The sequence below is a fragment of the Diaphorina citri genome, unplaced genomic scaffold (genome assembly GCF_000475195.1).
Source record: "Diaphorina citri unplaced genomic scaffold, Diaci psyllid genome assembly version 1.1 scaffold1232, whole genome shotgun sequence".
NCBI lineage: Eukaryota > Metazoa > Arthropoda > Insecta > Hemiptera > Psyllidae > Diaphorina > Diaphorina citri.
The window spans coordinates 14,305-86,393 of NW_007378661.1; the positions used below are offsets into that span (position 1 = coordinate 14,305).

The 72,089-nt window shown below is 39.0% G+C and overlaps 4 protein-coding genes and 1 long non-coding RNA gene across 9 annotated transcripts in view; 3 read left to right on the top strand and 2 right to left on the bottom strand.

Moving 5' to 3' along the window:
• LOC103514840 (hydroxysteroid dehydrogenase-like protein 2) overlaps positions 1–4,889 on the top strand; it is a 5,276-nt gene extending 387 nt beyond the window's left edge. The window contains exons 2-11 of one of the 5 annotated variants that reach the window (XM_026827695.1): positions 282–445; positions 630–725; positions 1,010–1,127; positions 1,315–1,401; positions 1,573–1,691; positions 2,245–2,445; positions 2,942–3,184; positions 3,448–3,579; positions 3,890–4,117; positions 4,342–4,887. In XM_026827695.1, the coding sequence (XP_026683496.1) occupies positions 282–445; positions 630–725; positions 1,010–1,127; positions 1,315–1,401; positions 1,573–1,691; positions 2,245–2,445; positions 2,942–3,184; positions 3,448–3,579; positions 3,890–4,002 (1,273 nt within the window). In that variant the 3' untranslated portion in view covers positions 4,003–4,117; positions 4,342–4,887. Of the gene's footprint in view, positions 1–281; positions 446–629; positions 844–1,009; positions 1,128–1,314; positions 1,402–1,572; positions 1,692–2,244; positions 2,446–2,941; positions 3,185–3,447; positions 3,580–3,889; positions 4,161–4,264 lie in introns of those variants that run through there. The other 4 variants (XM_026827696.1, XM_026827693.1, XM_017446381.2 and 1 more) reach the window with 4 other exon arrangements.
• Positions 4,890–5,145: 256 nt separating this feature from the next.
• Positions 5,146–7,758, bottom strand: LOC103514845. Its single transcript, XM_026827697.1, has 4 exons — positions 7,721–7,758; positions 6,898–7,304; positions 6,356–6,665; positions 5,146–5,167 (listed from the first exon to the last, which is right to left on the bottom strand). The coding sequence occupies exons 1-4, from the start codon at positions 7,756–7,758 to the stop codon at positions 5,146–5,148; spliced, it is 777 nt and encodes a 258-aa protein (XP_026683498.1).
• A 13,767-nt stretch (positions 7,759–21,525) lies between these two features.
• LOC113469781 lies at positions 21,526–30,349 on the top strand. Its single transcript, XR_003393095.1, has 3 exons — positions 21,526–21,748; positions 27,333–27,502; positions 30,313–30,349. It is a non-coding gene; the product is annotated as an uncharacterized LOC113469781 (long non-coding RNA).
• Positions 30,350–33,102: 2,753 nt separating this feature from the next.
• Positions 33,103–47,643, bottom strand: LOC113469782. Its single transcript, XM_026827698.1, has 3 exons — positions 47,572–47,643; positions 33,483–33,861; positions 33,103–33,134 (listed from the first exon to the last, which is right to left on the bottom strand). The coding sequence occupies exons 1-3, from the start codon at positions 47,641–47,643 to the stop codon at positions 33,103–33,105; spliced, it is 483 nt and encodes a 160-aa protein (XP_026683499.1).
• A 6,022-nt stretch (positions 47,644–53,665) lies between these two features.
• The window catches only part of LOC103514846 (flotillin-1), a 30,562-nt gene continuing 12,138 nt past the window's right edge, over positions 53,666–72,089 (top strand). The window contains exons 1-9 of the mRNA XM_008479758.3: positions 53,666–53,774; positions 55,912–55,987; positions 56,859–56,880; positions 57,000–57,192; positions 58,316–58,392; positions 58,938–59,057; positions 59,600–59,815; positions 60,484–60,671; positions 61,353–61,563. Coding sequence (XP_008477980.1) covers positions 53,723–53,774; positions 55,912–55,987; positions 56,859–56,880; positions 57,000–57,192; positions 58,316–58,392; positions 58,938–59,057; positions 59,600–59,815; positions 60,484–60,671; positions 61,353–61,563 — 1,155 coding nt within the window. The 5' untranslated portion in view covers positions 53,666–53,722. The remainder of the gene's footprint in view (positions 53,775–55,911; positions 55,988–56,858; positions 56,881–56,999; positions 57,193–58,315; positions 58,393–58,937; positions 59,058–59,599; positions 59,816–60,483; positions 60,672–61,352; positions 61,564–72,089) is intronic.

Genomic DNA, 72,089 nt, shown 5'->3' on the forward strand with positions numbered 1-72,089 from the left:
TGAATGGATACCTAAAGAAAACACCAAACCTGTACAAAGGTACCTATACCTGTTGAGTGAGTGTTTCAGAAAACATCAAAACATGTTTCTATATTTAGATGGTTCTCATCAATTGCCTACATCATTTGGGTACTTTGTTACTTGCTTAGCAATAGATATTAGCTTGTCTGCTGCTAAACTCCTGGATTTCAATAAAATAAAATTGGTATTTGACCACCCTAGTAGGAGCTAGTGTACAAGCCTGTCACAGATCATTGAATTTTATTTTTTATTATTTTCAGGAAACTTAGTGGCCTAACCATCTTCATCACTGGTGCTAGCCGTGGTATTGGCAAAGCCATTGCATTGAAAGCTGCCAAGGATGGAGCTAACATTGTAATTGCTGCCAAGACAGCAGAACCTCATCCTAAGTTGCCAGGAACTATTTACAGTGCTGCCAAAGAAGGTAAGATTATTTACTTGGAAGTTCTTGGAGCAGCAAGTGTTTTTCTCTTGACACTCCAGATGCTTTGCTTTTTTTTCCAAGTTATCACATTGAAGTCCTACCTCTCTGTCATACTTACACCTAATGAAAAAGATAAGTAAATCAGTAAGTCCTTACTAATTTGATATCCTTTGCAATCTTACAGTGGAGGATGCTGGCGGTAACTGTCTCCCGTGCATTGTTGACATCAGGGATGAACACGCTGTCCAATCAGCCGTCAATGCTGCCGTTGACAAGTTTGGTGGTATTGACATATTGGTTAATAATGCCAGTGCCATCTCACTCACAGATACAGCTAATACACCACTGAAGAAGTATGACCTCATGAATCAGATCAATGCCAGAGGAACCTATCTTGTGTAAGTTTCACATTTCAGGAGGGTAAAAAAAAATTGACTGCAAGAGTTATAGGCAGATAATAACCTCAGCTTCTCAAGAAAATTAAAAAAAAAAAAAAAAAATCTAGCAAAGCTTCTCAAGGGCTTGAAATTCAATCAGCTGTCAATGCTGCCGTTGACAAGTTTGGTGGTATTGACATATTGGTTAATAATGCCAGTGCCATCTCACTCACAGATACGGCCAATACACCACTGAAGAAGTATGACCTCATGAATCAGATCAATGCCAGAGGAACCTATCTTGTGTAAGTTTTACATATCAGGAGGGTAAAATAAATTGACTGCAAGAGGCAAGAAACCTTGGCTAATAACCTTGGCTTCTCAAGAAAATTACAAAAAAAAAAAAAATCTAGCAAAGCTTCTCAAGGGCTTAAAATATGTAGATCTTCAAAATCAATAGGTACCTATTTTTTATTTGTCTCTCTTTTCCAGGTCCCAAAAGTGTTTACCCTACCTGAAGAAAAGTAACCATGCTCACATCTTGAACATCAGTCCCCCTCTGAATTTGAACCCTTTCTGGTAAGTACAATAGGCTCAGAGACCCAATAGAGCACCAGTGCCTATTGTTTTAAAATATCCACTTGGGGGAAAAAAGAAAAAAACATCACTAGAAAGCTAGAAAATCTTTTGAGTAAACAGATTGGAGTGGAAAAAATCTAAACTTAATGTTCAATCCCACTGATTTTCCAGGTTCAAGAATCATGTTGCCTACACAATATCCAAGTATGGAATGTCTATGTGTGCCTTAGGAATGGCTGAGGAATTCAAAGGAGATAATATTGCTGTCAATGCCCTGTGGCCTCGAACTGGTAAGCATGTACTCATTAAAAATACTGTCTTAATGAATATTTCATATTGAGAAAAAAAACAGCCTAGTTAAGTTGGAGGGTAGTGTGTCTGCTTTGTAAAGTCGGAGGTTCGATTTCCGCCCCCAGGCAAACTTTATCTTAAGCAGATAAGATTCGTTCTCAGAACAGCTGTCTTTCTCATATTCTGTCTTTCTTCTCTCTTTGATTTTGGAACTATAAAACTTCAATTGTTACAGTTCTCTCTATCAAACCTCTTAAAATAACAATGAAAATATTTCGTTTCACAGCCATTTACACAGCAGCTATTGAAATGCTCACGGGTGGCTCAAAAAAAAACAGCCTAGTTAAGTTGGAGGGTAGTGTAAAGTCGGAGGTTTGATTTCCGCCCCCAGGCAAACTTTATCTTAAGCAGATAAGATTCGTTCTCGGAACAGCTGTCTTTCTCATATTCTGTCTTTCTTCTCTCTTTGATTTTGGAACTATAAAACCTCCGTTGTTACACTTCCCTCTATCAAACCTCTTAAAATAACAATGAAAATATTTCGTTTCACAGCCATTTACACAGCAGCTATTGAAATGCTCACGGGTGGCTCAGCCGATGCCAAGGCCACGTCTAGAAAGCCAGAGATCATGGCAGATGCTGCCTACTATATTCTGAGTTCTAACCCACCCAGTCTGACTGGGCAGTTTCTCATTGATGACGAGGTACTGAAGGCACAGCATATTGATCTGGAGCAGTACTCATATGTTCCAAGTAAGATTTTTTTTTTATATTTATGTAGATTTTTCCTTGGTTTCTTAGTCAGTTTATCTTCAAATGTAAATGCTACTTGTAGGGCAAAAGCCAGAAATTCGATATTATCGCGATTTAATCCAATTCTGACCTGAGTTATGGCAGGCACTGCCTAAGTGCCTAATCCTCCTGTGTTTATTTTGAGGGATTTTATACTCATTTTATAATGAGCGTAATATTATTTAGTATTCAATCTATGCCTTCATACATTCGTTTTATAATGCATGTAGTTTAGTAGAGTATTTATAACCCATTTCTGTTTACCATTTCTGTTTATCTAATTCTTCCCCTCCTCAGACGCAAACCTCGCACCAGATTTCTTTCTGGACGACAACCAAATTTCCGACATTCAATCTATGCCTTCATACATTCGTTTTATAATGCATGTAGTTTAGTAGAGTATTTATAACCCATTTCCGTTCGCCATTTCTGTTTATCTAATTCTTCCCCTCCTCAGACGCAAACCTCGCACCAGATTTCTTTCTGGACGACAACCAAATTTCCGACATTCCCTCACACCAATTCATGCAGCACACCAAACCTGCAGCTGCCTCCCAAACCAAAGCTGCGCCAGCAGAGCCCAAAGCCGCCAAACCCAAGCCTGAGGGCCCCGTAGAACAGGTGTTCTGGGCCATTGAGAATAATCTGAGCCCAGAACTGATTGGCAAAACCCAGGCTGTATTCCAGTTTGATATTAAAGGTAAGATCTGCCAGCCCAGTTAGCTTGGAGGGTAGGCGCCTGCTTTGTAAGCGCTAGGTCGTGGGTTCGATTCCTGTCTGACTCCTGAGACAAACTTAATCCTAAACAGATAGGGTTTGTTCGCGGGACAGCTGGCCCCATTCTGCCCTTCTCTCTTTTTCGGGACATGCTTTTTTTTAGAGAAATATGGTTTCTAATACCCAAGGGAATAGACAGTAAAATTTTATTGCTAAATGTGACCATTTCTGTTTCTCTCCTCCCAGACGGAGCTGCTGAGGGTTCATGGCATATCGACCTGAAGACAGGCTCAGGATCATCAGGCAGGGGAAAACCTTCCTCTACCGTGGATGCTACCCTCACTATGACTGAGAAGAACTTCATCGCTCTCTTTGAAGGTAAGTTTTCTCTTTATTAAGGGATTTAAAATCACTGTATAGGTAACTGCTAAAGTTTTTAGTGACAGTTACGCTCCATTCGACGACAATCTGGATTTGAACTGGCACGAGTTATCTTGCAGTTCAAATTAATATTTAAGTCTACTATAAATAAAAATATGAAGTGCAGTAGCCCTTCGCATCGCCAAGACAGAATGAGGGAGGTATTGTGAATATTCGATTTGGCAGAATATGTATTACATGATCTTTGTTTAACCTAGCAACTAGCAACTTAGTGAAATTAAACATAACTCTGTCTCTTTTCCTACAGGAAAGCTGAAACCCACCTCTGCATTTATGACCGGAAAATTGAAGATCAGTGGCAACTTGCAGAAGGCAATGAAGCTAGAGAAGCTCATGGGAGCCCTGAAGTCCAAGTTGTAACCACGCCACTGGTCGGCTGGTGGGAACAAAAAGACTGAGGTAATTCCAGTGCCTGATTCCTGAATCGCGTTGTACAAACGGCTATCGGGCATTTTTAGCTAAATCCCCTATAGGGGTGAGCTATTTATTTCTAAGGAAGGTCACAACTTTGGGTCGGTGTTGTGTTTTGTTTTTTGGGGTCTTTTGGGCCACCAGGAAGCTATTTGCCATGATTTTTTTTTTTTTTTTTTTTTTTTTTTTTTTTTTTTAAACTTAGACTGAGGTGATTCCAGTGCCTGATTCACTGAATCGCGTTGTACAAACGGCTATCGGGCATTTTTAGCTAAATCCCCTATAGGGGTGAGCTATTTATTTCTAAAGAAGGTCACAACTTTGGGTCGGTGTTGTGTTTTGTTTTTTGGGTCTTTTGGGCCACCAGGAAGCTATTTGCCATGATTTTTATAACTTCATTCGCCTGTAGCCTCTCTCTAAACTACAACTGTGTTTTCAGGAATTGGTCCTGTTGTTGTTTATTGTATTTACCAGATTGCCTAGATGCTAACACAAATCATAGTTCTTCCTGGAGGAAAAAAATCAAGTGCCTATAAGTGGGTGTAGGGTAGGGTGTTGTCAATTATTTTGTAATTTTCGTTTCCTGTCATTTGTAACTTTTTCTATCATACATAAAGGTTGTACAAGAAAGAACTTTTTACTACAGTCTGGTAATTTTATCCTGGGATATGATGGGTATGTTAGATTTATGTACATATTACTCATGGTATTCGGATATGTGAGTGGTACAAACGGTTCTAATTTTTATATGGATTTTATTAGTTATTAAGAAATATTTATTATGTATTTTATTATCTATTTATTACACGTACACCATAATATTATTTAAAAAATTATCATCTGTATTTTATAATCTCTATCCTTTCTCCATTTAAAATTGAAGGAAACAACTTCTCATTTGTTATGAATTACGTAATAATTTCTTTTTTATTATTATTATTTATTTAATATAACGAAAAAATCAACTGTAAAATTAATATAATTTTGAGATTTGGGGTGTATAACTAATGAACATTTCGAAAGTAAACTACAACTGTGTTTTCAGGAATTGGTCCTGTTGTTGTTTATTGTATTTACCAGATTGCCCAGATGCTAACACAAATCATAGTTCTTCCTGGAGGAAAAAATCAAGTGCCTATAAGTGGGTGTAGGGTAGGGTGTTGTCAATTATTTTGTATTTTTCGTTTCCTATCATTTGTAACTTTTTCTATCATACATACTTAAAGGTTGTACAAGAAAGAACTTTTTACTACAGTCTGCTTATTTTATCCTGGGATATGATGGGTATGTTAGATTTATGTACATATTACTCATGGTATTCGGATATGAGAGTGGTACAAACGGTTCTAATTTTTATATGGATTTTATTAGTTATTAAGAAATATTATGTATTTTATTATCTATTTATTACACGTACACCATAATATTATTTAAAAATTCTCATCTGTATTTTATATTCTCTATCCTTTCTCCATTTAAAATTTGAAGGAAACAACTTCTCATTTGTTATGAATTACGTAATAATTTCTTTTTTTATTATTTATTTAATATAACGAAAAAATCAATTGTAAAATTAATATAATTTTGAGATTTGGGGTGTATAACTAATGAACATTTCGAAAAATTAGAATACGAAAATCATGGAGTTCTGTTATGAAAGTTGCCTGTATAGGGGAAATTTGAGGTCGAAATTGAAAAGAGGAAATTGAAATTGAGAACCCTTAAAAAGAGATAAGATGAAGTTTTTTGGAAGGTACTTTTTAATTGAGAAAAAAATCAGATCGTTTCAAATCGCTTTAGGCTTTTAGAGGTATTTGTTTTTTAATGACTGACAATAGATAACTAAATAAATATACAAAGATAGTAAATTTTAATAGAGACTCAATATGAGTTACAAAATGTTACAAATTATGGTGGATAATTTAAAATCGGAATGGCAAAAGGGAATGTTTTAATGTAAGGTAATAATCTAACAATGTTGATATTAATAGATTTCTGGGTAGAACTACTAGGTGAGCCTAATGCTTGAGGCATTTTCTACCACCTAGCCCTTGGAATTTTCAAATCAATTTCTATGCCTCAACAGTTATAGGGTCGTTCCTAACCAGCCGTAATGTAATGAAAAAATTGGAAACTATAAAACAAGGAAGACATTTTAAATACAACTCAACAAATACATTAAAACTCAAAATATGGTATGTAGTCTCGAAGTAGGGAGTAAATAAATTCATTTGGGGTTTGAAAACAAAAAATCAGTTGCTAAGGAAAAGTGAACCTATTTAAAAAATAGAAAATTAAACACAGAGCGGCTTCAAGTTCTTTGGAAAACTCGGCGTCACTCTTCCGATGTTGATGCCCAGGGAGAGGTAACTCAGGAGCTTCCTGTTCTGTGACAGAACGCTTCCTAGCGAATGTCTTCTCCAGTTCCATGACCAGAGAAGCATATTGGGGCTGCTCACTGGTCACGCGGGGTGAAACACTTCGTGGTGGTGAGGGTCTGTTTGTAGCACTACTGTTAGACCTGGCAGAGTCCAGTCTTTTCCGATAGATATGTGGCTCGGTCAGCTTTTCCAAATGATCGTGCACAGGCTGGGATCGAATGTCTTTGAAATCTGAAAGCAATAATATTTTTGTTAGTGAAAGAGATCCTTCAGGCCAGAGAAAGTACATCATGAGATCCAGGGAACGTCAAAAGTTCATAGTGATGTCGGACTCATCTTGACACAAAACAATGTTAAAAGCTATTTGTGTCGGACTTTCATCACAATTAACTGTGTTTTACATTTTCCGTGAACTTATGGAGTGGATCTCTGAGATTCTCTTAGTGCAATGATTTGTGAATACCTTGTATGGAGCTTAGTTCCGAGTCGGAGCCACTCTCGGAGTGTGCCACAGGTGACGGAGTTCTCGAGAAGCTAGTCATGAAGTGGAGTTGCCGGTCTGCATTGCCTGCATCCTCCACAATAACTACCGGAGTCGCAGCACTAGGCAGTGGAGAGTTGGGATGTAGCGTGTTGGGGGATTTGACCAGCGGCTTCGGGGATTTGATCGCGCCGTCTGTCGCCGCTCGAGAGTGCCGCTTGCGTTTCAGGGTGATGGTTTTGGGTTGGTCCGCGGGGTTTTGGCTGGAGTCGAACACCCAACTTTGGGTGTAGTGCGCCGGATGCAGTTTGGTGTTGGGCTCCGGATGGCTGCCTGGACGTAGACTCGAGTTGGTTTTCACCTGGAAATCATTGGGAGTGAAGAGTGGGCTGTTTCATTACAAATTTTCATCAGTAAATGGTTTCTTCAATTTAAATTAATCCCAAGGGTAAGGTAAACCTAGACTCTTGACAAATGGAGTGTGCCTGAAGGCATGTGATGTGTTCCAATCCACTCGACCCCAAATGATTTTCCAATTCCCAAAATATTGTCCTATGAAAGAACAACTACACGCGTACAGAAGACATCTTTTTGTTTCTAGTTCAAGTTCTTTAGAGGACTTTCATTGTACTTGAAACAAATTAATGAAGAAGTGCCTACATGAGTAGATATCTACATAACAGTCCTAATATAATGAGCTCTCCCCCGTGAACTATTGAACCCGCATTATCTTCCTACGTCAAATAAAATCCTCCATTAACGCGTGGTTCAAATCTAAACTGTAAAATAATAAGTTTATTCGAGCATAATCTGCACGTTAACAGGAGCATTAGAGATAAGCATTCTTCTGACAAGTAGCCCTGGTATATTTTTCTAAAAGGACCCCTATTGAAACACCCAACGAATTATAATAAATACGAGTACATAATATACCTAATTGATGATATAAATTCCGTGGAAAGTGCATTGACTTTGAACTTTTGGTCTTCGAACAACGCAGCTAACGTGTTGAGACCGCTCGTCAGCAATCAGAATCGGAAGTGGGAGTCTGGAACTTTTTAGATGCCTTCATGTTTTGAAGCGTGCGTTGTTCAATGTCCTGGTACTTTTTAATTGAGGAAAAAATCAGATCGTTTCAAATCACTTTAGGCTTTTAGAGGTATATGTTTTTAATGACTGACAATAGATAACTAAATAAATATACAAAGATAGTAAATTTTAATAGAGCTCAATATGAGTTACAAAATGTTACAAATTATGGTAGATAATTTAAAATGGGAATGGCAAAAGGGAATGTTTTAATGTAAGGTAATAATCTAATAATGTTGATATTAATAGATTTCTGGGTAGAACTACTAGGTGAGCCTAATGCCTAAGGCATTTTCTACCACCTAGCCCTTGGAATTTTCAAATCAATTTCTATGCCTCAAGAGTTATAGGGTCGTTCCTAACCAGCCGTAATATAATGAAAAAATTGAAAACTAAAACAAGGAAGACATTTTAAATACAACTCAACAAATACAATAAAACTCAAAATATGGTATGTAGTCTCGAAGTGGGGAGTAAATAAATTCATTTGGGGTTTGAAAACAAAAAATCAGTTGCTAAGGAAAAGTGAACCTATTTAAAAAATAGAAAATGAAACACACAGTATTTTCCTATGCTATTATACTTGATGAGTTTATACACCAGTGGAAATGAAAGGAAAAAGTCCAAGAATATTTTTCAGCATTTTAATTGTGTATCGTTTGTACAAGAAATAAATATCCCTAGAACATTTCGTAAAAATTGAAACACGAAAATTACAAATCATATACACAGTTTACCTCTAAATAATTCATACGATAACAAGCATAATAATGATGTGGATGCCTCAAACCTACTTGCTTCATCCTATTCAATCACATAAAAAGCCATGTAATATTTTATATCAGCCTCTTTGGCAACGCAAAACAAACAGAATATACAAACACAATAAAATCATATACAACTTTTGGTAACCACTGAAGAAATTAAAAGAAAATTATCGATAAAAAAAACTTGGGAATTTTGGAAACATTACTTTCGTGGTCTAATCGACTTTTGGAAAGAAAGCAACATTCAAAATTCATTTTTATATGATTTAAATACGAGACCGAAATTCCAAATCAATTTCAATACGATACAATTAAAACCGTCTCATACGAAAATAAAATAAAACAATACTCCTAATAATTAAATCTTTGGTTTAAAACCTTTACAGACATGAATACAAAAAGGATAAAATAATAAAATATATAAAATTATTGATCCGAGGTACAACTGATTATTTTATGTATATGAAATTCCAAATCAATTTCAATACGATACAATTAAAACCGTCTCATACTGAAATAAAATGAAACAATACACCTAATAATTAAATCTTTGGTCTAAAACCTTTACAGACATGAATACAAAAAGGATAAAATAATAAAATATATAAAATTATTGATCCGAGGTACAACTGATTATTTTATGTACCCACTTTTTACAACACGTAAGTATGTGGGTAATGATACTACTGCGTAGGCCGTATCTTCTTTTGTTTGTCGCCAGAAGTTTTGGGGGCCTAAATGTATCTATTGGAGGGCTATACCTTCGAGTTTTAATCGCATTTTGTACACGCCCAAATTTGAAGTCTACAATAGAAAGCAAAAGCTAAAACTTGACCGCCAGTTAGTCACCCAAACCTTTGTCTAAGTATGAATCTCAATAATTCAAGCACCTATGTAGCATCAGTTCGATAATAAGTATACAATTTGTGGAACCTGTACTAAATAATTTTTACTCAATACGTTCATAGAAATGATTAGTCCATGAGGGATTCGTTTATCCCATTGGCCTAAATTTTTAACCAATCCGTGACATTGTAAAGGGTCTTTTCTGTCTCATTCTAGCAGTATAAATGAGGTGACATGAAACGGGCACAAATATTAGAATAAATTACATCTTGTTGCCCGAATAGGACTACAAAGTCCCTTCACCTAATTCAAAATAAGGAAAGTTAAAAATCTGGTATATTTCAACACGTATGTGGGTAATGATACTACTGCGTAGGCCGTATCTTCTTTTGTTTGTCGCCAGAAGTTTTGGGGGCCTAAAGCTATCTATTGGAGGGCTATACCTTCGAGTTTTAATCACATTTTGTACACGCCCAAATTTGAAGTCTACAATAGAAAGCAAAAGCTGGAACTTGACCCGCCAGTTAGTCACCCAAACCTTTGTCTAAGTATGAATCTCAATAATTCAAGCACCTATGTAGTACATCAGTTCGATAATAAGTATACAATTTGTGGAACCTGTACTAAATAATTTTTACTCAATACGTTCATAGAAATGATTAGCCCATGAGGGATTCGTTAATCCCATTGGCCTAAATTTTTAACCAATCCGTGACATTGTAAAGGGTTTTTTTCTGTCTCATTCTAGCAGTATAAATGAGGTGACATGAAACGGGCACAAATAGAATAAATTACATCTTGTTGCCCGAATAGGACTACAAAGTCCCTTCACCTAATTCAAAATAAGGAAAGTTAAAAATCTGGTACATTTTTCTAAAAGGACCCCTATTGAAACACCCAACGAATTATAATAAATACGAGTACATAATATACCTAATTGATGATATAAATTCCGTGGAAAGTGCATTGACTTTGGTACTTTTGGTCTTCGAACAACGCAGCTAACGTGTTGAGTCCGCTCGTCAGCAATCAGAATCGGAAGTGGGAGTCTGGAACTTTTTAGATGCCTTCATGTTTTGAAGCGTGCGTTGTTCAATGTCCTGCGCGCCTGCTTTGTAAGCGCTAGGTCCCGGGTTCAATTCCCGCCTGACTCCTGAGAAGAATCTCAATCTTGAAACTTAACCCTAAACAGATAAGGCTTGTTCTTGGAACGGCTGGCTGTCGCCTATCCTGCCCTTCTCTCAATTTCTGGACGACATTACCTCAGCAGTTACAATTCACTACTCTATCAAACCTCTTAAAAACAGTAGAGTAAAAGAAGTATGGGTTCCATATACAGAAGGTAATAGAAAGTAAAATTGTATTAAATGTGACTTTTTCTGTTTATCTCCTCCCAGACGGAGCTGCTGAGGGTTCATGGCATATCGACCTGAAGACAGGCTCAGGATCATCAGGCAAAGGAAAACCTTCCTCTACCGTGGATGCCACTCTCACTATGACTGAGAAGAACTTCATCGCTCTCTTTGAAGGTAAGATTTCTCTTTATTAAGGGATTTAAAATCACTGTATAGGTAACTGCTAAAGTTTTTAGTGACTAACTGTCACTAAAAACTCCATTCGACGACAATTTGGATTTGAACTGGCACGAGTTATCTTGCAGTTCAAATTAATATTTAAGTCTACTATAAATAAAAATACAGAATGACATCGCCAAGACAGAATGTGGGAGGTATTGTGAATATTCGATTTGGCAAAATATATATTACATGATCTTTGTTTAACCTAGCAACTTAGTGAAATTAAACATAACTCTGTCTCTTTTCCTACAGGAAAGCTGAAACCCACCTCTGCATTTATGACCGGAAAATTGTATGAGACTTTCTGATTTGAGAAAAGCTGCCTCTAGCTCAGGAGGTAAAGTTATGGGGTGACTTGGCTTTCTTCTCAGCAAAGATTTGATACTCCATCTGGATTGTAGCTTGACAGGTTGTTTAGTAGATGACAACTGAACGAGGTGATGAGACTTTCTGATTTGAGAAAAGCTGCCTCTAGCTCAGGAGGTAAAGTTATGGGATGACTTGGCTTTCTTCTCAGCAAAGATTTGATACTCCATCTGGATTGTAGCTTGACAGGTTGTTTAGTAGATGACAACTGAACGAGGTTATTGTTACATTCCACTGTCCCCCCAGCCTCTACATTACTAGGAACTACACTATTGCTATCATTACTAGGATTTGAATTATGAGGTAACTCTAAGTTTTGATTTTTATTGTTTTCTATCACATAGGATGTTTCATTAGCAGAACTTTCTTCTTCACTGAAACACACCTGTAGCATTTCACTATCTTTACTCTCTACATCAGATAATTCACTAGATTCTTCAGGTGACATAGTTTTATTTGACAGAGTATCGGATAAATTGAGCTTTCTACTCTTGGATTGCACATTATTGTGATTATGACCATTGATTTTTGGAATTCCATTAGTTTTTGCAACTCCATTGACTTTAGAATAATCTGTAGAATAAGAGCCATTTATGATCGTATCATTCAATGTTGTGCTATCCAAACTACTGAACTGAATCGAGCTATTCACTGGACTTGGGCTATCCTGATGTAATGTTCCATAGGAAGAGTCCACTGTTTTATACCGATTACCATAATCCATCACATTTGAACAATGTCTATTTAGATTTTGATGTTGCTTTTGAGATGAGAAAGTACTTGTACTCTGATTGGGACTAACACTTGAACTTCTGTTTCTAAATTCAGTGACCTCGGAATCATCTAACTTGTCTAGATCACTTTCCTGTGAGTTAGATTCATTGAAAGAGATGGCTCGCCTTATATTGTTGGACATATTCTCTAATCTAAAACCTACAGTCTTGTTTCCTCTCTTTCTCTTGAGATTTTCGTGTGCTTCCAATGTCTTTTCTCTACGGGAATGGAGTGATTTAGGAGATATAGGTAAAGGTAAGGAACTATAGTTGACAGCGGAACATTTGAAGGAATTTTTACTCTGAAGTGGTGCACGGCTATAACTTTGGCTGGGGGGAACATTATCTTGTACGATTTGTACTATAGACCGATGGACAGGGACTGGACTACTCTCCAGGGAAGAGGTCTGCTTGACATTAATGATGGTTTTGCCATTGTCCTGTCTGATGACGAAGGATTTGGAACGTGGAGGAGGCTTACCGCGAGGCTCAGGTACTTTGGCGTTCCATGGTTTCACCTCCACCGAATCATGATCCTTCGGTATGGGGGCAACATTTGAACTAATGGTTTCGAACTGAATGGCGCTCGGTCCGACCACAGGGGATAGAACACTGGAAGGAGACTTAGCACTAACAGGAGGAGATTTGATCTCTATGGACTGAGGGGACTCCAGACTCTCTATCGACTTGAGAGCGGCTTCAAGTTCTTTGGAAAACTCGGCGTCACTCTTCCGATGTTGATGCCCAGGGAGAGGTAGCTCAGGAGCTTCCTGTTCTGTGACAGAACGCTTCCTAGCGAATGTCTTCTCCAGTTCCATGACCAGAGAAGCATATTGGGGCTGCTCATAAACACACAGTATTTTCCTATGCTATTATACTTGATAAGTTGATATACCAGTGGAAATGAAAGGAAAAAGTCCAAGAATAATTTTCAGCATTTTAATTGTGTATCGTTTGTACAAGAAATAAATATCCCTAGAACATTTCGTAAATATTGAAACACGAAAATTACAAATCATATACACAGTTTACCTCTAAATAAGTCATACGATAACAAGCATAATAATGATGTGGATGCCTCAAACCTACTTGCTTCATCCTATTCAATCACATAAAAAGCCAAGTAATATTTTATTGTTACCACCATTAAGAGCAATGTGATTGGATCAAAATTTTGGAATCGACCAATCAGATTGCTTAATCCAAGAGTTGAACTTAAAGCGAGTGTTTAAATTCTGATTGTGGTCCAGCCATTATAACAATAATAAGCCCTCTGATGCTCTTATGTAACAGCATGGGCCTCCTTTTTTACTTTCCTTATCCTATAGGAAGGAAAGTAATGTAATCGGGTCAAAATTTCGATGGTCAGTTTTTAGTGCCAAAACACGTTTTGAGGTCCCTAGAGCCTAAATCCAAAGTTTCAGCCATTGGTCCGTGGGTGTGTCTGTGTGTGTGTCTGTCTGTCTGTCTGTAAACAAAATATCTCGAAAACGTCTCTCCTGTCCGTCTGTAAACAAAATTTCTCGAGAGACGGTAAGACATAGAGACTTGAAATTTTGGTATGTAGGATTCAGAAAATAGAACAAGGTATGCAGACACGAACTTTTGGTTAAAGACCCGGTGCCACGCTTGGCGGGCATTTTACCTGCTTTTTGGCGGTTTTTCGTGTAATTTTAACAAATATCTCGGGAACGGTATAAAGCTAAAAGACTGAAAATTTGGTAATGTAGTTCACAAATTGTAAGGATCAATACAAACGTTTTGGGTTAAAATAGGTGCCGCGTTGGTGGTATTTTGACCGCTTTTTGGCGCGTTTCGACCTGCTTTTGGCGGTTTTCAGCTATATCGACTAAACGGTTAGAGATATTGTAAATGTTACAACAGAACACCCAAATAAGCACCATTCAATAGGATAAGGAAAGTCGTGTGATGTTCACACCAGATTTTTAGCCATTACCCAATCACAAATGTTGTTAGGGTAGTTGTCAGCTTATCTTCTTGAGACTGTACCCGCGGTTCTTAGTATTCTATTACTCTCATTGTCCCTTTTGTTTACTCTTACCAAAGGTTTTCGTGATAAGCCTATCATTTCCCAATGGTAACTCAGCTCTTTGTTTACATAATGATAAGTCGTTTTGTAAACAATTACCCTACACTGAATTGCATTGACCCAATCGATTGAGCCCGTCTTACAGTTGAAGTAAGCACTTATTGTACCTACCTAAAAGTAGGCACTTAGGTATCGTACCTCCCTAAAAGTAAGAACTTAGGTTTTGTACCTCCCTAAAAGTAGGCACTTATTGTACCTCCCTAAAAGTAGACACTTAGGTATTGTACCTCTCTAAAAGTAGGCACTTAGGTATTGTACCTACCTAAACAAAAAAAAAAAAAAAAACATAATAATAGGTAATAGGTCACCTATTTACCTATTTGAATTCTCTAAATATGTGGGTATAGGAAGGTTAAAATCTAAATAAAATAGTCGGAATTTAGTTCAAAATTAAACTGAAACTTCCGACATGGGGAAACATATTGTGGAATAAAAATGAACTTGGTAAATATTTACAAAATAATGATGGAAAATTATGATTGTTATGAATGTTATTCCGACATTGGTGTGTAATTTTATTATGGTCATTGCTTCACTGTCGTGAATGATGGTGGTCATCCTGAAGGTCGCCCCTGTATTGACCTTCAGTGGTAACGCTCTTGCTTGCCATGCAGAAGTTCCCGGGTTCAATGCCCACTATCGACAAAAAAAAATCCTTGTTTTTCGATTGCAAATATTTCAACGGGTTACTTTCTGGTGTTCTCGTGTTGGCCCAGCAGTCCCAGCACCTAAATGGGTAGTATTGTGTCTCTTCTCGCCCATCTGATGAGAGGCATACTACGGGACGGGCATGCTACGACACAGACCACACGAGTCTAATGTAGCAGTTGTTTCATTGCTACGAAATAAAAGCGCTTAACTCTATAGTCTACACACAAAAAGCCCAATCTGAGGCTTAGGTGTAGGGGCTAGATAACCCTAAAGGATGGGTTAAGCTTCTAAGAATCTCTACAAAATAAAAACGGCGGTGAAACACTTATCTTAAAAAAATCTATTCTATTTAGGTAAATTATTCTATTCTATTCTTTTCTATTGAAGCATCGTGATGAGAAGCGTACTGCATGGGCATGGCATAGTTCCCCACCGTATCAAGATGCTAGGAAGGTACCCCGAATACCTAATGGTGAAAACCGTGAGAACGTTGGAATAGGAAACACCTCGCCATGGATTCCCTTCCTTGTGGTTTTCTGCCAAGGTCTCCTCCGCTCGTGAATCTTCATGACCGAAGTATTTTGCTGTTATCAGGAATAAAGTAGTTTTCTCTTGGAGGGTTTCAGCAGTCATTATATATAAGTTCTGTGGGTCAACTTGATAAGGAGAACCAAAAAGGCATGTATATTTTGCAGAACTTCAAAGAATTATTACAGTAGTTTTCCGTTATATCAGGAGTGTAATATTTTGCTGTTATTAGAATTAAAGTATTTTGCTGATATCAACAACGTAATCGGAAGATCCATGGACGCTCATCTTGAAAAAATCTATTCTATTTAGGTAAAATATTCTATTCTATTCTTTTCTATTGAAGCAACTGATGAGAAGCGTACTGCATGGGCATGGCATAGTTCCCCACCGTATCAAGATGCTAGGAAGGTACCCCGAATACCTATGGTGAAAACCGTGAGAACGTTGGAATAGGAAACACCTCGCCATGGATTCCCTTCCTTGTGGTTTTCTGCCAAGGTCTCCTCCGCTCGTGAATCTTCATGACCGAAGTATTTTGCTGTTATCAGGAATAAAGTAGTTTTCTCTTGGAGGGTTTCAGCAGTCATTATATATAAGTTCTGTGGGTCAACTTGATAAGGAGAACCAAAAAGGCATGTATATTTTGCAGAACTTCAAAGAATTATTACAGTAGTTTTCCGTTATATCAGGAGTGTAATATTTTGCTGTTATTAGAATTAAAGTATTTTGCTGATATCAACAACGTAATCGGAAGATCCATGGACGCTGCTTACGGTGTGAAACAAACCAAAGGTCGGCCTTTAAGCGAACGTTGAAGAAGGAGGTTGAGGAGGACGAGAAAAAGGAAAAGAAGAAGGATGAGGAGGAGGAGAAGCCGAAGAGGAATTTGGAGGAGAGGAGAAGAAGAAGAAGGAGGAGTAGGAGGAGGAGGAAAAGGAGAAGAAGAAGAGGAGGAGGTGAAGAAAAGGATTAAGGTCTGAATTTTCAATAGTATTAGCTATGATTTTAAGAAGAAGAAGGAGGAGGAGTAGGAGGAGGAGGAGGAAAAGGAGAAGAAGAAGAGGAGGAGGTGAAGAAAAGGATTAAGGTCTGAATTTTCAATAGTATTAGCTATGATTTTCTAGTGGCTTACCTAGAAATCGTATCTAAAACGATCAGAAATTCCATTGCAATATTTGACCAAGGTTTCGGTCAGAAATAAAAACCTTCCTGGACGGAGTGCGGGGATTCCTGGGAAATAAAATCCATAATCCATACAATAAAATTTCAATTAAACTTGGTTTCATATCTCTAAGCTCTGAAATAATAGAGAATTAGATATCCAACTGTTACATACGTCCAGGGAAGTAATTTGCCACTTTATTTATCGCATACCCGTGAAAATTACCATCGAACATTTTCAAACGTGGAAGTTGAAGGTGGTGGTCGCATTAGAAATATTTAATGATTTTATGATTTTTATTATAATTTGGTACTTAACAAGAGGTAGGTATTCTCATTGATAGTTAGGTACTCGGAGGCAGTGGTATACAATGGTACATAGCTATAATATATATAATTGCAGTAGGTGATTGAGGAAACTATTGTTTTCATCCTGACGTCATTAAAGTACCTTCCTACAATTTTATTCTGCATCATATAGGTACGTACTTACACCATTAGAAATATCAGTAGGTACCCACAAGAGATATTTGGATACCTACCTATCCTTTATCCCTTTGTCCTTTTGTAACTGGAGGCAATCCAGAAATACTATCAGGTATTAAAGCTTCGAGAATATGAGATGGTGAAGAATCTCTTCAGTAATCGGTATACCCTGCCCGGGGCGGATTTTATTCTTAACACATAATGTTGGAACGGGTGGCTTTTTCCTATCCTGTATTCCTTCTCTCTTCTCTTTCGGGACTATAAGACCTTCCTGGAAGGCGTGAGATGTAGTTTAAAAGCTACCTTCTACGCTAAATGATATGTAGATATTAAGGAAAATTTACTCTAGTTTCTGTATGAATCATGCTTCATACTGCAAGAATTTGATTAGTGTCCCATCAGAAATAGTGGTATAGGACTCACGAAATCTTCTGCAGGCGAAACCTCATGTCAACTTTTCAGACAGATTGTATTAGTCCAAAGTGTTATTTATTCCAATGTTTACGTTATAATTATCTACTTATATTGATTTACTATCACTTTCTATCATAGTAAGCATTGGACGCAAGACCAGTACTGTTGTCACTTGAATGGTCAGGCAGGAGTCAAGCTGTTTGTTTCTCACCACACCTCATCATACAGTTCTTCAAATGGACTTGAATTCCAAAACAAGCTCTCTAGCTTACGTACAGTAAGAGAACCTATAGGTACCTAATATGTACATCCAGCCACTCACGATCAAACCATCTAACAGACCCAGATCTGACAAACCTCGGTTTGCCAGACCGTCGCGTCGGCGGGAAAGTATAGACCCAGGTCTTTTAGATCACTTGACAGACCTAGGTCTCGAGCTTTTTCCGCCAAACATATCCCGACTATCTGACAGACCGCGGCTATAAGACCTTAGCCGAAATTCTAAAAAAAAGTCGGTATGCCCTTAAAGCACCTATACTGTCTCACCTTCCGCCCTATTGAAGAACTTAATTAATTATATGCTATTACTACATATAACCACGAGTTCTCCACCTATCAATATAACAGCTCCCTTGAGCTTCATACCTGATGCAGATCTTCAAGACAATGAGGTATGTCTCTATGGGGCCTATCTTCCTATTTATAAATCTGTTAGAGTCAGTAAGACACCTTGCACAAGTGTATGGAACCTATGATCTATGGTTCTATGAAGTCTATGATAATAACCACATACTCGTAATTGCCTCAGTTGTTCATGTGTGGCGTAGTCAACCAATGTCCTTGGGCCTGGGCCGGCAGAGGAACTGCCTGGGACCGTCATCCAGGGTCTTGGGCTGTCAGGTACTCATCTTACATACCAGTACTTACATAGACGATTCTTTGCTTACATACCGTCACTAAGCAGGTACTTGTGAATAATCACACCATTCTGTTCAGCTAATACTAATACCTACGTTACTTCATGTAGGTATTGCCTCACTTGCATTTCTTTGCAATTTCCACCATAGGTACGAGTAGGTAGGTACATTCCTACACCGTATGAAAAGAAGCATCATAGCATCATTAAAAGAAGCATCACATTTGAAGAATAGATAAAAAGGAAGTGCAAAATGGATGTAACCAAAGGGCAAGAAATGAGCCTTTCCAAGGATAAGGGATGATTATAATGACCATAAGGTATGAAATGGAAATCTGGAATCTTGAAAATTCTAAACCGAAGATGTTCCATAATCCACAAGTTTAACAAGCTTCTGACATTCTTGCTTTCCAGTGACTGGTAGGACTACTGTGTCAGTGCCCTAAGGGACACAAAAGTGTTTCCTCAGAGATGGTGGGACAAAATTAGTAGAGGAGGTAAGAAAACTTGAAGACTAAATATTTCCAGATCTCGATAGTTCCAACCACTGGCCCTGAATAGGTCAGTTAGAAATATTCGAATGATTTCAGGATTCTTAGGTAAAAACGTTCAACTGCATTCCTCAAACCTCAAATCGATCAAACCGCATCTTGATTCTGGTGTAAACAGAACCGTTCATTGTAATCGTATCCGAGTAATTTAAATAATTGATGTCTCCACTGATGACATTTTTGATGTGACATTAACAACATTGGCATCAGTTTTGTTCTGATGTGACATTAACATTGGCAGTCCACTGTGAGACGTGAGTATTTAAATAGTCCGTTAGCTGGGACCAAGTAGTCCAAGTTGATTTACATGAACAGTTATCTGTCATTGAGTTTGGTCTAGTGATGTCCAGTTGTCTGAATTTTTTTACGGAAAATTGGTGCCATTAGCGATCATTAAATTTTGATCATTTCCCAAGTATTCAAAATGGGATTCTATCCGGGTAAAACCCACTTAGAGTCCGGCTAGAAAAGAAGTTAGGATCGGATTATCCGATCCTGAACCCGGATATCCCGATTCCAAGTGAGTAGAAACCGGATAAATGTCCCCCCCCTAACCCACTTAGAATCCAGTTTCTACCCACTTAGAACCCTCTTTCTACCCACTTAGAAGTTTTAGGAAAATCTCGCGAATTTCTACGTATATGTGCGAGTAACAACTATGTGTACGAGTAGTTAGTAGTAATGGCCATTTGGGTAATGTTAGTAGAGAGCTGTTACAGTGGACGGTAAAAAGTTGTATTAGTTCAGCATTGAATCAGTACGGACATAGAGATAAACTATCTACAGTAAAATAACTGACGTCAATAACTACAGTAAAATAGTTAGAGTTGACAGCGTAAACGGTGACTACGGACTACTGTCGTACTTGTCAACCGTATAAAATAATGTGGGAGATCAATTAAGTTCCGGACTCGTAATTCTTCTTCCTCCTCATCCTCTTATTCTTCGCCTTCTCCTTCCTCCTCCTCTTCTTCTTCTTCTTCTTTTTCTTCTTCCAAGCGTGTTGAAATGATTTTTGATTACCTACTCAGTTAGTTGAATTATGAATTGTTTGCACAAAACCAAAACACTTCGTGATCTTGCCAATCATTGCCATCAAACGGATGGTAATAGCCGTATTAAGGACATGCACGTTAGTTGTTAATCAAATGTAGAGAGGTATACTAACCACCTTTTGCGAAACATCAAAGAGATTCAAATATGTACCTATATATACATAGGTACTCTTGGTGATGTTCATGCAAGGGCTACCTATCTACTTATACCGCACCTAGAATGTACTAGACACCTAGTAAGAACCTACTTAATAGATTAGAATATTAGAAACAGTAGCTTCCTATACTATTGTAGGTAGGTAGCTATTGTCGTTTCTCACAGGAAAATAATAGAGATGCATCGGCATCGTAGTAAATTGCTAAATAGGAAAATTGAGAAAATGCGTCGGATTTCTTTGCTTCTTCTCAAATTGATCATCGCATGTCGAGATAATGCCGCTTTCCAGTGCCGAACTCAGGACAGGGGAATGGAAGGCAACTGTGCCCGATTGTCTATCCTCTGTCACAATAAGCTCTTGCGAGAGTTGAAACTTTTCGACTTTCTACTTGGAATTCCGTGGCTTAGTCAAAAGAGTAGGAACCAGTGACAACATTATCAGTGTACCTAAGTATAAGGAATTAAGAATTAAGGAATAATTAAAGTTGTGATAAAATTGAATAAAAAGGCTTTTAATAGGCACCCTAATGTTTTGATAACATGATAACCCACCAAAAATTGTTGGGTGGGTACCTATTTAAATTGTCGGGGATTCCAACCTGCGGTCAAAACTACCTGATTATGGTCAAATCTCAAGGGTTGACATCCAACCTGCGGTCAAGCATTTTTGGTCGCGAACATAATCGCCAAATCCGCGAACATAATCGCCAAATCCGCGAACATAATCGCCAAATCCGCGAACAAATTGACTATGACTTTAATACATATAAGTAAGTAATACAACAATATATTTGACACAAATTAAAATAAAACAAAATAGAAATGAATGATGTTGGGCTTATTGCTTTGCAAGGAACTTATGAGAAATGGATTTTACAAACGATAATCTGTCTATATTTCCCTCTCTATACTGCTTCATGTAAGAATTCTAAATTCCTATCTGTGCTCAAGCTCAGTATTTTCTTCTGTTTATCACATATAAACTTCCAATTATTCTTTTCCAAGACAGTAGGTACGTCTTCTAGAAGTTCCTCCACAGATTTAGGCAATTTTGGATGCATTTTCATTCTTGGAAAATGAATGCTGAATGCAATTAATATTCTAGTCTTCATAATATATTAAGTATAGTATATATTATATTAAGTAATATTCGACCACTACTATTATTGTCTACAGATCTACCTGAAATATTAGAGATTCTGAACTTGACCGCAGTTTGGATGTGTAGGGGAAATCGAATGACCGCAATTTGGATGTGTGAGGGTGATCGAATGACCGCAATTTGGATGCAACCTTTTTGTACCTGTGCTCCCTGACCGCAGGTTGGATGCAGCCTAAATTGTTACTCAGAATTCAAGGTGAAGCCGACACAAACAATTTAAGGTATGTAGTTATAGTTACGTATTCTAGGTCTATGTGGTTGTTGTTGAAGTCCATCTCTGATTTGGAACATTCCTCATTTAGAATTACCTTGTTTTTGACATTTATGACTCTTGCCTTGTTCCACTATCTGTGGTTAGGATCAAGTCGTCCTGCCTAGTTCGTCCCTGACAGGCTGAAGATGTCTTGTAGTGGCATCACTATCATGAGCACGTTCAAGAGTACCTAGCTAACTAATCTATGATATCCTGTCCTAGTCCTCGTATACTATGTATATAAATCTGTAGACCTATATGTTATAAATCTATGTTATGCCGTGGAAGCCAGTTCTAAAAGTTTCACCATTCGATTCGGCGTGAAAAATCCCATGGGATCAACTATTCACATGCTTACTTGTTAATGGTTCACAAATAAAAGGGAAATTCGTTGACACCGGGGAGTATCGAACCCGCAACTTCTCAAGTGTAAGTCAGAGAGTGCTTAAAGTAGCATCATTCGATTCCGCGTGAAAAATCACATGGGATCAACTATTCACTTGCTTATTTGGTAACGGTTCACAAACATAATCGCTTTGGCAAGCCTAGGCATAGGCCCTCTCCCAACGCAGACTCCCTCTCTCCATGTTATTGTATCAATTTGGAGGAGACTGTAATGTCTCCTGTCAGTGCCCTAAAGGGACACAAAAGTGTTTCCTCAGAGATGGTGTGACAAAATTAGTAGAGGAGGTAGGAAAACTTGAAGACTAAATATTTCCAGATCTCGATAGTTCCAACCACTGGCCCTGAATAGGTCAGTTAGAAATATTAGAATGATTTCAGGATTCTTAGGTAAAAACGTTCAACTGCATTCTTCAAACCTCAAATCGATCAAACCGCATCTTGATTCTGGTGTAAACAGAACCGTTCATTGTAATCGCGAATCCGAGTGTAATTTAAATAATTGATGTCTCCACTGATGACATTTTTGATGTGACATTAACAACATTGGCATCAGTTTTGTTCTGATGTGACACTAACATTGACAGTCCACTGTGAGACGTGAGTATTTAAATAGTCCGTTAGCTGGGACCAAGTAGTCCGAGTTGATTTACATGAACAGTTATTTGTCGTTGAGTTTGGTCTCGTGATGTCCAGTTGTCTGAATTTTTTACGGAAAATTGGTGCCATTCGAGATCATTACATTTTGATCATTTCCCAAGTATTCAAAATGAGATTCTATCCGGGTAGAACCCACTTAGAGTCCGGGTAGAAAAGAAGTTATCGGATAATCCGATCCTGAACCCGGATATCCCGATTCCAAGTGGGTAGAAACCGGATAAATGTCCCCCCCTAACCCACTTAGAATCCAGTTTCTACCCACTTAGAACCCTCTTTCTACCCACTTAGAAGTTTTAGGAAAATCTCGCGAATTCTTCTTTCTTCTTCTTCCTCCCCATCCTCTTATTCTTCTCCTTCTTCTTCCTCCTCCTCCTCCTCTTCTTCTTTTTCTTCTTCCAAGCGTGTTGAAATGATTTTTGATTACCTACTCAGTTAGTTGAATTGTTTGCACAAAACCAAAACACTTCGTGATCTTGCCAATCATTGCCATCAAACGGTTGGTAATAGCCGTATTAAGGACATGCACGTTAGTTAATCAAATGTAGAGACGTCTACTAACCACCTTTTGCGAAACATCAAAGAGATTCAAATATGTACCTATATATACTCTTGGTGATGTTCATGCAAGGGCCACCTATCTATACTTATACCGCACCTAGAAGGTACTAGACACCTAGTAAGTACCTACTTAATAGATTAGAATATTAGAAACAGTAGCTTCCTATACTATTTTAGGTAGGTAGCTATTGTCGTTTCTCACAGGAAAATAATAGAGATGCATCGGCATCGTAGTAAATTGCTAAATAGGAAATATTGAGAATAATGTGGACCCTACAATTGCATCAGCCATACGTACATACGCTCATTGCGATTGAGTTCAGGTCCTTTTCTTTCTCATCATACCTAATTATCTGCATTATCTGTGCCCTAAATCACCAAAGTATGGAAAAGTATCTTACAAGTGTAATAGCCAATGGAAAAGCAGAATTTTGAATTTGGACGAAATGGGGTCGATAATTCCGTTAGTGTTTATAGGTGTTGATCAGCAATCAAGCATTAGGTATCAATTAATCTCTAATTGTTATTCCAACTTTTTTGCTCATGTTGTAAAAGTCATCAGAAGATGATGATATTTTTTAAAAAATTGATAGAGGGAACTGCAAAAATGGACGATCGTCCGAAATCGAAGAAGGACAGGGATCAGAGAAAACCAGCCGTTCGGAGAACGAACCTCATCTGGGATAAAGTTCGCCCGGGGCGTGAATAGAACCCGCGACCTAACGCTTACACGGCAGGCACTCTTCCTCCCAAGCTAGCTACTAAGCTAGGCAATAGTTAAGTATCCTAAGTATCCTCTATGGCGAAATATTTCCTACTGATAAGACAATGTTGCGGGTGTATGTGTACTGGATTCTAGGAAATTTCCTTCCTCATTCTCAGAGAAGGATGACGTGTTTCCGACTACTTAGTGAGTGAACGGTGATGATGAGTAGTAGGTTGTGTAACTAGAGCATTTAGTCAGTGCTGTATCATTGACCGCTTTTAATGTAGATGTCATTGCCACTCAAGCTCCGACTATCTGACACACCAAAGTCTGTCTGTCGCGTCGGAATGTGTATGGTGGAAAAAGTTTCCGACGCGCGACGCTCTAATCCTCTAATGGATTTAGAATAGAATAGAATATACCTTGTTTATCCTGCCAGAATGAGACTGAAAAGTCCCTGTACTCCCGCAGTCTAAACAAGGTCTTATATATTTCATAGGTATAGTTTAAACATATGTAAATAAAAAAACCTTGTTTAACCTATTTATTTAAACCTATGTAAGTTTGTACCTTTGTAACCTATGTAAACCTATGTAAATAAAAAAACCTATTTATTACTTTTTATAAGGCTTTATTTTTTATTTATACAGTGGTAAAATTCTCACTGTGCTCTTCCACCCAACCAATGGCGATGCTCGCTGTCGGACTATTTTTTCCTTTGTTTCAGGGCGAGGATTATTTTAATCTCTTTGCAGTAAGCTGAAGAGACGAAAAAATTCACAAATTGGAGAAAAATAAAAATGCTGGGACTTTGAGCAATAAGCTTTCACAAACTCATGTTTATTAATTTCACCACAGCTTGATTTTTTTTCTACAATGATTTTATTTTTAAACGCCTTTGATTGGTATTGGTAGGTATTAGATATATTTTTTAGAGTCTGGCAGGTAAATTAGTCTAAATAGGTACGCAAAATTTTACAAAATCTACAAACTTAATTAAAATCTATGCGCGAACGACCTACTGTACGTAGTGTTAAAGCGCTTTAAAGGGGGAAAAAAAAATTAAAATCTACAATATTCAAACAACATAAAAGCAAAACCCTTACTTCTCGCCAGGCTCCTGTCCCGCTTGATCACCTTCTCTGCGTTCTTCCTTGCAATGTAGAACCACTCACTCGTAGCTACTCTTATGGTGTATGTCTCTTTACTTTCGAGTGAATCAGGTACCCCTTCATGTGAGTTTAATTACAGTTAGTTATAAAGTAAATTTGATACTGTATATCTCTGGTGTACAGTCCACATCAACTGGGAAGTCCGATGGAAGCGCATGGAGGGGAACCGCAACTTCTCAACTGTAAGTCGGACAGTTCTAAAAGTTTCACCATTCGACAACTCACAGGAAAGTGATCTAGACAAGTTAGATGATTCAGAGGTCACTGAATTTAGAAACAGAAGTTCAAGTGTTAGTCCCAATCAGAGTACAAGTACTTTCTCATCTCAAAAGCAACATCAAAATCCTTATGGTGTATGTCTCTTTACTTTCGAGTGGATCAGGTACATATTCATGTCTTCTGACGAAGTGTTTACCCCTTCATGTGAGTTTAATTACAGTTAGTTGAAAAGTAAATTTGATATATACTGTATATCTCTGGTGTATGTCTCTTTACTTAGTTTACTTTCCGTGTCCATAAGATAGGCATGGTACCCATCTCACGGTGCTGTGCCGACCATTCACACTAAGACTATCTGAGCGTGAGTGGTTGGTATAGGATTGAGGTTTTTGACTCTTTGTATGCTTAGAAATAACGTCTGGACTACTTTCATCTCCTAAATGTTTGTATTTCGTATATTCCACATTTTTCCTCAATAGAAATTGAGTCAAAAGAGGTCCATGATCCCCCCCCCCCCCCAAAAATTCACCCGTCGTATATGTGCGAGTAACAACTTTGTGTACGAGTAATTAGTAGTAATGGCCATTTGGGTAATGTTAGTAGAGAGCTGTTACAGTGGACGGTAAAAAGTTGTATTAGTTCAGCATTGAATCAGTACGGACATAGAGATAAAATATCTACAGTAAAATAACTGACGTCTATAACTACAGTAAAATAGACAGCGTAAACGGTGACTACGGACTACTGTCGTACTTGTCAACCGTATAAAATAATGTGGGAGATCAATTAAGTTCCGGACTCGTAACTCCTGCCTTCATACAGGAACCTGATAATTTTATTATAGTGCTCTCCTTTCCTAGTCTCCTATTATTAGATACAAAGATAAATAAATATAATGTGATTCCTACTCTCCTCTAATGCTCCTAAATAACTCCTAATAGATAGACATAGGCTCCTAATAGATAGGCATAGGTAGGCTTGCCAAATATCCAAAATGTCGATTCGGGACGCGAATCCGCGAACATAATTGCCAAATCCGCGAACATAATCGCAAAATAGTGCTCTCCTTTCCTAGTCTCCTATTATTAGATACAAAGATAAATAAATATAATGTGATTCCTACTCTCCTCTAATGCTCCTCTCTTTACTTAGTTTACTTTCCGTGAGATAGGCATGGTACCCATCTCACGGTGCTGTGCCGACCATTCACACTAGGTCCACTAGGACTATCTGAGCGTGAGTGGTTGGCATAGGATTGAGGTTTTTGACTCTTTGGAACTTTGTATGCTTAGAAATAACGTCTGGACTACTTTCATCTCCTAAGTGTTTGTATTCTGTATATTCCACATTTTTCCTCAATAGAAATTGAGTCAAAAGAGGTCCATGATTCCCCCCCCCCCCCTCAAAAATTCGAAATCCGCGAACATAATCGCGAAATCCGCGAAATCCGCGAACATAATCGCGAAATACGCGAACATAATCGCGAAATCCGCGAACATAATCGCGAAATCCGCGAACATAATCGCGAAACCCGCGAACATATAATCGCGAAATCCGCGAACATAATGGCGAAATCCGCGAACATAACCGCGAAATCCGCGAACATAACCGCGAAATCCGCGAACATAATCGCGAAATCCGCGAACATAATCGCCATAATCGCGAAGCGCCTAAAAGGGGGAAAAAAGTCCGACGAAAATTCATAAGTCAGTCTGAAATCTGAAATTTCACCCATTTCTTCTTTCTCTGAAATTTCACCCATTTCTTCTTTCTCTGAAATTTCACCCATTTCTTCTTTCTCTGAAATTGAAATTTGTTTCTTTAACTGTTTGCAGGCTCGCTGTCGATGTGTTGCTCATGTAAGCAAGTGTGTACGACATCTCATGTGATATTCAGCCTCGTCTACATTTCCATTGGGACCATCCAGCTGGTAGCCGGTGTCTTCTTCTTCGTCTCCCTCTCGCCACTCTTTCGAATAGGATCCAACCTATGGACCGGCGGATGGGTGAGTGAAAACGGCACCGATCCATTCCCACAATAGAAATAATGGTACAGTATGATCGAGAAAATCTGTTGAATGGATGAAAATTTGAAAATTCATTTTCCTAGACAGCCTAGTTATCTTGGAGCCTTGGAGGGTATGTTATTCCACTGGGTATCAATTTCACTTTAGACATTGTTATTAATTTAATGTGAGTCATTAACTTATATATATACTTATAGGTATGTATACTTATTAAGCGATTTGTTATTGGATAATGAGATTGGGAGACTATGGAGAAGGTTGTTTAACCCTATAATGCCCAAGACTAGAAATATCTAACAAAAAAATTATTTTGTTGCTTATTCTAACTTATGTTGATCCCTTGAGTACGTAACATCTCCGCGTTTCCTGATTTTCTCCTGGTTTCCTGATGATCTGTCTCGAGTTAAGTACAGTCTGTTATCAAGTAGAAAAGTGTAAAGAGTGAATTAGAAAAAAGAATAAATCTTTTCAGTGGACTATTCAGTAAGTGAGTCGTGAGTCATATTCCAGGTCTCAATGTGAGTAATTTTCCAGCTCTCAAATTTCCAATACCTATGGGGGGGGGGGGGTCTATATTCTATATCAGCGATTTCCAACTAGCCGCCCGCAGGCCACAAGGGACCTGCCAGACAATTTCTGTGTCCCGCAAAGCTTTAAGGGTGGGCCCCCTCGGGCTTTATTTTCGCTCTTTTACTATGAGGTGGACTCCGAAAATGCAGGTCAAAATGTGGAGCATCCACCATATCCCCCCTCGAGAAATTGCGGGGTATGGGCCTGCTTCCCTGTGTACGTGGCCCGCGAAGTACCTGCCTCTGTAGCATGTGGCCCGCATACATATGGAAGTTGGAAATCCCTGATGTATATTCTATATGTATAGTCCTTCATATAGTCTTCCATACTCTTGAACCTCGCTTCCAATTATAGAAATCACATTGATCAGGATTTGTCCATGTCACTCTGATGTCCAGTATGTATACCTAATACACACCAATGATATAAAAACAAAGAGAAATCTTCAGACCTAATCAGACACCATCAGTCTTCCCGATCGGCGGAGATGTGTGAAAAGTTGTGAGGCCTCGGAAAATTTGATCTTCCAAGAACCATTGACCTACTATTCCCATGGGACGGCGAAACCCATATCCGTGAAGTTCAGACTTGGTGGTTGTTTTGAAAAGGGCTGTCTGCTGTCTAAGACTCCTGGAAGGCGTGAGATGTAGTTTAAAAGCTACCTTCCACGCTAAATTATATGTAGATATCTATATAAATAAAATTGTAGATTTGTCTGTACATTGCTTAGAATCGTGAAATTTTTAGTTATTCTTACTCCTTATGCATCCACAACATCTCCGCGTTTCCTGATTTTCTCCTGGTTTCCTAATGATCTGTCTCGAGTTAAGTACTTGGGTCTGATATCAAGTAGAAAAGTGTAAAGAGTGAATTAGAAAAAAGAATAACTCTTTTCAGTGGACTATTCAGTAAGTGAGTCGTGAGTCATATTCCAGGTCTCAATGTGAGTCATTTTCAGCTCTCAAATTCCCAATATCTATGGGGGGAGTGAGAGTGAGTGACATGTTTTAGGATTTAGGATTTTCATTACCTACATTATTACTCCTTCACATTTCTGAATGACCAGCTTGAATGAAAACAAATCCTTATTCCCTGACTTCACTCCACGAGGTTGGCATTGCGCTAACATTGAACGACTGACCTCAAATACAATCACGTGGGTGAGAAAGTGAATTTTAAAAATAAAATAAAATGCACTTGTATGCATTCTTCACTAAACTTGTATTAATAAGTTGTAATTGAATCAATGAAACAGTAGGTATCTTCAGCAAGGGAAATTTCTGGCTGCTGTTCCCCCTGTTTTAAGTCCCACAGCCAGACTTGCAAATATGTGCATCCCTTGATAACCACCAGTGAATCTTGTAAATACATACCTTGTATACGTACCTATACTTAAAGGTATCATGTAAATGTAGATAAAGTTTGTTATTACCTATGCAGATGAACCTGTGGTTCAGAGGTTTTCTGTTCTTGACACACAGGAGTAAAAACGGCACCGATCCATTCCCACAATAGAAATAATGGTATAGTATGATCGAGAAAATCTGTTGAATGGATGAAAATTTGAAAATTCATTTTCCTAGACAGCCTAGTTATCTTGGAGCCTTGGAGGGTAATGCGGCTAACGCGCCTGCCTTCTAAGCACCAAGTCGATTTCTACTCGAGCCGACTTTATCCCAACAAAAATATAAGGTTCGTTCTCGGAATGGCTGGCTTTCTCCTAGCCTGTCCTTTTCTCTCTTCGACTTCGGGACGATAAGTTCTCCGTTGTACTAGTTCCCTCTATCATTATGATTTCCTCCTTGAGAGTGGTAGGAACTTTAAGGTAGAAATAGCCTTCTAAGCACCAAGTCGATTTCTACTCGAGCCGACTTTATCCCAAACAGATAAGGTTCGTTCTCGGAATGGCTGGCTTTCTCCTAGCCTGTCCTTTTCTCTCTTCGATTTCGGGACGATAAGTTCTCCGTTGTACTAGTTCCCTCTATCATTATGATTTCCTCCTTGAGAGTGGTAGGAACTTTAAGGTAGAAATACACTATCATCACGTGACGTGAGAGTAGTGTGGCTGTCCTGAACAAAATTATCTACATTCTTATGGGAAAACTTTGAACTACATCTTTCTGACTCCTCATGACTACCCCTAGTTCACGTGACGTAACGTGATGGTAGTGTTTCTACCTTTATCCAGTGACTAATCTGTTTACTTCCCGATTTCTCAGAACGTTCTGTTCGGTGTCGGCGGTGTTGTGGTGAGCTTATCAGGATAGTATAAGTCCAGTGAATAGCTCGATTCAGTTCAGTAGTTTGGATAGCACAACATTGAATGATACGATCATAAATGGCTCTTATTCTACAGATCAACCTGGGAATGGGAACAGAAGGGAGTTCGCTGACGGGTTCTCATGCAGGAAAGCTATCGTAAAAGTCGACAGAAAAGCCTCCGGCACACGAGTCGTTCTGCAGAATGGGTACATGAGTTTTAGCCAGCGGCGATAGCGCGTTCATGGGCTGTTCCCATTGGATCAACAAGAAGTCTAGTTAGCTTGGAGGGTAGGGCGTCTACCTTGTAAGCGGTTTTGTCTTGTGGCGGGTTCGATTCCCGCTCTCGGAACACCTGGCTTTCTTCGATATTGTTTTCTCTTCCTTCTCTCTCTCTCTCCGCTTTCGGGATGATAAGACGTCAGGCGTTATAGTTCCCTACAAAAAAGCCAGGATTACCTACGAGTATTTTCAAATAGTAGATATAGATAGGTACACGAAATTTCCATCTTTCATTTTTACTTTTCGAAGGGTGCTAGGTACAAACATAAGACTTGACTTTGTACTGAACAAAACAACAAAATACAAACCTACCTCCTTGTCCCCATGGTAATGCTAACAACAGGAACCCAACAATAACCCTAAACTACAATAAAGGGAAAAACACAACATTGGTGATGAGATTGTTGTACACGTGGCTGGTGAAGTGGCACTTAACGGCGACGACAACGCATAATTTATCATGTGGCCTCAAGTCTGCCACCCTATGGCACCCCCACTCCCCAAATCTCCACTCTCTATGCCCCCCTAAATTACCCCCTTTTGCACTTTTTCTGCCCCCTAAATTACTCCCTCCCCTACGCAGTCTACGCCTACTGGACAAGCACCCAGCATTCCGCTTTCCACCAGATATACATAGAATGGAATAATCTTACCCTAAGCGTTTGCTTGTGACTTTCATAGCGAGCAACCAGCTCCTCTTCCGTGAGAAAGATGAGACTTTCTGATTTGAGAAAAGCTGCCTCTAGCTCAGGAGGTAAAGTTATGGGATGACTTGGCTTTCTTCTCAGCAAAGATTTGATACTCCATCTGGATTGTAGCTTGACAGGTTGTTTAGTAGATGACAACTGAACGAGGTTATTGTTACATTCCACTGTCCCCCCAGCCTCTACATTACTAGGAACTACACTATTGCTATCATTACTAGGATTTGAATTATGAGGTAACTCTAAGTTTTGATTTTTAATCGGAGGAAAAGTAGTATACCCTTTTTGTCCAAGGTTTTGAATTCGGAGGAACAGGTATAGGATTGGAGGAAATAGGTGACGACCCCATAAGCCTAAAAAGTTGCTTCACATAACTTTTTACACAGTAGGAACTTTTCGCTTGATGCAAGATCAACCATACCAAGTGCCTAGCCGTTTTAATAACCTACTTGCTTTTATATCAATCTGGGGACAGAAACGTCTCCAATCTCAGTATCTGATACGAGACCTTGCTCTATTTATGTGACTGAACACTCTGAATAGGTACTCGACAAGTCACCAAATGGTTCTCAAGTCAACCGCCTATCTTAAGAACCCATCTTGAGCAAGACATTTTAGCTCATTCATAAATTTTTCACCACTCCTCCTAAGGTGAAAATTTCAAAGTTCACACAGTTTGGTATCTGAACGTTTTATCTGGATTTGTTTATCATTTGTTTGTCTGTCAGAGTTCGTATGTTACTGTGAAGTTTATCGATCGGAAAGGAAAAGGACACAGAAAGTTCAATCAGTGGGATACAGGATTGCTCTATTTATGTGACTGAACACTCTGAATAGGTACTCGACAAGTCACCAAATGGTACTTAAGTCAAGCGCCTATCTTAAGAATCCATCTTAAGCAAGACATTTTAGCTTATTCATAAATTTTTACCACTCCTCTAGGGGGAAAAATTTCAAAGTTCACACAGTTTGGTATCTGAACGTTTTATCTGGATTTGTTTATCATTTGTCTGTCAGAGTTCGTATGTTACTGTGAAGTTTATCGATCGGAAAGGAAAAGGACACAGAAAGTTCAATCAGTGGGATACAGGATGCGAGGCTTTTTAGTTCATTTCGAACGTAATTTCTTCCATTTGTGAAACAATGAAATCTGTGACAGTACAAGGTCGTCTTGTAAGACTCTTCAGTGTTCATTGTTAAATTGAACTAGGATTTTTCAAATTGTTGCTGTTTGGTGAAACATAAAATGTACCATTCCCTTCCTTATACCTTATTAGGGCTTGTTTCTACGGTCCAGCCAAGCCGTACCGTCTGAATCTGAAGGCATTAAGGTCCACACACTTTTCGTCTAGCTTGTTCCATATGACTTTACATTGGATCTAAAGCACGACTGCACACTTTTCCAATGTAAAGTAAAATGGAACGAGCTAGACGTAAGGAACGTATCCGTGACAGATAGGTGTGCGTGGACCTTCACAGTTCTCATCAAAAGATAACCAACCTGTTGTTACTTTTTGAAAACACTCTACAAATCCCGTGACAGATAGGTGTGCGTGGACCTTCACAGTTCTCATCAAAAGATAACCAACCTGTTGTTACTTTTTGAAAACACTCTACAAATCACCTCTACTACTTTCATTATGCCCACGTGTTCTTCTGGTTCTCAGTAAAACATTAAGTACCTACTAATCAGATCTGTAACAATCTTATTGGCAAGTATTAAAATTAGGTACCTGCACGTATTAAAATCAGCTAAGTAAGTACTTAAAGTACTCTAGATCGAATGTCTTTGAAATCTGAAAGCAATAATGTTTTTGTTAGTGAAAGAGATCCTTCAGGCCAGAGAAAGTACATCATGAGACCCAGGGAACGTCAAAAGTTCATAGTGATGTCGGACTCATCTTGACACAAAACAATGTTAAAAGCTATTTGTGTCGGACTTTCATCACAATTAACTGTGTTTTACATTTTCCGTGAACTTATGGAGTGGATCTCTGAGATTCTCTTAGTGCAATGATTTGTGAATACCTTGTATGGAGCTTAGTTCCGAGTCGGAGCCACTCTCGGAGTGTGCCACAGGTAACATTTTCCGTGAACTTATGGAGTGAATCTGAGATTCTCTTAGTGCAATGATTTGTGAATACCTTGTATGGAGCTTAGTTCCGAGTCGGAGCCACTCTCGGAGTGTGCCACAGGTGACGGAGTTCTCGAGAAGCTAGTCATGAAGTGGAGTTGCCGGTCTGCATTGCCTGCATCCTCCACAATAACTACCGGAGTCGCAGCACTAGGCAGTGGAGAGTTGGGATGTAGCGTGTTGGGGGATTTGACCAGCGGCTTCGGGGATTTGATCGCGCCGTCTGTCGCCGCTCGAGAGTGCCGCTTGCGTTTCAGGGTGATGGTTTTGGGTTGGTCCGCGGGGTTTTGGCTGGAGTCGAACACCCAACTTTGGGTGTAGTGCGCCGGATGCAGTTTGGTGTTGGACTCCGGATGGCTGCCTGGACGTAGACTCGAGTTGGTTTTCACCTGGAAATCATTGGGAGTGAAGAGTGGGCTGTTTCATTAACAATTTTCATCAGTAAATGGTTTCTTCAATTTAAATTAATCCCAAGGGTAAGGTAAACCTAGACTCTTGACAAATGGAGTGTGCCTGAAGGCATGTGATGTGTTCCAATCCACTCGACCCCAAATGATTTTCCAATTCCCAAAATATTGTCCTATGAAAGAACAACTACACGCGTACAGAAGACATCTTTTTGTTTCTAGTTCAAGTTCTTTAGAGGACTTTCATTGTACTTGAAACAAATTAATGAAGAAGTGCCTACATGAGTAGATATCTACATAATGTCTTATGAAAGAACAACTACACGCGTACAGAAGACATCTTTATGTTTCTAGTTCAAGTTCTTTAGAGGACTTTCATTGTACTTGAAACAAATTAATGAAGAAGTGCCTACATGAGTAGATATCTACATAACAGTCCTAATATAATGAGCTCTCCCCCGTGAACTATTGAACCCGCATTATCTTCCTACGTCAAATAAAATCCTCCATTAACGCGTGGTTCAAATCTAAACTGTAAAATAATAAGTTTATTCGAGCATAATCTGCACGTTAACAGGAGCATTAGAGATAAGCATTCTTCTGACAAGTAGCCTACGTAGCGATCAGAAATGAGATTTTTTTGCACCATTAAACTTATCTTGGAATAATTTTACAAGCTAATAGCAGTCTCTTGATTACTTGTTATCGAGAGTACTTTAAGTACTTACTTAGCTGATTTTAATACGTGCAGGTACCTAATTGCCATTAAACTTATCTTGGAATAATTTTTCAAGCTAATAGCAGTCTCTTGATTACTTGTTATCGAGAGTACTTTAAGTACTTACTTAGCTGATTTTAATACGTGCAGGTACCTAATTGCAGGTAGTGTGACGTCACCCAAGCATTTGACCTCTTCAATAAGTCTTACAGGCCAAGGTACCTTCGGGACACTCCTCTCAATTATCACTCCGATAGACTCTCTATAAGGCCAGCCACTCACTATCAGGTAGACCTGATCAGGTGTCAGGTATAAATAACTGATAGAGTCAGTTATACCTGAGATAGTGAGTGTGCGTATCAGGTAGACCTGACAGACGGACCTTTTCAGCCATACATGTTAGGTCTACCTGATCGTGTGTGTGCTCATCAGGTGTCGGGTATTCCTGATCAAGGCTACCTGATAATGAGTGGCTGGCCTAGGTCTATGGTCTATAGTATGCCATGAAGTGCCTTGGTGATGTCTTGGAACACTATTCTAGTTACGATATGTGTGTGCCATAATGAGCTTTGTTTAGGAATGTCATGTCTGCAGGTGGTATAGGATTGTGAGGAATCCTTGGTGTGATTTTAGGTCTAGTTTGTCTAGGTAGGTATCTTACTGATGAAGAAAGCACCTTTAGCTTTGTGGATTACTCAAGGTCAGTAGGCAACCCAGCAGGCTTCGTGTAAAAACCTCTGGCGTGGCATTTCAGTTCAAATGGGTGATTTTGTTGTTGAGGAAACTAGTGCGTATGGCTGGATTACACATGGTCAGCACGCAGTCCAGTCATTGGTCTCGTGTAGACATGTAGACACCATTAGCGTCCACTAAGAGTAAGACCGGCTATTCAGGCTCAGATCGTCTGACAAACCTAGGCCTAAATCCATTAGAGGATTAGAATAGAATAGAATAGAATAGAATAGAATATACCTTGTTTATCCTGCCAGAATGAGACTGAAAAGTCCCTTTACTCCCGCAGGTCTAAACAAGGTCTTATATATTTCATAGGTAAAGTTTACAAATAAGTATATTTATGAACCTTGCTTAACTTCAAAAAAAAAAAAAATCCAGCATTAGAGCGTCGCGCGTCGGAAACTTTTTCCACCACACACATTCCGACGCGACGATCTGACAGACTTTGGTTTGTCAGATAGTCGGAGCTTGAGTGGCAATGACATCCACAAAGCGGTCAAAGATACAGCACTGACTAAATGCTCTATTTACACAACCTACTACTCATTATCACCATTTACTCACTAAGTAGTCAGAATCACGTCATCCTTCTCCGAGAATGAGGAAGGAAATTTCCTAGAATCCAGCCCACATACACCCGCAACATTGTCTTATCAGTAGGAAATATTTCGCCATAGAGGATACTTAACTATTGTCAGCCTAGCTAGTAGGCCTAGTAGCTAGCTTGGGAGGAAGAGTGCCTGCCGTGTCAGCGTTAGGTCGCGGGTTCTATTCACGCCCCGGGCACTCTCTCCCTCTTTCTCGTTGGCGCATGGACATCAATAATTAAAGTCGCACTCTTTCCTACCACAGACATCAATTATAAATTGCCCATGTAATTATAATTTTTCCACATTTGTTCTATCCCAAAAGATACTGTGGGCTCGCCTACTTCTTCTCCTTCCACGTCCAGCCATCCCTTCCACCACTCCTTATGTCTAAGCCACTAATTATTCTAATTAGAAAAACTCTTGTGTGAGACAAAGACACATTCTGAAAGCTCAACTTTCAACTTCCAGACAGCCAGTGGCAGTAAACAAGCGGCAGGGGCTCTCAAATAGGGGTGCGTGAAGGAGTTTTTAGCCGGAGGGGAAGAATACTTTACCTAGGGGGAGGGATAGGGAGAGAGACAGGAAGGGAAAGAGGGAGAAGGAGGGAGGGAGAGAGAGGAACGGCAAAGAGAAGAAGGGAGTGAGAGAAAGAGAGGAAGGGAGAGATAGGAAGAGGAAGAAAGAGAAGATCGGAAAGGGAGAGAGAGGAAAAGAAAGGGAATGAGGAAGAAAGGGAAAGAAATAGAGAAGAACAGAGAAGGAGAGAAAAGAAGAGGAAGAAAGAGAGAATCGGAAAGGGAGAGGGAAACAGAGGGAGGGAGAAAGAGAGGATGGGAAAGACAAAGAGGGGGAGGGATAGACGGTCTTGCAACAGTAGGCGTAGACTGCGTAGGGGAGGGAGTAATTTAGGGGTAGGCACTTGGTATGGTTGATCTTGCATCAAGCGAAAAGTTCCTACTGTGTAAAAAGTTCTGTGAAGCAACTTTTTAGTTTTTAGGCCTATGGGGTCGTCACCCATTTCCTCCAATCTTATACCTGTTCCTCCGAATTCAAAACCTTGGACAAAAAGGGTATACTACTTTTCCTCCGACAACTGTACAAAACGTATCTATGGTCCTATTCCTCTGAAGCTGTATCCACACATAGTCAGTTGGTCGATCGATGTCGAACAACGGCGTCTTCTCTCTCCCTCTTTCTCGTTGGCGCATGGACATCAATTAAAGTCGCACTCTTTCGTACCACAGACATCAATTAAAAACGCCCATGTAATTATAATTTTTCCACATTTGTTCCATCCCAAAAGATACTGTAGGCTCGCCTACTTCTTCTCCTTCCACGTCCAGCCATCCCTTCCACCACTCCTTATGTCTAAGCCACTAATTATTCTAATTAGAAAAACTCTTGTGTGAGACAAAGTCACATTCTGAAAGCTCAACTTTCAACTTCCAGACAGCCAGTGGCAGTAAACAAGCGGCAGGGGCTCTCAAATAGGGGTGCGAGAAGGAGTTTTTAGCCGGAGGGGGAAGAATACTTTACCTAGGGGGAGGGATAGGGAGAGAGACAGGAAGGGAAGGAGGGAGGGAGAGAGAGGAACGGCAAAGAGAAGAAGGGAGTGAGAGAAAGGGAGGAAGGGAGAGATAGGAAGAGGAAGAAAGAGAAGATCGGAAAGGGAGAGGGAAAGAGAGAGAGGAAAAGAAAGGGAATGAGGAAGAAAGAGAAAGAAATAGAGAAGAACAGAGAAGGAGAGAGAAGAAGAGGAAGAAAGAGAGGATCGGAAAGGGAGAGGGAAACAGAGGGAGGGAGAGAGGATGGGAAAGACAAAGAGGGGGAGGGATAGACGGTCTTGCAACAGTAGGCGTAGACTGCGTAGGGGAGGGAGTAATTTAGGGGGCAGAAAAAGTGCAAAAGGGGGTAATTTAGGGGGGCATAGAGAGTGGAATTTGGGGAGTGGGGATGCCATAGGGTGGCAGACTTGAGGCCATGATAAATTATGCGTTGTCGTCGCCGTTAAGTGCCACTTGCCACTTCACCAGTCACGACTACAACAATCTCATCACCAATGTTGTGTTTTTGCCTTTGTAGTTTAGGGTTATTGTTGGGTTCGTGTTGTTAGCATTACCATAGGGACAGGAAGGTGGGTTTGTATTTTGTTGTTTTGTTCAGTACAAAGTCAAGTCTTTTGTACCTAGCACCCGATGAAAAGTAAAAAAGAAAGATGGAAATTTTGTATACCTATCTACTATTTGAAAATACTCGCAGGTAATTCTGGCTTTTTTGTAGGGAATTAGGGAACTGTAACGGCTGACGTCTTATCATCCCGAAAGCGGAGAGAGAGAGAGAGAAGGAAGAGAAAACAGAATCGAAGAAAGCCAGGTGTTCCGAGAGCGGGAATCGAACCCGCCACAAGGCGAAACCGCTTACAAGGTAGACGCCCTACCCTCCAAGCTAACCAGACTTGTTGATCCAATGGGAACAGGCCTTGAACGCGCTATCGCCGCTGGCTAAATCTCATGTACCCATTTTGCAGAACGACTCGTGTGCCGAAGGCTTTTCTGTCGACTTTTACGATAGCTTTCCTGCATGAGAACCCGTAAGCGAACTCCCTTCTGTTCCCAGGTTAAGCAAAAGTCAAGTGTTGAAACGTTCCGGTATAAAAAGTTTTTCCCATTAATATTAAATGAGATTACTACTCCTGTGTGTCAAGAACAGAAAACCTCTGAACCACAGGTTCATCTGCATAGGTAATAACAAACTTTATCTACATTTACATGATACCCTTAAGTATAGGTACGTATACAAGGTATGTATTTACAAGATTTACTGGTGGTTATCAAGGGATGCACATATTTGCAAGTCTGGCTGTGGGACTTAAAACAGGGAGAACAGCAGCCAGAAATTTCCCTTGCTGAAGATACCTACTTACTGTTTCATTGATTCAATTGTCGGTACCTGTGTCCGTCTCATGGATACCTACAACTTATTAATACAAGTGAAGAATGCATACAAGTGCATTTTATTTTATTTTTAAAATTCACTTTGTCACCCACGTGATTGTATTTGAGGTCAGTCGTTCAATTTTAGCGCAATGCCAACCTCGTGGAGTGAAGTCAGGGAATAAGGATTTGTTTTCATTCAAGCTGGTCATTCAGAAATGTGAAGGAGTAAAGCTGTAACAATACCTAGCACAAGTCCCAGTTCATATTGTACCTATAAGTACCAGTCCATATTGTTTAGACTCAGTTTAGAGTGAGCTACTCAGATGTCTAGGAGACCCTTGCCGAGCTACCTTTTAAGAACCAAAAATTTACAACGTTACTTGCGTGCCTGCGAGCTACCGGTAGCTCGCGATCGACGGGTTAGCGACGGGAGAAAATTTAATAGACTGCTAGTAGAGGGACTTCTCAGCCTCATTTCGGTAGTATGAAGAGGGCATAACATTGCATTATCTAATTCGTATAAGCTTGACCCATCCTTTGGGGCAGTTGCCCCTACACCAAAGCCTCGGAGTGGGCTTATTGTGAATGGAGTTAAGCTATCTAATCTGCCTATGATGTATTTGTAATGTGATCTTACAACAGGAACAAACCTTTGAGAAATGTAGGACCAAACAATTTTCAAGATTCCAGATTTCCATTTCATACCTTATGGTCATTATAATCATCCCTTATCCTTGGAAAGGCTCATTTCTTGCCCTTTGGTTACATCCATTTTGCACTTCCTTTTTATCTATTCTTCAAATGTGATGCTTCTTTTCATACGTAGGAAGTAGGAATGTACCTACTCGTACCTATGGTGGAAATTGCAAAGAAATGCAAGTGAGGCAATACCTACATGAAGTAACGCAGGTATTAGTATTAGCTGAACAGAATGGTGTGATTATTCACAAGTACCTGCTTAGTGACGGTATGTAAGCAAAGAATTGCCTATGTAAGTACTGGTATGTAAGATGAGTACCTGACAGCCCAAGACCCTGGATGACGGTCCCAGGCAGTTCCTCTGCCGGCCCAGGCCCAAGGACATTGGTTGACTACGCCACACATGAACAACTGAGGCAATTATGAGTATGTGGTTATTATCATAGACTTCATAGAACCATAGATCATAGGTTCCATACACTTGTGCAAGGTGTCTTACTGACTCTAACAGATTTATAACATCCAATATTTATACAACATGATACTTCGTACCGGCTTTCAAAGGTTCACACGCTAGCATTGATGACATGTGTCCCAATTCTTGTTTATTTAAGTACCTATACCTTTTTTTTACAATCATCATTTCTTTTAGCGGATGTTTTCTTAGGGACCGACTCTTGGTACTCCTAGAAATATAGAAAACGTCAAGTCCCCCCCAATAGTTCCTTTTTAGTTCTGAGTAATAGTCTAACATTATTTACTAGTTCTGATAATAATATCATTTAGTAGTCTTTGTATTATTTCATGTACGGATTAGCATGGAACGATGATTCTTTGCCCACAACATTATTTACTAGTTCTGATAATAATATCATTTAGTAGTCTTTGTATTATTTCATGTACGGATTAGCATGGAACGATGATTCTTTGATATTTCATTGTTCTTCATATGCAAAGTATCATCTCCTTTCATAGTGACAAGTTCATGTTCAAGATTTGAATAGTCAACAATGGATTCTCTGTTCTATGTCATTTAGGTCTGCGCTGGAGGTCGCCGCTTATTACTTTGCTGACCTGCTGGACCTTCAGCAAATCCTGACGTTCAGGAAAATAACATGTTAGGCTCTGAAACTTGAACACACAAAAGACTCGGTTCGATTTGCTATATTTTATTGAATAAGTCTTAAGTTTGCAATATTGCAATAATATCATGTTTATTGATTGGGCATAAGTACCTATGTACCTTGGTGGATTCTCAGAACGGGAGCTTTTCTTGAAATGCCCCTTTTCTTATACGAGTAAATGTCTGAATGGTTTTCAAACAAAAATATTTCTGTTTGATTGTTTTCTTCATAGAATTTCTCTCTTCTGTTTTTTCCTTCCATAATGTTCTACACCTGTCCATGTCCAAGCTAAGAAAAGTTGGAGTAGGCACAGCCTTTTTCCGAGATTCCAAGATGTTTATTTCTCAACATCCTCTTCAACGTCTGAACTTGAGTTTAGTTTTCTTCCTTCTTTTTTACTCCTTCTTCTCTTCCAAGGCTCCATATTTACCTGCACATGTTATTTTATTTCTTTCTAAATTTTTGATTTGGGAAATGGGTAATTACTCTCATTTAGGTATTTATTCCGTGTATGATCTGATTGATCATCGAAACAAACTTCTAATCAAGAAATTTTAATATTGTACAGACCTATAATATTTCTCCTTCTCTTCCTTCTCCTTCTTCTCATTTTTTTTTTTCTTCTTCTTTACCCAATCTATTCTAATATCTTCATATTCGTGTTCGTAAATTCGATTCCTCTAATTTCTAATTGCTCCAAAATGTAAACAGCTCAGTGTACAATATGTTTGAAGTTTTGGACATTTTGGGCAGATGATCAAAAATTCTCTCTCCACCTAGGTGGTCTCTGGAATGATGAGCATACTAAATGCATCTGTCCGTTTAGACACATTTTTGTTTACAAATTATTAACACCTTTTTACTCTTTCCTCGATCCTTGTGATAATCGAGTTTCAGAAGTTTCTATGTAGATTATTAATAAATCAGGACAATAAACACTAGAGAAATAATCCTTCCTGAAAAAATGACAAATTGGCTAAGATGGGCTTGGAAAGCAGAAGCACGTGGGTTCAAATCCAACACGAGGCAGGAGAATAAATTTATCTTCATTTCATAATATGTAAAATTAAAATTTCTTGAATCAGAAAATTTCCGACCCGGAGCTCTGGCACATCCACTAAAAAGGTTGCTTTTTCCCGTCTTAGGTTCAAGCTGACAAATTGGCTAAGATGGGCTTGGAAAGCAGAAGCACGTGGGTTCAAATCTAACACGAGGCAGGAGAATTTATCTTCATTTCATAATATGTAACATTAAAATTTCTTGAATCAGAAAATTTCCGACCCGGAGCTCTGGCACATCCACTAAAAAGGTTGCTTTTTCCCGTCTTAGGTTCAAGCATCCAGCATTATTAGGAGAGTAGGAATCGCATTATATTTATTTATCTAATAGTAAGAGACTAGGAAAGGAGACATTACAGTCTCCTCCAAATTGATACAATAACATGGAGAGAGGGAGTCTGCGTTGGGAGAGGGCCTATGCCTAGGCTTGCCAAACGTCCCGAATTGGCCGGGACAGTCCCGAATTTCAGGGGGTGTCCCGGCGTCCCGTTCAGTTTTTCATTTTGTAGCTAGGTACTCTTGAACGTGCTCACCATAGTGATGCCACTACAAGACATCTTCAGCCCGTCAGGGACGAACTAGGCAGGACGACTTGATCTTAACCACAGATAGTAAAACAAGGTAAAAGTCATCATAAATGTCAAAAACAAGGTAATTCTAAATGAGGAATGTTCCAAATCAGAGATGGACTTCAACAACAACCACCTAGACCTAGAACACGTAACTATGAATACATACCTTAAATTGTTTGTGTCGGCTTCACCTTGAATTCTGAGTAACAATTTAAATAGATACCTACGCAACAATTTTTGGGGAGTTATCATGTTATCAAAACATTAGGGTGCCTATTAAAAGCCTCTTTATTTAATTTTATCACAACTTTAATTATTCCTTAATTCTTAATTCCTTATACTTAGGTACACTGATAATGTTGTCACTGGTTCCTACTCTTTTGAGGAAGCCACGGAATTCCAAGTAGAAAGTCGAAAAGCTTCGACTCTCGCAAGAGCTTATTGTGATAGAGGATAGACTCTCGGGAACAGAAGTTGCCTTCCATCCCCCAGTCCTGAGTTCGGCACTGGAAAGCGGCATTATCTCGACATGCGATGATCAATTTGAGAAGAAGCAAAGAAATCCGACGCATTTTCTCACTAAGCCTCAGATTGGGCTTTTTGTGTGTAGACTATAGAGTTAAGCGCTTTTATTTCGTAGCAATGAAACAACTGCTACATTAGACTCGTGTGGTCTGTGTCGTAGCATGCCCGTCCCGTAGTATGCCTCTCATCAGATGGGCGAGAAGAGACACAATACTACCCATTTAGGTGCTGGGACTGCTGGGCCAACACGAGAACACCAGAAAGTAACCCGTTGAAATATTTGCAATCGAAAAACAAGGATTTTTTTTTGTCGATAGTGGGCATTGAACCCGGGAACTTCTGCATGGCAAGCAAGAGCGTTACCACTGAAGGTCAATACAGGGGCGACCTTCAGGATGACCACCATCATTCACGACAGTGAAGCAATGACCATAATTACACACCAATGTCGGAATAACATTCATAACAATCATAATTTTCCATCATTATTTTGTAAATATTTACCAAGTTCATTTTTATTCCACAATATGTTTCCCCATGTCGGAAGTTAGCGAGAAGAGACACAATACCTCCCATTTAGGTGCTGGGACTGCTGGGCCAACACGAGAACACCAGAAAGTATACCGTTGAAATATTTGCAATCGAAAAACAAGGATTTTTTTTTTGTCGATAGTGGGCATTGAACCCGGGAACTTCTGCATGGCAAGCAAGAGCGTTACCACTGAAGGTCAACACAGGGGCGACCTTCAGGATGACCACCATCATTCACGACAGTGAAGCAATGACCATAATTACGTCACACCAATGTCGGAATAACATCCATAACAATCATAATTTTCCATCATTATTTTGTAAATATTTACCAAGTTCATTTTTATTCCACAATATGTTTCCCCGTGTCGGAAGTTTCAGTTTAATTTTGAACTAAATTCCGACTATTTCATTTAGATTTTAACCTTCCTATACCCACATAGTATTTAGAGAATTCAAATAGGTAAATAGGTGACCTATTACCTATTATTATGTTTTTTTTTTTTTTTTGTTTATAGGTAGGTACAATACCTAAGTGCCTACTTTTAGGGAGGTACAATAAGTGCCTACTTTTAGGGAGGTACAATACCTAAGTGCCTACTTTTAGGGAGGTACAATAAGTGCCTACTTTTAGGGAGGTACAATAAGTGCCTACTTTTAGGTAGGTACAATAAGTGCTTACTTCAACTGTAAGACGGGCTCAATCGATTGAGTTAATGCAATTCAGTGTAGGGTAATTGTTTACAAAACGACTTATCATTATGTAAACAAACAGTTGAGTTACTATTGGGAAATGATAGGCTTATCACGAAAACCTTTGGTAAGAGTAAACAAAAGGGACAATGAGAGTAATAGAATACTAAGAACCGCGGGTAGGTACAGTCTCAAGAAGATAAGCTGACAACTACCCTAACAACATTTGTGGTTGGGTAATGGCTAAAAAAGGAGGCCCATGTTGTTACATAAGAGCATCAGAGGGCTTATTATTGTTATAATGGCTGGACCACAATCAAAGTTTAAACAGTCGGTTTAAGTTTAACTCTTGGATTAAGCAATCTGATTGGTCGATTCCAAAATTTTGAACCAATCACATTGCTCTTAATGGTGGTAATAATAATGGTAACTAGCATATCACATTACCACATATTATGCGAATATTCAATACAGACTATAGGCTATATTTCACCCGACATTGTGTCTACGCCATCAAGTTTACTATCAATCTTTATGCGTCTCCGGCAGCAATTTTTTATCTACGAGAAATTGATGGTCAAATTTTATGGTATACAATAACTCATCGTCCCAGCTTGTTATCTTTCTTTCTTATCTATCTCTTTCTTACTATCTATCTGTTCTGTTCTCTGTCTTCCTCGGACAATATTTCGATTTTGGGTGCATTTTGGCACATCCACTAATCAATTCATCGTGATATTGAATGTTGCCGTCTGTTTCCCTTTCGCTTGCTTGAACAGGTACCCATTTTGATTTTGGTGCACTTGACACATCCACCAAAAATGTTGAAATTGTGCTCTCTCTCTCTCTCTCTCTCTCTCTCTCTCTCTCTCTCTCTCTCTATATATTAAAGGAACAGGTTTAGGAGCCACTCTGCATGTGAGATCTATAACCTTCGTCACTATCATAATAATTATAATGATGATAATAATAATAATAGTGCTTATTTATATCTACTGCTCGCACAGGACTGAAAAGTCCCTTTACTCCAGCAGTAGGCTACTAATATTATTGTGGTCAAATTCTCAAATTATATGAGGATAAAATTCCATACCTCGGCTGGGATTGAACCCACGCCCTCCTGTTTACCAGGCGAGCGCCTTGACCACTACACCATAATATACCTACCTATCCATGTTTAGGGGGAGAAAATCTTTCTGGTATTTTGCTGAAGATAGGTATCTAATTATTTTGAACTGGAATTCAATATAGGATAGGTACAAACGGAGTGTAGACATTGAGAGATCAACTTGCCAAACTTGGTTCACACGGCAGTTGAAATGATTACTGAGTAAATAGGTGATATATTGGACAGCATTTAGCAGAAAAGAACCATCCATAGGCATAAGGGGAAATGCCTTATGGATGGTTCTTTTCTACTTTTAATGCTGTCCATTGTGTACCTTCTACAAGTATCTCTATCTGTAGGCGTGTAGATGATAGGTAGCAAGGTAGCTACCTATATTGAGCAGACTACCTACCTACCTACCTATGTTAGGAAAGGACATGGATTATAGGCTTGACTACAAAGGACGAAAAGTACCTATGAGTACGGATTTCGCACGCACTATGCAAATATACCCATTCGTGTCTGGGAAGAACAAAGACCTCGTTAAAGAAAAGAGAGAGACAGCATAAGGTAATACCTATACTGAGAGACAGTTAACAAAGAATTTCTCTGCTGCATTGAAGATTAATGAATATTACATCTTATAAGCTTATCATTAATATCATTATCAGGGCTACATAATTAAGTATTACCTACATAAAAGTAGGTATAAGATCTTTTGCCAGTTCAAAGGAACAGGAAATCTCAAAGATTAAAGAAAAATCACGGACTGCAGCAGAAATGGGTATGTACCTAATATGAATTCATTATTAGGTACCTAATAGCTAATGATATTAGGTACATAAAATAAATCGGTAGAACTTGAATAGGTAGTAAATAATTACGAGTAGACAATTGTCTTGGGTAAATTAGGGTAAAAGGGACTCACTATCATCAAGTAGACCTGACAGGCGGACCTGATCAGGTCTACCTGATAGTGAGTGGGGCTGGTCTTAGAGTAAAAGATGAAATCATAAATGAGGAAAGTGTCAGAATGTAGTACCTACTATATACATAATATAATCGGTTCAATGTTATGTGTCAATATTTATTACCTAGTAGGTGCATATATGTCTGCTGAGCCATACCAACACTAGGATCCTAGACCTACTGTGAGCCAGCCAGAAAATAACTGTTAGAACGAGTCTAATTCTAAGGAATGCCAGGTATTTAGAAACGTGTTATAGATATACCTAACGAAATAGGTAACTGTATGAATGAATTTACTAATTTACACATAAGCTTAAATCGTGATTAGTACAATGAAGTGTACAAATCAACTAAACTGGTACATTGTACAAATCCACTAATTGAAACCATCGAAAGGTCACTTGTCCTAAAGTTCACCTGTTGCAATCTGGTGATTAACATGTTGTCATCTGTCACAGATTATGAATCCATGTGTTGTAAGTATCCATCATAATTTTCATAATTATACAACCCAATATGGTAATAAATTATTTATATTCTGTTTGTTTTGATATGATGAGAAAGAAAAGGACCTGAACACAATCGGGAGGATTTAGGTAGGTATCTAATGTTTTGACAGCCATCCGATCATAATAACATAGATAGGACCTTCTAAATATTGTTAAACACTCAATAAACCAGCGTTTCCAACTTTTTTCTACACGGCCTCTTTTCTTAATTGTGAACTCTCCGCGGCCCCCTTTACTGTATTTTATGTTATCTTCCCGGGCGTCTTGAAGTCCTTCACGGCCCCTTGGGGGGCCGCGGATCCCAGTTTGGGAATCACTGCTTGACTGTACAGTAAACAAGTAACTTCCAACAGTAAACAATTAATTACAAATTATTTTTTGCTGATTCTTCTGTCTGTCGAAATGGAATATCCGATATTTTCTCAAGGTTCAAGATCAATGCATGGAATTTGTCTGTGTCGTCACTGATGGCAGATCCTTGGTGTATGCTTGGCTGAGCACATCATCCATAAGAGGAGAACATCGAATGATTAGCCATCGATTGATTAGATTTCCCTTTATTGAAATGCAATACAATAACAATAACCAATAACATTCTAATCACAGCTAAACTACCAAAGTGTGTTTATGTAAATGTATGTTGGGTTGAAGTTAACTCCCCCTTCAAAAGAATGTCTCCCTCTTTTCAGCCCTTTTGCCCCTTGAAAGCTGAGACCTGTGTGTCCTAGCTTAATACTTCCACAGGAAGTACCCCATATTCATCATGTACATATGATCAACATTTGTGTCATTATGTGTCTTAACCGTTGCGATTCTGTTATTATCAAGTTCAAATCCATCTTCACACATCATATCGGGTTATCCGAAGTTCTCATGACACTGACTTTGTAACAGGTCTCTTATCTTGGTGATCATGATCACCCACGCAGATAATTTCTCTTCCAGATGACTGGATGTGAAGCCGGGTCTGCGGTTTAGGAGTATCCCCCGTGACCATTGCGGTTACATAGAATACATCTAGGCGTAGTGCGCCAGGCCAAGTTTCATTATTCGGCTCCTAGTCGAATGGATCTAAGACTTTAAGGTACGTCGTCTTCTGGAAAAACTGTTAGTTCATGTAGAGTGAGTGAGTTCCTAATCTTGGATTTTGGGCGAGGAACCAAAATTCTGACTTGGAAAAATTCAAGAGCAGTCACAAGCTTTATGTCATGCTGATGTAGGTATGCTCATTGCAACGATCTGTCGAAAGACCAAGTTTGGAAAAATGTCGTAGCTTCTATAGCGGGCTTAATGGACAAAAGAATTTATGAGGAAAACTGAACCAAAATATTAGAGGAGGTGGATATCAAGATTATCAACGTAAACTGAATTCACCATGGTGTTGACAGTAATCCGTAGATTCCGTAGGACGGGACATTTCCCTTGATCTCAATATCCCCATTTGTCTTTCACAATATTATGAATAGATCAGTTGCGCTTACTTGGGTGATGTTTCAAAGTCATAGAGCAGGAAAAATGAGGACCAATGGAATTTTTCTTGTTCTTCTACGACTTCTAGATACCAAGATAAATCGATTTAAAAAATACCGGTAAATCGTAAACTTTGACGTCACGGCATACGCTCCCGTAGGCGATGGGGTCATAATTCATGACTTCCGCTTCGTTTGTTTGTGCGCATGCGTTTCTACGCATTTTGACGTGGAATCTGACAAATCTAAAAAAATCTAGAAGCAATTTCCTAAACATCTCATTTTCAACTACTATAAAAAATCGTCAAGGTAAAACTTGGAACTCACTCTGTGCATCATCTTAAGTCTGACGTCAGAGTTAAGGACTCTGACGGAAAATAAAAATTGAATTTTCGACCTTTTATAGTTATTTTTTCGGAGTTTTGACCTCAGATTTGGATTCCCCAACTTTTTACATAGGAATCGACCATTTATTTATAATTTTTACCCATTTGCAACTGCTCCATTATTTATCTGTGTCCCACATTGATGGCAGTGCCCATTGTTTGCCAAATTAGTGATTTTCCTAAAAATTTCTTCTCATCTTCACAACCAGATGATTTCTAACAATAGCTCTCCAATGAATTCGGTTGAATGGGGAACAATAAGTAAATATCCGGTGTTCTGTATTCACACCTTGACTGCTAGCTGCTAAGGGCATCCTCCAGTTTTGGTGCTCAGATATCGAATATTTCTTTATGAACTGATACTTTTAGTTATGTAGGTATCTAGGAGACTACAGGTAAATGTTTATGGTTTTAAACATGATTATGATCCTGTAGCAAGTCGTTCCATTTTAGTTTAGCTGAGGGCGATTGATTTGGGCAAAATATTCCCTAACATCACTGAAATTTTCATACGTGATGTCTTCTAATAAGAAATGACTGACAGAGTCCTCGGTGTTTCACAGGAAATTATATAAGTATAAGTAGTGCTTTATTTATATAAATTTACCAACCTTGAAGTCACTTGACGTGAACTTGAAAATACCAGGAGGATTCACACAAGTTAAATTCTTAGTAGCTTACGGCAAGGTAACAGTCTAGTAGTCTAGGTCCAATAGTCACCTAGGCACCCATAGCTACAGGTACTTGTAAGTAAATAGTAGGAGGAATGTTAATGGAACTGCAAGACTTGTAGTACAAGTGCATAAATTTAGACGTAAGTATACTATTGCACATGCCATACCAACCATTTTTTAGCCTCAGGAAGTACGTACGTGTTTATGTAGTCAGATTGATCTAATCTCGAAATTGTAGGAACCTTACAAAAGCGTTTGCATTTGAAAGATTTTGCTAGGATTTACCAGAGAAGAAATACCCAGCTCTTGAACTACAAAATTGCCCCTTTAGACATCCCTGCAAAAGAGAAATGCGAGAAAGCTATTTCCGTTGTAAGACAAGTACCAGTGCCCTAAATCACCAAAGTATGGAAAAGTATTTACAATTCCATATTTTGATATGATTCGTCCAAATTCAAAATTCTGCTTTTGTAAACAACGATACCATTTAAATCTATTATTTAAATTTAAATCTTAAATCTACCCATTCTATACCTACATACCTATTTCAAAATCATGATTTTTCTAGGTATTTTCATAATTTTCTAGGACAGAAATTATGTTTCCCCTCAGTGGTTCATGAGAAGTCATGACTCGTGAATCTCATGATAATTTAATTGGAGGATGATCATGACTAAAGAGAATGTTGATACACCTTGATCATAGTATCATAAACATTGAGGGGATCAAAACATAATATGACCAAGTAGTTCCAATCCAATGATCATTGAAGTCACGACAAAAAAGATCAATACTGAACGTCATAATAGGTACACACATTAAAATACATATACATGTACTATTACTGTATAATGTACTTTGTGCTAGGTTCTATCTGAAAGTTTTGGTTAATCAGTGTTGAGCTCTGTCTAGGATAGGTCTGGCTAGGGCTCTCTTAGTCTGACAGATTTGGACAGACGAATTCTCCTATAACAAGACTGATCGAGCAATATACAAAATAATATATAAAAAATATACTAGATATTTTACAGAACAATATACAAGATATTATACAGAACATATTAGAGATTAGACAGAACAATACAGACAAGACGTATACTCGTATTATACAGAAGCTCCTAAGTCATTACATTACCGTGAGTTGACAGTGGCGTATCCAGGAATGGGAGATAAAGTCCATTTAACTTTTCAGGGAGATAACGGGCATTCCGGGAAAGAAAGTACCAAGATAGTATTCTTCTAAAATTCATGATAACTTGAGACTGTGGACGCAGGGTTGATTTTTTTTTTTTTTTTTTTTTTTTTTTTTTTTTTTTTTGGGGGGGGAGGTGTTTTTTGGGGGTTTTTTAGATGGACTGGTGTGGCATGGCCATGCGCCTAGACTTAGTGTACTTTTGCTCTTATTTTTGTGGCGTCATATCTGGTCTGGTCCTAAGCTTTTTTCCCTAGGGGAATCCCTTGCCTAGCGGGTGGTAGTTTACCAGCCGTCCTGGGATGGCTATAACTACATTAGAAATTATTTAAAATTGTCACTTCCTTTGTACTTCTCAGCAAGTGTAGAAAAAACAACCTCAAAACTAGGTGTTGATTTATGTTTTTCGAAACTGATTGACACTGCGTTAAGTTGCATCCGCATTTTGTTGTGTTTGTAGGTATAATACAAAAAATACAAACATTGTTGACGTTGCTATATATTATGATGTTGTTGTTTGTTCTACAATATTATACCTAGGTGTCCAAATTTCACTCCTGAAATTTACACTTGAGGGAAACTCTACAAGTTTTGTTGGGTGGAAGAGCTCCCACTGGTGTGAGAATCCTGGCTTATAGCCCTAATAATAATAATAATAATAATAATAATAATAATAAGTCTACACTCTACACTAAGGAAACTTTGCTGTACACATGACAAAGATATTGGGTACCTAATGAAAAAAGTTGAAAGTTCAGGTGTATTACCTTCCTATTTTATAACCATCAGCAATCATTACCTATTCAGAATTTCACCAAATTAATAAGGATAACTGGCGATGACCTAATAGTTCAGAAAGGAGAGAAGGTACTCTAAAGTTGCCGAAACCACGACCTGTTAGATGTGTCACTTATGCGGGGGGTTACCAAATCGGGATTGAGATGAGACGAGGATTTCCCTGTAACTAATACCCAGGTCAACCTCGGATTGAACTCTGAGACAATCCACGGTGGTAAATCTCGACCGTATCCGTCAGGACTACCTACTCAGGATAGCTATGAGGTTAGGTAACACTCTTGATGATCAACCTGACGAAACTTAACCGCAGTCCAAAAGGTGCCAGGCGGGTCAAACTGGTAATTGAGTTCACTATGGTCGTAACACCATAACAGGTGAATCTCTACCTGACCAAAATTATTCAATAATTCGACACCTTCGTGAAAGTGAAAATTAGGTAGTTTGTAGTTATATTTGGTAATAATCTTCTTCTGGTAAGTAGGTACTTAGTTATATTTAGGTATCTACTATTTTATAGGTACTATAGGTATACCTAGAGCCTCCGTGGTAACGAGTAGTTAGATAGGTACCTACTTGTTATCACTCATAAAAGTTATTTACAAGTACCTACCTAAATATTACTTAAAGGTAGGTATGTATATGTATATTAGGTACCTATTCTGAGTTCTCAGTGTACGTAGTTGATTCATAGTGTTTCATTACCTATTACTGTTTATGACTATAGTAATGATAATGAATCATTACTTCATTAGGTACCTACCTATAAGTGCTTCAAACTATAAGTACTTATTTTTCGAAGAGGTTTGACAAAGGCTGTAACATGGGCGATCTTATCGTCCCGAAATCGAGGAGAGAAGGACAGGATGGAAGAAATCCAGCCGTTTCGAGACCATTATCTGTTCAGCATAAAATTTTCGTTCCGGACGGGAACAAAACCCGCAACCTAGCAGTTACAAAGCTCTTATGCAGGCTATTGACGCTCAGACCGTCTGATGACATACCCAGATCTGACACATAGATCTATCAGGCGATCTGAGCATGAGTAGCCGGTATTAGAAACAAATTTAACCGTTGACCTTGAATTTATCATTCAAATTAGGACCACCAACCCAAAGGTGGCTGGTCATGCCGCCACTGACTACAATAGTCATGTGTGTGTGTGTGTGTGTGTGTGTGTGTGTGTGTGTGTGCACAGGTACCAAAATCGTGTCCAATGTTCAAACCAAATTACCATAATAATTGTAATGATAGGTAGAGCTATAAGTAAAGGAATTATAATTGTGTTGAGCATAAATGCTTGTCACAAATGTCGTTCCCTGCTTAATGCACTACGCTAAATTTTATGACTTGACTTGGACTCGAACCACCAACCTCCAGATCCAAAGTCCAACGCGCTAACCACTACACCACTGAGGTTGGTAAAAATAGAGCTAAGTACTTTCAAATGAGGACATTTGATTAAGGACATTTTTAATTGTTTTCATTTTGACAGTAGAAGCTTTTGCATTCTACAAGTAGGTAGCTATGCACTGTAGGCTCTAGCCTACCATATTATACGAGCTACAAAGCTACAAGTATACCCTACAAGCTACAAGTGCTAACAATTACCTACCTACGAGAGATGAAAAATTCCTGTAACAAAATTAACCTCTCCTGGGGTGGCCCCAAAAACCAAAACAACAGTTAAATTAATGTGGGACCATTAAAAAGAACAGGACCATATTTCAAATCCCCAAGTTTCCCACCATAAACATCACTTTTCCCGGAAAAGCATGTGGGAAAGCCACACCGGAGGTTGTGCTGCAACCATATTTCAAATCCCCAAGTTTCCCACCATAAACATCACTTTTCCCGGAAAAGCATGTGGGAAAGCCACACCGGAGGTTGTGCTGCCCTCTAACTGAATTCCCACGCAACGCGACCAGCGTACGAAAGCGTTTAAAATTGATTATTAGCTTTCGAAAGATTTGAGGGGAAGGGAGAGAAAAAAACCCTCCCCTCCCTGTGAAGTCAAAAGCGCCCGGTGGGGTTGTTTCGGTAAGAGGGGCTGAAATTTCAGCTGAAGGCTTCCAGAGTAGGAACGCGTCTGACGAAGGGTTGGTGCGGGGTTTAGAAAATGTGTCGTGAGGCTGCAGTGCGTGAGAGTATTGTTTTGATTTCGGAATAAAAATCCAAGTGAAATAGGAAAAATTAAGTGAAATAAGTGAGGTGGGGTTGTTTCGGTAAGAGGGGCTGAAATTTCAGCTGAAGGCTTTCAGAGTAGGAACGCGTCTGACGAAGGGTTGGTGCGGGGTTTAGAAAATATGTCGTGAGGCTGCAGTGCGTGAGAGTATTGTTTTGATTTCGGAATAAAAATCCAAGTGAAATAGGAAAAATTAAGTGAAATAAGTGAAACAAGGAGATTTTAGTGAAATAACTGAAACAAGGAGATTTTAGATGGGGAAATTTTGGGATCATTTTTGAGTGAGTTTGCCGGACCCAAATTGAAATGACGTGGGGATTTGTATGGGGAAATTTTGGGATCATTTTTGAGTGAGTTTGCCGGACCCAAATTGAAATGACGTGGGGATTTGTGACCTGTGGCCCAAACGAAGCCCTGGTAGTCTCAGGTAAGATTTGTTATCTAGTGACGCACCGCACCGGGTTGTGATGATCATAAATTTCATTTGAAATTTTTCCTCCAGTTACCGAGTATGTACTGTAGTTGATAATTGTCATAATTATTATGTGCCTATAAGTAGGTATGTACCTAGCTATGTACCTTATAATAGCTACCTACATATTTTGTATGACACATATCCTTAACAATAGAATAAATATTTAACAGTAAATCTAGGATATGTGAGAAATTTCATACCAAATTTCGAACCGTGGAAAAAGGCCCATTTACTTTTGTTGTTTCTTTGGGGACCCTAAGATAGATTCGTACAAGCTTAAAACTGTGTCCAGTGTCCACACATAGTCGACGCCGACGATCGACGTCGCGCGTCGACTGAAACCGTATACACTGCCTCGACAACATAGATTCAGGCTGCTTTCCTTGGGTTGGAGGAGGAAGATTGAAATGTCGACACAAACGTTAACAACAACAACAACGTCGACTGAAACCGTAAACTGCCTCTACAACATAGATTCAGGCTGCTTTCCTTGGGTTGGAAGAGGAAGATTGAAATGTCGACACAAACGTTAACAACAACAACAGCATAGATTCACCTCTTCACGGCGTCGACTGTGAGTAGACACAGCTTGACCCATCTTTTGGGGCTGTTTGCCCAAGCCTCAGAGTGGGCTTTTTATTTAGGGACCCTACTACTCTAATGTAAAGCTCTTCATTTACTCTTCATTCTCCATAGAAGTCCTGATATATTGTCCCCTATCCCCTTTGTTAAGTACAAAAGAACAATACATCCTCAAGTTCATCACCCCCCCCCCTATAGAAGTACCTACTCACCCCTACGTCATTCATTTTTTATTACTTCTCTTTTCCGAAACGCGCCTCTTCGCACATCATAACTTTTATGCTGAGAATAAACTGAATGGGGGTGGGATATGTGTAGGCATATTACAAGAAATGTGAGAATATGGGAGAATTATTGTACATACCTGCATAAGATATGGGGATATTAATACGTAGATTCGTAGAAGCTTAGCCCATCCTTTAGGGCTGTTTGCCCCTACACCTAAGCCTCGGACCCTCGGAGCGGGCTTTTTGTGTATAAGTTGATATGTTCTTTTATAAGGACATAACGGGAGAGGGTTTACCTCGAGAATCTCGTCTCAGTAATTTGCAAGTTGGTCTCCTGATTCTAAAATAAATGATCCTTTGAAAGTACCGTACTAGAAAAGGGTAAATTTCATTTTAAGATTCGTAATTAATTAAATAGAAGATTTGTACCTACTTACTAAAAGACTCAAATAAAGACACATTTTATTATTTTCAAAGTTCATAGATTGTTCCAAATTTTGCCCCAACCAGCATTTAAGGCTTTTAAAAGTCTTCTCACGTAGTTCTATCTTTCCCTCTACATTCCCATCCCCTCCTAACTCAAACCGTCCACGTATCCCCAAAAAAAGTAGAAAAAAAATCAACTTAATCCTACTCACTTATATCGTAAATGCGTGAAAGAAATTTATGATGAAATCAACTGGTATGGATTTGGATTCCCAGTTCCCAGCTTTGATTTCTCACATGAAATTTTCTCCATTTCTTTTCACTTTTTACGGCGTGATTTATGGCTTTGATTTTATTTATTTTTGATTACGTTTTCACTTTCTTACTGATACTTCCAACCATGCTATGACAATATGACTTGACATTGTAAACAACTTTGGTTTTATGTGACTACCTTCCTAACTACCTAATATAAATAAGTGGATGGCGTGATTTATGGCTTTGATTTTATTTTGAGTACGTTTTCACTTTCGTACTGATACTTCTAACCATGCTATGACAATATGACTTGACATTGTAAACAACTTTGGTTTTATGTGACTACCTTCCTAACTACCTAATATAAATAAGTGGATAATTGGATATTTAGGTACTTACGAAGAAGAAGAAGAACTAAAAGCAATTAAACATACACGATAGGTGACTATATTACCGTATGTAAGAGTATCAATGATTTAAGTGCGTAATGAAATGGGTTCCTTCATGGTAGGTCCGCATACAACACCTACCAATGTACCAAACTATTGGACCTAATAAATTCCTAATATATATCTTAAATTTTTCCTTATTTTTAGGATGCTGTCACACCAAACCTTTGCTGGTCCCAGGAGGAAGAGCCTTTGTTTGGCCCTCAATACAATGCGTTCAAAGGTGAGTAGAACAGATTATTGTTTTTGGTGAAGCTATCTTTATACTTTTATTATAGTTTAGGGGAATTACTATGGAGATAGCGATCTTTCCCAACTACAGAGTACTAGTCTACTAGTACCGACTGATATAGTAAAATTTTCTGATTGGGTACGTAGTTACGTAGATATCATCTGAAACAGCGCTGGCAAAAAAAAAGTTCCTTTCCATCAAATGGCATAAATATACCTTTTCACAATTTTATCGAATACCGTGACTTACCTACAGCTTTTATATGTAGAGGGAAATGGAGAGACATACGAGTAAAGAGTCGAGGAATTAACGGGGATGAAAGGGAGGAGACTTTGTTATATCTAACGCTAAGGATTCAAAGGAAATATACCTATACAAGAGGAAATGTGAGATCTGATAAGAATATCCAACCTAAGCTCTTCTTGAGGTCATTGTCCTTTTTAAAGGTCACAGTAACTTTTGTTCTTATCAACTTATTTCTTTTTCAACTTTCAACCCGAAAAAAAAAAGTATTTTTTTATAGGGGTTTAACATCACTCTGTATTACTAGGTAGGTACCAGGGTTTTTAATGACGGGGGTTTTACCCTCTACAATATTTCCAATTTGGTAGGGCTTCAAAAAGGAGAAAGAAAGTTGTACATTTTATTTTAGTGGATGTGCCAAAATTACACCACATTTTCTAATGAAGGCTCGAGAGAGGTAGTCACAAGATTTAATCAGATTTTATAAAATAATGCAATAAAAGATGTCAGGAGAAACAGAGAAATACTAAAGGGTCATAATTTTTTAGTGGATGTGTCAAATACCTAGTCAAAAGTTCATATTTATTAGTGGAGATGCCAATTTTCCTTATTGTTGTAGCGACTTCGGCTGTGACCGAATGGTGATGGCAGAGTAAAGAAAGGATATCTTTCTTTTTCTGCCATTTGCCAGTTAGTTCTGCCATGCCAATTTTCAGTATTGATCAAATCTGGTGCTGACATGGTGCTTTATTATTTCCAGGTTGCTGCTGAGGTGGCAGCTCCCCTATCCCAGACCAAGCGAGTGACTATGGTATCAAGCGGTAGTGGAGAGTTAGGAGCGGCCAAATTGACCGGCGAAATCCTTACCATTGTCAACGTGATGGATGAAGAGGGACATGAGTATAGGAGAAATAGAGTCCATATATCTCCTCTACCTCAATGTTCTCAACATGGTACATGAGTAAAGGCATAATGTATACATATTGCATAGAAAGGATTTAGGGAATTTCGAAAAATAATAATAAATGCACATTTAGTACCAAGTACCCAAGCTTGATTCTTGGTCCCTCCCCGTAACCAAAATTAGATAGCTTATCTGAATATTCCGGGTTTGAACCCCGGTCAAAGCGAAATTTCCTGACGGTATTTCTGCTAGGTACCCTGAAGAAAAGCTTACGCAGTTCCGGAGAGATTTTTTCCTCATTTTCTGTAGGTAGATATATTTCTACTACACAACTATAGGTATATCATCTTTCTACAGCCTGTTACTAGTCTGGCTAAGTGCTGAATAAACTGCTCTTGGAAAATCACACAAAGAGACGGAGGAAAAACAAAAGAAAAGCTTGCCTCAGCATCAAAGGAAGAAAAAGTTTCTTTCAAACAAAAAAAGGTCATTAGAGTTGGTCAAGTATTCTGATAATGATTGAGATCATCAAGGGGGACAAGAACGGAAGGAGAAAAGGGGCTTAACTTCAAGACAGAATAAAAGATGAGTTTATTACATATTTATTTAGTTTTTCTTCAATTTTTCATGCTTAGACCTCTATTTCTCTTAAGACCTAAGATGTGCCTTTCATCAGTTGCCGGAAATGAAAACCTTAAAACAGAGCTAAGTAAAGGACTTTTAATTGTGTTGAGCATAAATGCTTGTCACAAATGTCGTTCCCTGCTTAATGCACTACGCTTAATTTTATGACTTGACTTGGACTCGAACCACCAACCTCCAGATCCAAAGTCCAACGCGCTAACCACTATCTACACCACTGAGGTTGGTAAAAATAGAGCTAAGTACTTTCAAATGAGGACATTTGATTAAGGACATTTTTCATTGTTTTAATTTTGACAGGCAAAAGCATTCTACAAGTAGGTAGCTATGTATACTGTAGGCTCTAGCCTACCATATTATACGAGCTATAAAGCTACAAGTATACCCTACAAGCTACAAGTGCTAACAATTACCTACGAGAGATGAAAAATTCCTGTAACAAAATTAACCTCTCCTGAGTTTGCCCCAAAAACCAAAACAACAGTTAATATTAATGTGGGACCATTAAAAAGAACAGAACCATATTTCAGAGGACGAGATACAGAACATAGCTCTGGTTACTTTGGAAGGACATCAGAGAGCAATAATGGGCAGCATGAGCGTTGAGGTAAGGCCTTGGCAAATTCCAATGCAAAAGATAGGGGCTTCAGGCTGAGCACCATACATAAAAAGCTCAATCCGAGGCTTAGGTGTAAGGACAAACAGCCCTAAAGGATGGGTTAAGCTTCTACGAATCTAGGGGCTTCAGCCATCGCCACCGGAGATAGCACGTTGTGTGCACTAATTCCAGATGGAATCTTTGGATCACTGAAAGACAAGTTGGGCGTGGTTGACCATCTGGGTCAAATAGTTTGCTGCTGACTTTTCCTGTCCCCACTCAGGCTGGGTGAGGTTCATGTGAGCAGACGGGTAGCTCCAAAATGCTAATGCCTAAAATGGCCATGTTTTTGAAGCGCCTCACCATTCGTAGGAGACAATAAAGAGGATTTATCTTGTGTGGCCACTTCTCCTGTCTCAGAGACCTTTAAGGAATCGCATCTTCAAAATTGGATCCTCTACTCCTCTTCGAAGAGTATAGGTTTTTGCCAAGAACTTTTTGGGTACACTATTTTAATATTTTTGCTTATATAGGTATATTTCTTATTGTTCTAGGACATTTACAAAGACAGGAAGAAGTTTAGCAAGCAAGTTTTCCAAGTGGCTTCGTCGGATTTGGTTAACATGGGAATCACAGTGGTGTCCTACACGTTAAAAGATATTCGAGATGATGAGGTAAGCAATGGAACTTGTACCTCAATGGAACTTGTGCCTTGAACACCCCTAAGGGGGTCTACGCGGCTTTTGTTACAAAAGTGTTGTCAAGCTGTGTCCACAACTCCAAGTCCACACATAGTCGACCCTGTCGATCGACGAGGTGAAGAGGTGAATCTATGTTGAGGCAGTGTACAGTTTCAGTCGACGTGGATCTACAGGGTCGACTATGTGTGCACACACCTTAATCAGGTCCACATGACTTGTGTGAAGAAAGTGTTGTAAAAGTTCTTCAATCAACATTTTGTCCTGTTCTCCAAATCAACTAACCTCAGTGGTGCAATGGTTAGCGCTCTTCAATCAACATTTTGACCTGTTCTCCAAATCAACTAACCTCAGTGGTGCAGTGGTTAGCGCGGTGGACTCTGGATCTGGAGGTTGGTGGTTCGAGTCTAAGTCAAGTCATAGTGTATTAAGCGGGGAACGACATTAAATTTGTGACTAGCATTTATGCTTGACACAACTAAAATTAAAATTCCTTTTTTTTTTGTTCTCCAAATCAGGGCTACCTGAAGAGCCTCGGTATGGCCCGCACGGCCGAAGTCAAGCGAGATGCACGTATAGGAGAGGCCGAGGCCCAGAAAGACGCCCGAATCAAGGAGGCAATGGCGGAGGAAGAGAAAATGGCCGCCAGATTTGTAAACGACACCGAGATTGCTAAGGCTCAACGGGATTTCGAAATCAAGAAGGCCACGTATGATGCCGAGGTTGAAACAAAGGTAGGTAAAAGTTGTGAGAGGGTTGTGTTAAAAAAGATAAAATCCCTCCTCAAATGCAGAAGTATCCCAATGCTCAAAATAGACTAGCTTAGGTGCATTTTCCTTTACGGAAACCGATCTCTGACCACTGGAAAATTGACCACTGCTCCAATAAAATTGAAAAGTGGTCAGTTTCCCGAAAGGAAAATACACATCATCGGTCAAAAACGGTTGTCCTTCCCACAGGAAACAGTAAAACATATGGATGATCCGTTAAAGAAGAACAATAATACTATCACTGCCATTATGTACCTACAAAAATAGCGCGAGACTTACAAGCCCTTGAGGCTATTACACAAAATCGGTATCTACGCACACAGGTAGGTATGCTTCTATGACAATCGGTATCTACGCACACAGGTAGGTATGCTCAAATTTCCAAGAAAAACTCGTCAATCTCACCTTTGCATTTTCATTTTTAGCGGGCGGAAGCCGAGCTCGCTTTCGAACTGCAGTCACAAAATCGGTATCCACGCACACAGGTAGGTATGCTTCTATGACAAAATAGAAAACACAATCCAAGAATCGGAGAGAGCTAGAAGGATTTTCACCTCCCTAAGAAACTACTCTACTGTGCTCAAATTTCCAAGAAAAACTCGTCAATCTCACCTTTGCATTTTCATTTTTAGCGGGCGGAAGCCGAGCTCGCTTTCGAACTGCAGGCAGCCAAAACCAAACAGCGAATCAAAGAAGAGCAAATGAAAATCCAAGTGATTGAGAGGAATCAGGAAATCCAGGTTCAAGAACAGGAAATCCAGAGGCGGAAAAAGGAGCTGGAGTCCAGTGTGAATCGACCTGCTGAGGCGGAGAAATATAGGTAAGTAGGAGATAATTATCTAGGTTCCCGCGAGCAAAGTAAAGGAATTTTTATGTGTGTTAAGCATACTTAAATGCTTGTTGTGGGATCACGGCCCTTGTCACAAATATCGTTCCCCAATTATTACACCTAGATAAATTTCATGACTTGGACTCGAACCACCAACCTCCAGATTCCCGAGAAAAGTACATACATACAAATTAATAAGGTAGGTAGGTACGTAGGTTCTAATGTCTAATCTATGCTGGTAGGTATGTCTATAAAACGCCTGAAATTATTGATTCGAGAATGTGCTGTACACCATGGCATAATCAAGGAGGAAAATACGGTTTTGTCTACTGAAGTACTGCCCTAAAGTACCTACTTTTAAAATAAATAAATGAATAATGAAACACAATCTGTCGTAATTGGGGAAGATTAGTTGAACTTTATCAACAGAAAATCACCGACTCACCTTGACTAGACAGCTGGAGGAAAGGGTTTTTTTTCTATTCGCTAAAGGTGTGTCCAAACGTAGACGACCGGTCGTCCATCGACGCGACGAGGAGAAACTATGTTATCGAGGCGGTGTGGACGGTTCAGTCTACATCGATGTCGACAACATCTCATCAATCGATCGATCGACGGCTGGTCGACTATGTGTAGACACACCTTAGTACTTACTTTGATTTGTCCCTCCAGGATAGAGAAGCTCGCCCAGGCCAACAAGAAGAGGCTCATGATTGAGGCCGAAGCTGAAGCGGAGGCCATTCGACTCAAAGGCGAGGCGGAAGCTGCGGCCATTGCGGCCAAAGCCAGAGCGGAGGTCGAAATCATGACCAAGAAGGCGGAGGCGTGGAAAGACTACAGGGAGGCGGCCGTTATTGATATGATTCTCGAGTCCCTGCCCAAAGTAAGGAGGATAGTTTTTTTTAGTGGATGTGCCAAAACTACCGAATTTTATGGTGTAGGGGAGGGGGGATATTGGGGGATGTTTTAAAAATAAAGAAATTTCGCATTTAGTTTTTGGTAGAGTATGAGAAGGGGGGAGAGAGAAAGAGAAGGGAGGGAGAGAGAAAGAGAGGGAGGGAGGGAGGGAGGGAGGGAGCAAGCATCATTCAATAGGATAAGGAAAGTCATGTGATGTTCACACCAGATTTTTTACTTTCCTTATCCTATAGGAAGGAAAGTAATGTAATCGGGTCAAATTTTTGATGGTCAGTTTTTAGTGCCAAAACACGTTTTGAGGTCCCTAGAGCCTAAATCCAAAGTTTCAGCTATTGGTCCGTGTGTGTGTCTGTCTGTCTGTCTGTCTGTCTGTCTGTCCGTGTGTGTGTGTGTCTGTCTGTCTGTCTGTCTGTAAACAAAATATCTCGAGAACGGTAAGAGCTAGAGACTTGATAAATTTGTTTATTCTTACCTTCATTTCGTATGTAAATACTTTCTTTTTCCCATACATTATTAATGGATCTCATATGAAAACTGAAGTTTTCAATTATTTTTCTAAGAAAAGAAAAGACTTATTTTGTTATTTTTTTTTTATTTTTTGCTTTCATGCCCTTATTTTGTTTTGTTTGGTAATAAAGCTCCGTTATGTTTATTATTCAAAATTAATGTTGTTTGTTCTTGTGATATATTGGACAGCATTTAGCAGAAAAGAACCATCCATCCATAGGCATAAGGGGAAATGCCTCATGGATGGTTCTTTTCTACTTAATTCTGTCCATTGGTGTACCTTCTACGAGTATCTCTATCTGTAGGCGTGTAGATGATAGGTAGCTACCTATATTGAGCAGACTACCTACCTACCTACCTATATTAGGAAAGGACATGCATTATAGGCTTGACTACAAAGGACGAAAAGTACCTATGGAAAGGACATGCATCATAGGCTTGACTACAAAGGACGAAAAGTACCTATGAGTACGGATTTCGCACGCACTATGCAAATATACCCATTCGTGTCTGGGAATATAACGTGTGATAATTTTACTGTGAGGATAATTGAGGCACATTCTTGTATAGCGTCAGGGCTGTTAACAGGGGGACATCAATTAGGTCCCACCTACCGCAGGCCCGGACTACACAAGGGAGCTTGGAGCCAGCAGTTTTGAAAAATAAAATACGACCACCTTGTTAATGCTGTTATTGTTGTATGTTGTAAGAAAGAGCCTGTTGTTATAGTTAGGCCTGCTGCATATTGGAAGGGTAGTCGGGCGACTTAGTAGCTTGGAGTCGCGCGATGCCGCCTGATAATCATACAAACCTCTCACACTCTATAGAGGTCCACACATAGTCGACCGGTCGACATCGATTGAACAGTCCACACTACCTCGACGCATTACTCGACAACGTAGATTCACCTCGTCGATCGAGGGTTGGTCGACTATGTTTGGACACACCTGAGGTGTCTAAGTTGCGCGACTCCAGTAGGTCTTTATCATTTTCACAGGTTTGGATTTTCAGGTGGCATCGCGTTACGCTTCCAATTTGCAGCAGGCCTGTGAACCAGCCCTGATGATGGCGTGAATGAATAATTGAATATGAATATTATGAATGCAATACAATAGCAATAACATTCTAATCACATCAGCTAAACTACCAAAGTGTGTTTATGTAAATGTACCTATGTTGGGTTGAAGTTAACTCCCCCTTCAAAAGAATGTCTCCCTCTTTTCAGCCCTTTTGCCCCTTGAAAGCTGAGACCTGTGTGTCTGAGAGCTGGTTCTACGGAAGACCTGGTTCTGTGGAGAACCTGTATTCTGTGTGAAACGTAGACAGCGATAGTCATATTCTTTCTCGGCTATCAAGGACAACTCATGGTTACAGGTTACACCCTCTGACTATCAAAGTCACGATCCCATTTCGTCTTGGTATTTGGTAAATGACGGCATTTGCTACAGCACTCACAATCCAGCACAGAAATTTCACACAGTGTTACGTCCACACGCACCTACTTATGCTACGTACGCTCCCTAAGATTTTTCCAACGATCAGATCGGAGCGTATGTACGAGGCTTAAGGTTTTGCTAAGCGGTATCTTTCACCGAAAATATTCACCTGGCTTGGGAATATTGGGAATCTATGAGAAATGTGAATACGTAAGTAAAGGAAACAAGAAGAAATGTTTAATACCTACCGTTTGAATCAGTTGCGTTGAAGTGTTTAATTAGCAGAATGAAGGTGTAGAAGAATCTATTACACTGGCTATTAATCATCAAAACATCTTTAAATACTAATGGGGTTTTTATTTCAACAAAGAGATGTGAAAAAACACTGGCCAAGTTCCCATTCAAAAAATGTTGAGATAAAAAATAATAAGGTAGACGCCACCTGGCGTAGCTTTAATATTAATATCTAGGATTCTACATCATAGTTAAACTACCAACTGATAAATTGATCAAAATGTGTACCACTTGATCAAGCGAAGTACATCGGACGCAGATATGCAGATGCTTTTAAACCAATGTAAATATGCCCCCACACACGTTCAATCATGCTTGACAGGAGGCTTGTCAAGCAAGAAGCTTAAACGTGTGTGGCGGAAAAAAGATTACAGGCAACAGGTAGCCTGAAATGCCGCCTGTTGATGAAAATTCCATTATTCAACCTGAATCAACCTGCCTGTTATTGCCCGCCTGACAACTTTACGTAAAATGCTACTACGTTTAACTTATCCCATGATTACCTCGGTCCCTGATTGTTATCATTTTCAAGACGGGCAATTAGTCATAGAAGTGAATCACTGCAGCCTTTAACGTACTCAAACTTACCTCACTGATTGTTATTATTATCATGTCTGGCGCCTGGCTATAGTTATCAGTTAGCGTCAATTCGCAGTACTTTATCAAAGTGAGTACCACTATATGTGTGAGAAGTACAAACAAAGGCTTCCCTTCAATGCCACTGCACGTTAAGTAATGGCCTTTGACCCACGACCGCGACGGCACATTTCCAAATAATTATGTATCATTGACTAATTATAACGACCTTACTTTGATGTCGGTGTAGTTTTTTTCAAAAACCACTGCCATATATCCCACCCCGCCCCGTAGCCCCCCAGTCAATACCTACACTGGTAAAATAGCGGCACCCACACATACAGAAAAAGCCCACTCCAAGCCTTAAGTGTAGGGGCAAACAGTCCTACAGGGTGGGTTAAGCTTCTACGAGGGCCCCTAGGCGAAACCTTATGGGGGGGGGGAAGAAGTATATAGGTACGCCACTATTTAAAATCTTTTCAATAAGTACTCGTACATACGAGCCTACCTAATGAATGTTTAGAATTTTTCAGAGTACTACCCAGAGTAGGTACTCAGATGTTTAAAGTTTTGATAATAGCTATACAGATACCCATAATAAAGTTGTTGTTCATCCTACGACCTATCAGGTCTATGACTATAATTTGACCACAAGTACAACGCCCGGTAACTAAGTACTTCAAATTTCACCTCTCTGATAGGTAAGTATTTTATTTGTCTTCAGGGATGCCTCTAATGTCTTGAATCTATTCTAATTCTATTGTAAGGTTATTAGAACTATTAGCTATTGTGTTTATGATTATCTTACATGTCCCCTTGGGACCTATCCTAATTTATCATTCATTCAGCTGTTCATCATTTTCCTTCAACTATCACGTTCCATATATTTTACTCCCCATAGTCCAAGTCATCTTTATGGCTGGATTAGAGATTATAAGACGAGCCCAATAGGCAGACCGTCTACTGACCAACGATACCATTAAATCTGTTCTATACATATTTCAAATCATGATTTTCTAAATATTTTCATAATTTTCTCGGGCAGAAATTATGTTTCATAATTATGTTTCCCCTCAGTGGTTCATGAGAAGTCATGACTCGTGAATCTCATAATAATTTAATTGGAGGATGATCATGAGTAAAGAGAATGTTGATACACCTTGATCATAATATCATAAACATTGAGGGGATCAAAACATAATATGACCAAGTAGTTCCAATCCAATGATCATTGAAGTCACGACAAAAAAGATCAATAAATCAATAACTTATGCAAATACATAGATACAAATATCAATAACATAATGATTTACTGAAAATATATAGCAGGGCCGTATTTATAGGGGGGGGACGAGGGGGTCCGGGCTTTATTTGTGCTCCTTTACAGCTGTAGACCGGACTCCCTTTTCAAGCTAGACTAGAAAAGAAGGACCGGAAAATTCGGGCCTCAAGATCGGACCATACAGCCAGTGGACGGCCCTATGGATACGTTACTTGTCGGATATACGTAGGTACTTGTGTAGTTTCAGAGAATCTCTGACTTCCAAGGTGTCGTAATCAAAATCAAGTACATAGCATTATCCAATTATCATAGAATCCTAGAATTCCCAGTAGGCATGTAGATGGTAGATGGTCCTAAAAGGTATATTAGATACGTGGTAGGTCAATGTTGAGACACTTCTAGCTATCTTATATCTTAAGAAGGAGAAGGGGCTGGATCAAGCTTACCTTGACAGAAAATTCATTGCCCTTTTGAAATTAAATTGTAGCGTAAACAGAAGCAAAATCAAATGGCAACTTGCTGAAAATCGAACCCATGGCCTTGCGCTTACAAGGAAGGTGCATCACTTCAACTGTCCTTAAAGAACAACCTCACTAACAGTCCAAGACCTCTGGCTTCAACCAAAAGCAGTTACAGCGTTTCTGCAACTACTTGAGGAGGATCAGGATTGACTCTTGATTTCGATACAACAACAAGGTGCATCACCTCCCATGCTATCAAGGATAGCTTTCCAAAATTTGAGTGACCAAAAACTGTAACTCAAGTCGTAACAACCTATTCTAGGTAACTTTGTTTGAACCATCAATGAAAGTAATGTGGTATGTAATGGGCTTGTTCATGATTTCTCTTCGCCTCTTTCGGTTGTCTAGAGTAGATTAAACAATACGACGTAGGTAAGCACTTGTCTATAAACAAGACAGGTAACTATACTGAACGTCATAATAGGTACACACATTAAAATACAAATACGTGTAGGTACTATTACTGTATTGTGTACTTTGTGCTAGGTTCTATCTGAAAGTTTTGGTTAATCAGTATTGAGCTCTGTCTAGGATAGGTCTGGCTAGGGCTCTCTTAGTCTGACAGATTTGGACAGACGAATTCTCCTAACGAGACTGATCGAACAATATACAAAATAACATATAGAAAATATACTAGATATTTTACAGAACAATATACAAGATATTATACAGAACATATTAGAGATTAGACAGAACAATATAGACAAGACGTATACTCGTATTATACAGAAGCTCCTAGTCATTACATTACCGTGAGTTGGCAGTGGTGTATCCAGGAATGGGAAATAAAGTCCATTCCACTTTTCAGGGAGATAACGGGCATTCCGGGAAAGAAAGTACCGAGATTGTATTCTTCTAAAATTCATGATAACTTGAGACTGTGGACGCAGGGTTGATTTTTTTTTTTTTTTTTTTTTTTTTTTTTTTTTTTTTTGGGGGGGGAGGTGTTTTTTGGGGGTTTTTTTTTTTTTTTTTTTTTTTTTTTTTTTTTGAGGGGGTAAGGACTTTTGACGGGCATTTTTGTAGATGAACTGGTGTGGCATGGCATGCGGCTAAAGTCCTAGACTTAGTGTACTTTTTGCTCTTATTTTTGTGCTCTATATCTGGTCTTCTAAGCTTTTTTCCCTAGGGGAATCCCTTGCCTAGCCCCTAGTTTACCAGCCGTCACTGGATGCCTATAATTATTGGGAACTCATTAGAAATTTCACTTCCTTTGTACTTCTCAGCAAGTGTAGAAACAAACACCTCAAAACTAGGTGTGATTTATGTTTTTCAAAACTGATTGACACTGCGTTAAGTTGCATCCGCATTTTGTTGTGTTGTAGGTACAACAAATACAACATTGTTGACGTGCTCATTATGTTGTTGTTGTTGTTGTTGTTGTTGAGTTGTTTGTTGTACAATATTATACCTAGGTGTCCAAATTCACTCTGAAATTTACACATGAGGAAACTCTACAAGTTTGGTTGGGTGGAAGAGCTCATTGTGTGAGAATCCTGCCATAAAGCCCTAAAAATAATAATAATAGTACAAGTCATTATGTTTTTCGAAACTGATTGACACTGCGTTAAGTTGCATCCGCATTTTGTTGTGTTGTAGGTACAACAAAAATACAACATTGTTGACGTGCTTATATTATGTTGTTGTTTGTTCTACAATATTATACCTAGGTGTCCAAATTCACTCTGAAATTTACACTTGAGGAAACTCTACAAGTTTTGTTGGGTGGAAGAGCTCACTGTGTGAGAATCCTGGCTTATAGCCCTAAAAAAAAAAAAAAAAAAAAAAAAAAAAAAAAAAAAAAACAAAAAGAAACATTTTTAACTTTGCTGGTATATTTCACCCGACATTGTGTCTACGCCATCAAGTTTACTATCAATGTTTATGCGTCTCCGGCAGCAATTTTTTATCTACGAGAAATTGATGGTCAAATTTTATGGTGTACAATAACTCATCGTCCCAGCGAGACGGGCCCAGCTTGTTATCTTTCTTTCTTATAATATCTATCTCTTTCTTACTATCTAACTATCTATCTGTTCTGTTCTCTGTCTTCCTCGGACAATATTTCGATTTTGGGTGCACTTTGGCACATCCACTAAATCCACTAATCAATTCATCGTGATATTGAATGTGGCCGTCTGTTTCCCTTTCGCTTGTTTGAACTGGTACTCATTTTGATTTTTGGTGCACTTGACACATCCACCAATAATGTTGAAAATGTGCTCTCTCTTTCTCTCTCTCTCTCTCTCTCTTTTTTTCTTTCTCTCTCTCTCTCTTTTTCTTTCTCTCTCTCTCTCTCTCTCTCTCTCTCTCTCTCTCTCTCTCTCTCAATATTAAAGGTGTCACACGTGTAGCAAGGGCTAAACAAAGACCTCGTTAAAGAAAAGAGAGAGACAGCACAAGGTAATACCTACTGAGAGACAGTTAACAAAGAATTTCTCTGCTGCATTGAAGATTAATGAATACATATTACATCTTATTAAGCTTATCATTAATATCATTATCAGTGGTACATAATTAAGTATTACCTACCTAAAAGAAGGTATAAGATCTTTTGCCAGTTCAAAGGAATAGGAAATCTCAAAGATTGAAGAAAAATCACGGCCTGCGGCAGAAATGGGTAATAGGTATTTAGGTACCTAATATGTATTCATTATTACCTATAATTTAATGATATTACATAGGTACATCAAATAAATTAGTAAAACCTGAAAAGGTAGTACATAAATGTGGGTACGAGTAGTCTAGGGTAAATTAGGCTAAAAGGGACAACGAAATGAAGCGCGTTACCACTGGACTAACCGCCCCCCCATGGTTCAATGTTATGTGTCAAGATTACCTAGTAGGTATGTCCGCTGAGCCATACCAACACTATCATAGTAATGCTTAGGATCCTAGGACCTACTGTAAACCAGCCAGAAAATAACTGTTAGAACGAGTCTAATTCTAAGGAATGCCAGGTATTTAGAAACGTGTTATAAATATACCTAAAGAAATAGGTAACTTGGTAACTGTATGAATGAATTTATCTACTAATTTACATATAAGCTTAAATCGTGATTAGTACAATGAAGTGTACAAATCAACTAAACTGGTACATTGTACAAATCCACTAATTGAAACCATCGAAAGGTCACTCGTCCTAAAGTTCACCTGTTGTAGTCTGGTGATTAACATGTTGTCATCTGTCACAGATTATGAATCCATGTGTTGTAAGCATCCATCATAGTTTTCATAATTATACAACACAATATGGCAATAAATTATTTATATTCTGCTTGTTTTGATAACTAACTAGGAATATAGGGAGGATTTAGAGGTACATAATAGGTACCTACCTAATGTTTTGACAGCCATTCGAGAATGACAATAAAGATAGGACCTTCTAAATAATTATGTATTGTCAAACACTCAATAAACCAGCTGTTCCCAAACTTTTTTTTCTACACGGCCTCTTTTCTTAATTGTGAACTCTCCGCGGCTCCCTTTACTGTATTTTATGTTATCTTCCCGGGCGTCTTGAAGTCCTTCATGGCCCCTTGGGGGGGCGGGGATCCCAGTTTGGGAATCACTGCTTGACTATACAGTAAACAAGTAACTTCCAACAGTAAACAATTAATTACAAATTATTTTTTGCTGATTCTTATGTCTGTCGAAATGGAATATCCGATATTTTCTCAAGGCTCAAGATCAATGCATGGAATTTGTCTGTGTCGTCACTGATGGCAGATCCTTGGTGTGTGCTTGGCTGAGCACATCATCCATAAGAGGGGAACATCGAATGATTAGCCATAGATTGATTAGATTTTTACTTTCCTTATCCTATAGGAAGGAAAGTAATGTAATCGGGTCAAATTTTCGATGGTCAGATTTTAGTGCCAAAACACGTTGCCGCCTGATAATCATACAAACCTCTCACACTCTATAGAGGTCCACACATAGTCGACCGGTCGACATCGATTGAACCGTCCACACTACCTCGACGCATTACTCGACAACGTATCTACCTCGTCGATCGAGGGTTGACCGACTATGTTTGGACACACCTGAGGTGTCTAAGTGAGGTCTTTATCATTTTCACAGGTGAGGTCTTTATCATTTTCACAGGTGAGGTCTTTATCATTTTCACAGGTTTGGATTTTCAGATGGCATCGCGTTACGCTTCCAATTTGCAGCAGGCCTGTGAACCAGCCCTGATGATGGCGTGAATGAATAATTGAATATGAATATTATGAATGAAATCAGGATATGTGTATGAAAATTACGACTGATATTGAGAGTCAGAGTCGAGGATATAGGATTTACCAGCAATACAATAGTTCCCAACATATCTTGGCGTAATTAGCTCATTGAAATGAAAATAACTGGTACCTACCTACCATTAGCTTATTGAAATAGAAATAAATATATTATCTTCTAGAATCTAGTAGGTATGACTGTACCGTAAATACCCAATACCTATTAAGCCTACCTATACATGAAAGCCATGGGATGGGAGTAAAAGGTGGGCACCTCCATGACTCGTAATTTAAAACATGTAGGTATATGTATAGCTACCTACCTACCTACCTACCTACCTACCTACCTACCTACCTAAATTTGAGAGGTAGAATGGGCAATATTTTGAACCAAATGGGTACCTCCTTATACCTATAATTGGAGGCCCACCAGATGAAAAAATAAGATTTAACTAATAGGTACCCACCCTGAGTATTTATACGTAGGTATTGTATCAAAGATCGAAGAAGTATCCTGTATTTTCCAACAAGATTGGTTGTGGTACCTAGCTTTTAACTTTTAAGCAGCACTCACAATCCAGCACTTATGTTACGTACGCTTCCTAAGATTTTTCCAACGATCAGATCGGAGCGTATGTACGAGGCTTAAGGTGTTGCTAAGCGGTATCTTTCACCGAAAATATTCACCTGGCTTGGGAATATTGGGAATCTATGAGAAATGTGAATACGTAAGTAAAGGAAACAAGAAGAAATGTTTAATACCGTTTGAATCAGTTGCTGAAGTGTTTAATTAGCAGAGGTAAGGAAGGTGTAGAAGAATCTATTACACTGGCTATTAATCATTAAAACATCTTTAAATACTAATGGGGTTTTTATTTCAACAAAGAGATGTGAAAAAACACTGGCCAAGTTCCCATTCAAAAAATGTTGAGATAAAAATTAATGAGGTAGACGCCACCTGGTGTAGCTTTAATATTAATATCTAGGATTCTACATCATAGTTAAACTACCAACTGATAAATTGATCAAAATGTGTACCACTTGACCAAGCGAAGTGCATCGGAAGCAGATATGCAGACGCTTTTAAACCAATGTAAATATGCCCCCACACACGTTTAATCATGCTTGACAGGCGGCTTGTCACGCAAGAAGCTTAAACGTGTGTGGCGGAAAAAAGATCACAGGCAACAGGTAGCCTGAAATGCCGCCTGTTGATGAAAATTCCATTATTCAACCTGCCTGTTATTGCCCGCCTGACAACTTTACGTAAAATGCTACTACGTTTAACTTACCACATGATTACCTCGGTCCCTGATTGTTATCATTTTCAAGACGGGCAATTAGTCATAGAAGTGAATCACTACAGCCTTTAACGTACTCAGACTTACCTCACTGATTGTTATTATTATCATGTCTGGCGCCTGGCTTTAGTTATCAGTTAGCGTCAATTCGCAGTACTTTATCAAAGTGAGTACTATGTGTGAGAAGTACAAACAAAGGCTTCCCTTCAATGCCACTGCACGTTAAGTAATGGCCTTTGACCCACGACGGCGATGGCACATTTCCAAATATGTATCATTGACTAATGATAACGACCTTACTTGGATTTCGGTGTAGTTTTTTTTCAAAAACCACTG

Excerpts from the sequence above, each read along its gene's own strand:
- LOC113469782 (XM_026827698.1), bottom strand. The coding sequence starts at position 47,643 with ATGGTCACGGGGGATACTCCTAAACCGCAGACCCGGCTTCACATCCAG. Across the intron at positions 33,862-47,571 it reads CTGGAAGAGAAATTATCTGC|GTGAAAACCAACTCGAGTCT; the intron begins GTGGGTGATCAT and ends AATGATTTCCAG. Across the intron at positions 33,135-33,482 it reads GGAACTAAGCTCCATACAAG|ATTTCAAAGACATTCGATCT; the intron begins GTATTCACAAAT and ends TATTGCTTTCAG.
- LOC103514845 (XM_026827697.1), bottom strand. The coding sequence starts at position 7,758 with ATGCTTATCTCTAATGCTCCTGTTAACGTGCAGATTAT. Across the intron at positions 7,305-7,720 it reads CCTGTTAACGTGCAGATTAT|CCCACTCTTCACTCCCAATG; the intron begins GCTCGAATAAAC and ends GTAATGAAACAG. Across the intron at positions 6,666-6,897 it reads GGAACTAAGCTCCATACAAG|ATTTCAAAGACATTCGATCC; the intron begins GTATTCACAAAT and ends TATTGCTTTCAG.